The sequence below is a fragment of the Onychomys torridus genome, chromosome 7 (genome assembly GCF_903995425.1).
Source record: "Onychomys torridus chromosome 7, mOncTor1.1, whole genome shotgun sequence".
Taxonomy (NCBI): Eukaryota; Metazoa; Chordata; class Mammalia; order Rodentia; family Cricetidae; genus Onychomys; species Onychomys torridus.
The window spans coordinates 89100204-89169184 of record NC_050449.1 but is presented as its reverse complement, the minus strand read 5'-3'; the positions used below and the strand labels follow the sequence as shown (position 1 = coordinate 89169184).

Sequence of the window (68981 nt, the reverse complement as noted above, 5' to 3'; positions counted from 1 at the left end):
GTCTCACTGGGGGAGGGAATTCCTGGAAGCCCAGGTTCTTCTGACTTTGGAGGTGTCGACACCGGGAAACAAGGCTGAAGCTGCATCCATGTGGCGAGGAGCCATCCAAGAGAAGAAATTAAAGTTCCCCAAATATTATTGTTGAGCGTACTCAGGACAGCTCTAGTGTGGTGCCTTTTACACAAATATTGTGAATCACAGTAAGCATGTTTATCTTCTTTTACCTTCTGCAAATAAGGAAACATCTGTGGGGCTGCTGCTATTTATTTATTTTTGAAGGAGCTTCGTAATGGTGGAAATATTTCGTGCAAGATTATAGAACCCTGGGGCCAAAGCCCTGCCCCTGACGAGGAGTGAAGCGTGAACTGGTAAATAATGTAGACATTCCCATCTAATTAAGACCTCAATGCATAAATCCTTCATTTTTAAGTGTCGAGACTCCAGCCATCTTGTGTCAATAAAATGCAAGGTCAGCTAATGGGAAAGGAAGCTGGTCTGTTGAGGGTGTTTGGCCCAACAGCCTCAAATAGCAGTGCCTTTTCTGTCCCTCACTTTCTCTGTTCTATCTCTGCTACAAGGAGGAGCTGAGAGAAGCCTCACACAGGTGGCTGTGGACTCAGACTTCCAGTCTTTTTTTCCAGCAGCCTTTCAGGGCGGGTTCTTAACTGCTGTGCCGAACACAGCTGCCAGAAGCTTCTCACCTAAAAATTTTATTGGCCTCCATGATACAACTTAATGCAAGTGAGAAGGGCTCCTTGGGCTGTGAAGACATCACAGAAAGTGGAACCGTTCAGGGGAGAGCATAGTGAGGCCTGCGGAAATGGTTCAGTGTTTGCCCAGCATGTGCAAAGTCCTGGGTTCAAATCCCCATCTCTGAAGAAAAAGAAGGGCAAGAGCATAATCAGCGAGAAGTTGACCCCAAAGTAGGTAGTCTCCCCACCTACATTCTTGATTTTCTTTGATTTGTTTGGAGACAGGGTCTCTTTCTCTATGTGGTGGTACCAGCTGGCCTAGAACTCATGATCCTCTGAGCACTAGGATTCCAGGCTTGCACCACCTCCCAGTCTTCTGGATTCTTCCTGGAGAGAGGGGCTAGAAATGAGGGCTTTTAGAAGGATAGGTGTCTTCAATTTGGACTGGGAGAAACAAGAGCGTGCCTGCACACAGACACTTGAAAGCTAAAGTTCAGACAGTGTTATTGCCAACAGCCGGAATGTGGACGGGGACAGTTTGCCGCCCAGCCGCCCCAGAATGCTCTGACCTTCTGGGGGTCCCAGCTGCCTCGCTTCACTGTCTCAGGTGTTCCAGTATTGCCTCCTTCACTGCTCCAGATGTGGCAGCCAAGCCTGCATCCAGAGCACAGGCGCAGTGCCTCCTTTATCATGCTCCACCCCCAGGGGGCTCCAACAGCACCCCATAAAGGCACCGACCTCAAATTTCTGTTTTCACCCAAACACCAGTCATTTCTACATTCTGACTGTATTCCCTTAAAAAAATATTTGTTTATTACGTCCTGGGGATTGAATCCAGGGCTTTGTGGATGCGAGGCAAGTGCTAGACCACTGAGCTAATATCCCCACCTATACATTCTTTTTAAAATGAAAAGTTGGCCAGGCGATGGTGGCACAAACCCTCAGGCCCTTAATCCCAGCATTCAGGAGGCAGAGCAGGTGGATCTCAGTGAGTTTGAGGCCAGCCTGATCTACAGAGAAAGTTCCAGGACAGCCAGAGCTGTACAGTGAAACCCTGTGGGGTGGGGGTGAAGAAGAAAGATTTGAATGATAATAAAAGGCTTTGGTGTTACTCTTGGGGAGGGGTGAAATAGCCTAAATCTAGTACTGGGGTACTACTCAGAAACAGGAAAGAACGGGCGGGGGTCTGGGCAACAGCATAGGCGCCCCCCCAAAAAACCCTGTACTGTGCAAGTACTGGACAGAACAGAGTCCTGGTGAGTGGTTTCTGCTGTGTATGCTAAAGTGCCTGGGGTGGGGGGGGTGCAGGAGGGGGGAGCTAGCAGTGGCCGGGGCAGGGGGGAGCCTGGACAGAGGGCTTTTTAAAGTAGCACAAGAAACTTCAGAGGTAGTGGACACACTCCTAGGCTTATTGTAACTGTTTGGATAGGGTTCCAGACATGCTACTCCCAAATATAGCATGTGGCAGATGAAGTACTTCAGGTGGAAGGGAGTTGAGTAAATGGCAGACACAGGAAGGTCGTCCTCACAGACTGCCTTCTCCCTTGAAGCAGGCAATGAGTCCCTCAAGTGGGAGTCCTGTCCCTAGACCTCAGGACAGGAGGTCACAGAGGAGGATCTGAGGGCTGGAGACATGGCTCCACGGTTAATGTTTGCTTCACTGGCCGGGTGGTGGTCATGCAAGCCTTTAATCCCAGCACTCAGAAGGCAGATCTCAGTGAGTTCGAGGCCAGCCTGGGCTACAGAGCGAGTTCCAGGACAGCCAGAAGAACCTTGTCTCAAAACAAAACAAAACAAAAAGAAAGAAAAGAAAAAAAAAAAGAAACAAAACAAAGCAAAAAGCAAACAACAAATACAAGCATCCTCTGCCAGAGGCCAAGTTCAGTACCAAACACCCATGTGGTACACTTACAGCCACCTGTAACCTCTGCTCAGTGACCTCCTCTGGCCTTTGTGGGCACACACACACACACACACACGCACGCACGCACGCACGCACGCACGCACGCACATGCACATTTTTTTTTTTAATGAAAAGAAACAGACCAGGCTGTGTGTGCCGCTGATTATCAGTGGGTCAGACCTTTGTACATCAGTCAGCCAGTGTGCACTCTTCAAGGGTGCACATATGTATAACTCATTCTTTGGGTTGTCTTTGCCTTACAGAATCTCTCATACTGTTTTCACAGTTTGTATTAAGTACATGTGTGATTTGTCCTGTTAACCTTTTGTTTCAGGGGTCTTGGCCTGTAAAATCCAGGACAGATGAAAATATTTTTCTTTTTTTTTTTTCTATTCTTTTTGGGATCTTTTTTGTTGTTGTTTTGAGACAAGGTTTTGCTGTGTAACTCAGATTAGCCTCAAACTCATTGTATAGTCCCAGGCTGGCCTCAAACTCACAGCAATCCTGCCTCAGCTTTTCCAGGGCTAGGATTACAAATGTTCACTGTTGTGGAACAATCCTTTCCTACACAGTGAATATGTATTACTGTCATTGGTTAATAAAAAGCTGACAGGCCAGTAGCTGGGCAGGAAGTTAGGCAGAAAAACCAAACTGAGAATGATGGGAAGGAAGAGGGCAGAGTCGGGAGTCACCAGCCAGACACAGAGGAAGCAAGATTGAGAATGTCGTACTGAGAAAAGATACCAAGCCATGTGACTAAACATAGATAAGAATTATGGGTTGATTTAAGTGTAAGAGCTAGTTAGTAATAATCCTGAGCTACTGGCAGATCATTTCTACTTAATATAGCTCTCTGGGTGGTTATTCAGGAGCTGGTGAGTGGGAGAGACCCATCCATCCACTTCCAGTTCACCACTATCCCCAAGAAGAAAGATCTTTTTCCTCTCTTTTGATTTAACTAATGGTTCAAATGTCAATATTGGTTAGATTATACACTTAAATTTGCTTAATTTACCATATGTCAGTAGCACACATGTAGGGTGTTTGTGTGTATGTGTGTGTGCATTTTTGAAAAGATCTGCATCTTTGAAAGAATGGTCACATTTCTGCTAGTGTCCCTTTTCTTCCTAGCTGATTTGGAATGAACCTTGGACCCATATAAAAGTTTGTGATGTACTATTATGGGACAGGGAAAGGGAGGGAGAGAAAGGAGAGGAGGGAGGGATGGAGGGAAGGAATGAGTGTGTGTGTTCTGGGTGAAGTATGCACCTGTCTTTGAGGCTGAGGGGTGTAGAATGAAGGCCTCCTCTCCATGGTGTCAGTATTATTGAGTAATTAACAACCTTAACAGGTTTGCCAGGCTGAGCATTTTACAACTGGTGTCTTATTTAACTCCTACATGGCTTCTGAGCAGGATTATTGGGCCCATTTTACGGAGGATAAAATAGTGTCAAGAAGAGAGTGTGGCAGGTAACCAGAATTTATAACAGAACGATAGAACTGTCCTCTAAGATATCAAACTGGGACCACTTCTAGGTAGTGGATTTACAAGTAAATTCTGGTTATGCTTATTTAGTTCTAGAATCGTCTATAATGGCTGCTGCTGTGGAATAATCCTTTTGTACACTGTGAAGATGTGTTGCTGTGATAAAGAAGCTGACTGGCCAATAGCTGAACAGGATAAAGCTAGGTGGGAGAGCCAAACTGAGAATGATAAAAATGGCAGAGTCAGAGGAGTCTCCAGCCAGACACAGAGGGAGCAGGAGATCAACATGCCATGCTAATAAAGGCACCACCACATGGCAGAGCATAAAAAGGAATATGGGTTAATTTAAAATGTAAGAGTTAGATAGTAACAAGCCTGAGCTATCAGCTGAACATTTATAAGTAATCTTAAGACTCCATGTTGGTTATTTGGGAGCAGGTGGTCAGGACAGGAAAATTCCACCTACAGTCTGCACCTCTATGACTAATCAGAAATATCCTTTTCTTTAAAATGATTATAACTGCTATTCGATAATACTTCAAAAACACCCTTCAGCTCTCACATTGGCCCACAAGGTGGAAGTGAGACCTGGCAGGACTCAAAGATGGCAAGGGGCTAAGAGAGGCAGAGTGGAGTTCTCTGGCTCTCACAAGGAATCACTTCAGATCCACAGGCAGCCAAAGGCCTCCCAACCCCGTGATTTCTGAGGATGTCTTCCCTTCTCAGTGATGCAGCTCACGGCTAGACTGAGCTCTTATTTATTTTTTCCTCCTAAACTATTTGAAGAATATTTTCCACAACCCCACTTCAAGATTTTCCACATCCAGATAGTTCTTTAAAGGCCCACGTGATGTACAGCTGACATTTTTGTAGTACTTTGCTCTCTTCTCTTACATTTGTTGAGTGAGCTTTTTATAGAAAACAATACAATCTGTCAAGGAGCCAAAAAACCACCAGTGAGCTGAAACTCCTTCCCAAAAAAGTAGCAGAGAACACAAGTTGGAGAGACGAGGCCTAGATAATTTTCACTCCAAAAAGCGTGACGAGGTCAGGGGAGGGGTGGGGGTGGGGAGTGGACTAAGGTGAAATTAACTCCCTCATCCTTGGAAGGAAGGGAAGGGCAGAGCACCATCGACACAGGAGCTCTCCCATTGAAAACCACGGGTGCTCGTGCCGTGTGTCCAAATTTATTTCTGCTTTTTCATCTGCTATGAAGCAAATGTTGTCCTCTAACCTCTTCCTCGGGTTTGTTGCCTGACCACTAGGGATTTTCGGCCATCTGTGTGCTAGTGAGGACCGAGGCTGATTCAGTTTTCCATGACAGGGTTAGCCAACTACAGTGCAAGGGCCAAACACCTTCTTGTGTGCTCAATACTCTGGTGGGATTTTAGTTTTTCAATTTTATTTATTTTTCTTTTGTGTGCATGGGTGTTTAGCCTGCGTGTTTGTATGTATGTATGTATGCAATATCTGTGGAGGCCAGAAGAGGGCGCCAGAACTCCTGGGATAGATGGTTGTGAGCCCACACGTGGTCCCGATTTTATAGTTGTCGTGGTAAAATACACAGAACACAACACTTGTCACTTTGGCCACTTTTTATGTACCAGTCAGTAGTGTTAAGTGCCCACTACTGTTTACATAGTCTAACAACTGTTTTTGGAATGTTCTCAGCTTGCAAAACTGAAACTCAGTCTGCTGAGAAGGTTCAGGGGTAAATCTGCCGCACAAGCCTGGTGACCTGAGCCTGACTCCCAGACCCCACGAGGAATGTGGAAGAAAACCAACTCCACAACAGTGTCCTTTGGCCTCCACCCAGAAGCCTTATGTGGTGTTTGGATGAGGATGGCCCCACAGGCTCATCTATTTGAATGCTTGGTCCCTAGTTGGTGGAACTGTTTGGGATAAAAAGATGTGGCCTTCTTGAAGGAGGTGTGTCTCAAGGGGTGGGCTTTGAGGTTTCCAAAGCCAACACTAGGTGTAGTTGGAGACCTTCTCTCCAGCCCCCACCAAGCCCCCCCAAGTCCAACAACGCACTTATACAATAATCACTCAGATGTTTATATTACATACAAACTGTATGGCCGTGGCAGGCTTCTTGCTATCTAGTTCTTATATCTTAAATTAACCCATTTCTATACATCTATACCTTGCCACATGGCTCATGGCTTGCCAGTATCTTACATCTCACTTGTAATGGCAGGTCTCTCCACCCCACCCCAGCCTTCACTTACCAGAATTCTCCTCCTCCTTGTCCCACCTACCCTATCCTTCCTGCCTGGCTACTGGCCAATCAGTACTTTATTTATTTTAACCAATCAGAGCAACACATTTGACATACAGAACATCCCACAGCACTTCCCCTTTTCTTTTTTTTTCAAAAAGCAAGGTTTTAACTTTTATATAGTAAAATTACAGACAACAAAACAATTATCAAGAATTACAGTTACAATATTAAAGAAGATATCCTATCTATCTTATATTTGTGAGTCTAAGGTTTTATATCTAACTTTTCTTTTATCATAACTGAGGAAATTATAACTATCTAGTCTTCAACCAAATCAAAGACCTCAGAAGAATATAATATTACCTAAGAAATGGGAAAAGGATGCAAGCAACTTTCGGGAGTCTTGCAGGGTAGACAGAGACAGCTGGCAGCCTGGACAGTCACCTAATGTTCCTTTGTAAAGTTGGGGCATTTGTCTTCAGCCCACAGGGCTAGTCTCTTGGTCACTTTTCTCAGTGTCCTGTAGAATGTCTGGCAGTTTCCTCTGCAAAGCAGGAACCTGAAGGATCATTTTGTCAAGCAAAGTTCAGTGGTCACCTTTCTATGGGTCCTGCATGTCCAGTTGATCAAGCAGTCCAAGCAAGAACAGTTTCTTGCTCAAATGGCTATTTTTGCCAAGGTGAAGATAAACTCCATATGAAGTGTCTTCAATGCCCATCCTCCTCTCTGAAGTAAATCAGTGCTGCCAGGAGCAGACGTGTCTCACTGTCCAGAAAGTCTAAATTTTTAAAATATTTTAAATGCCATATTCTGTAGGTCTTTGTTTAAAGATTACCTATCTATCTGAAACTTACCTATATATACCTAGAAGACTTAACTAACATGGCTACGAGTATGATTATCATAGATGACTAATTATTAATCTATTTTTAATTATCATTACAATTTTAAATGAGCTATACAAACATAATACCTTAAACAAGAGTAGAAATATACACACAGTATAACAAAATTAACTTTAAGTTTGTATCAACAGACTAAAATCTATACCAGTGTAAAACATTTTAAACAAGTTGTTGCTCTTTAAAAGTAAGGTCATTAATCTACCCTTTCATCCTATTATATCTATATCAACTAGGCCCAGTCTTCCCACCCCCACTCCTTCTCTCTCTTGTCTCCAGCCTTGCAGATAAGATATATATATATATAAAAGCTCTCAGCTGCTGCTCCAGCACCGTGCCTGCCTGCCTGCCAACATGATCCCCACCTTGATGGTCATATACTCACCTTCTGAAACTGTAAGCAAGCCCCCAATTAAATGCTTTCTTTTACAGCTTTCCTTGGTCATGATGTCTCTTCACTGCAATAGAAAAGTCATTAAGACCCTGTGCTACACTTATAGTGGCACACAGGCCATGGTATGCACGCAAGAGTATGCCCCCTTCTCTCTGTCTCTTCTCTCTCTCTCTCTCTCTCTCTCTCTCTCTCTCTCTCTCTCTCTCTCTCACACACACACACACACACACACACACACCTGCACCCGCACATGCACATGCACATGCACCTAATACATTTTAAAACAACCACACTGAAACTCTAATCCTATTAAACAGTCCCTATTCTCTCCTTCCAGCCCTGGTAGCCACCAATCTACCTTTTATCTATATGGATTTGACTACTCTATATAAATTATGTTAGTGGAATCAAATAGTCATTTGCTGAATCACTTTCTACACTTAGTACAATAAACTTACTATTATTTTACTTATTTTTGTGTGTGTAAATATGTGTGGTATATGAGCTTAAGTGAGCATATATATGGTGGTGTATGTGCAGCCGTGTATGGCCCTAAGCAAGTGTGGAGGTCAGAGGAGGGTGTCAGGTGTCCTGCCCTATCATCTCTGCCATATTCCTTTCTGACCAGATCTCTCAGTGAACCTGGACAAGTCTGATGATACTTTTGTTGCCCTCCTCCTACAGCACTGGGCTGTAGTCATGCTGGGCTTTTTACATGGGTGTTAGGGATTTGAACTTGGGTCCTCAGGTTGAGCCACTTCCTCAGTAAAACCAAATCTTATTATAAGCAACAGTCATCCTAGGGTTCCCCATGCCATATATTTAGCCTTATGGTTCCGGGGGTTGCGGTCTGATTGTTCTTTGCTTTATATCTAGAATCCCCTTATGAGTGAGTACATACCATGTTTGTCCTTCTGGGTTGGGTTACCTCACTCAGGATGATTTTTTTCTAGTTCCATCTATTTGCCTGCAAATTTCATGCTTTCATTATTTTTCTCTGCTGAGTAGTACTTCATTGTGTATATGTACCACATTTTCTTAATCCATTCTTCAGTTGACGGGCATCTAGGTTGTTTCCAGGTTCTGTCTATTATGAACATAGTTGAGCATGTACCTTTGTGGTATGTTTGAGCATTCCTTGGGTATATGCCCAAGAGTGGTATGGCTGGGTCTTGAGGTAGATCGATTCCCAGTTTTCTGAGAAACTGCCATACTGACTTCCACAGTGGTTGTACAAATTTGCACTCCCACCAGCAGTGGAGGAGTGTTCCCTTTGCTCTGCATCCTCTCCAACATTGACTGTCATTAGTGTTTTTGATCATAGCCATTTTGACAGGTGTAAGGTGATATCTTAGAGTCATTTTGATTTGCATTTCTCTGATGATTAAGGATGTTGAGTATTTCTTTAAATGTCTTTCAGCCATTTGTGATTCTTGTTTTGTGAATTCTGTTTATCTCTTTAGCCCATTTTGTAATTGGATTGTTCGGTATTTTGATGTCTAATTTCTTGAGTTCTTTATATACTGTGGAGATCAATCTTCTGTCAGATGGAGCCACCTCCTCAGACCCTGCAACTAGTTTTTTGTAAAATGGGGTACTTGATTCTTTGTGAATGGCTTGTTTCACTTAGCACTGTTCTTCCAGGTCATCCATGTTGTGTGTGCACCAGAATCCCCTTCTATTTAGAGCTGTATGATATTTCATTGCATGTCTGTCCAGTGACTCATCTGTCATTGACATCTAGGTTGTTTATACTTTTTTTTTTTTTTTGGCTATATAAATATCACCAGAAACATGGGTGGACAAATGTCTCTTTGAGATCCTGTTTTCATTTCTTGCAGCTGTATGCCCAGAAATGGAATTACTAGCCCGTATGGTAATTCTATTTTTTATTATTTTAGGAACTGTCACACTGTTTTCTGTAGTGGTTTATACTCCTGATAACAAATGCTTCTCCAAGTCCTTGCCACCAATATTTTGTGCTCTCTCTCTCTCTCTCTCTGTCTGGTAGTGCCATCCTATACTTAAACAAATTCTCTTCATTACAGTTATTTATGTATAAGAGTAGAGAGTTGTGAGCATGGGACAGGTGTGGAGGTCAGACAACCTACAAAAGTCAGGTTTTTCCTTTCTGCATGTGAGTCCCAGGGACTGAACTCAACACCTTTCCAAGCCATCTTGCCAACCCAGCCTTCTTCTCCTTCTTCTTGTTCTTGTTCTTATTCTTGTCTTGTTGTTGTTGTTGTTCTCCTTCTTCTTCTTCTTCTTCTTCTTCTTCTTCTTCTTCTTCTTCTTCTTCTTCTTCTTCTTCTTCTCCTCCTCCTCCTCCTCCTCCTCCTCCTCCTCCTTCTTCTTCTTCTTCTTCTCCCCCTCCTCCTCCTCCTCCTCCCCCTCCTCCTCCTCCTCCTCCTCCTCCTCCTCCTCCTCCTCCTCCTCCTTTTTCTCCTCCTCCTCCTTCCTTCTCCTTTTTCTTCTTCTCAGGTTTTCACTATGTCACCTCGATTGACCTGGAACTCTACACAGACCAGGCTGGCTTCAAAATCACAACAATCCACCTGCTTTTGCCTCAGAGTAGTGGGATTAAAGACCTGTATTTTGGGGGTTTGATTTTGTTTTGTTTCGTTTTGGTTGGTGTGTGTGTGTGTGTGTGTGTGTGTGTGTGTGTGTGTTTTGTTTTGTTGTTTTTGGGGGATTTTGTTTTTGTTTTTGTTTTGTTTTGTTTTTTACAAAAGGTAGGATTTTTTTTTTTTTTTTTTGAGACAGGATCTTGCTATGTAGGCCAGGCTGGCCTCAAACTTGAGATCCTCCTGCCTCAGCATCCTGAGCTACAGATGTGTACCATTATGCCTACTGATTATTTTTTTTCTTTTTGTGACAACTTTTTGCTATGTAGCCTTGATTGGCCTAGAACTCACCATGCAGACAAGACTGGCTTCAAACTTGCAGCAATTCTCCTGCTTCTGCCTCCCAAGTGCCAAGGTCACAGGAGTGAGCCACTGTGCTCTGAAACTGCCTCTGTGTTTCAATTGTTGAAAATTAAAAGGAAAATAACATTTCTTGGCATTTTTAATTCTTGCTGGGTGGGGCACACAATTTTAATCCCAGCACTCAGGAGGCAGACACAGGTGGCTGGATCTCTGTGAGTTCAAGGCTAGCCTAGTCTACAGAGTGAGTTCCAGGATAGCCAAGGCACTCACCCAGAGAAACCCAGTCTCAAAAAACAAAAACAAAAACAAAAAAGAAAGAGAGAGAGGAAGAGAAGGAGGGAGGGAAGGAGGGAGGGAGGGAGGGAGGGAGGGAGGGAGGGAGGGAGGGAGGGAGGGAGGGAGAGAAGGAAGGAAGGGAGGGAGGGAGAGAAGGAAGGAAGGAAGGAAGGAAAGGAAATTCTGTATTCCTGAATATCATCTCTGGGGACATACTGGTGTTCATTCATTCATTCATTCATATATATTCCACACCTCCTGCTTTCTTACTAAATGCCAGACTGTGGTGGTTTCAACAGCTATCATAAGGTATTTACTACCTGACCATTTATAGAAAATAAATCGCCAATGCTAATGTAAGGCTTTGGGAAAATAAGAGTTCAATTTTGAGAGCTGTCTAATTTAAGGTTCTTTATATATCCAATCACATTACAGTTACAAAAAGCAGTAATTTTTCTTCTCCCACCAAACCTTAGCCACCCTTGTTAACAAACAGAAAGACCAACTGGGAATCAAGCATTACCTTGTCTCATTCTGTGAAACAGATCAGAGGAGAGGGTGGGGCAGACTTTTCTAGAAGTTAGGTGACCTGAGAAATGTAACCAAGCACGGTTTGCAACCTTCATGACTGTCAGTCAAATACGATAGGACAACGACATCAAGATGGACGGCTTAAGACAACGACCTGAAGGGAAAAAAATCCTAAACTTCAAAACCATCATCTATTACTGCTATTACTGCTGAAAAGTCACTGCACTGTCATCAGACTCTCCCAGATCTGGATACTGGAGATACTGTCTGGATGTCACTATGACACTGGATCCGGGAAAGCCGGTACAACCCAGGGAGGATGTGCAAGCTTTCAGCTGTTTTACCTATCAGCAGGGGTCCAGCAAAGGATCCCAGAATAGTCTACTGGTCTCTCAAAAGTGACCGCCGAGGGCTAGGGTGTGGCTGAGAGATAGAGCATGTGTTTAGCACATGCAAAGCCCTGGGTTCCATCTTCAGCAAAGGTGAGGGCCCAAGAGGAATCTCTCCATTAATCCCAGTTCTTAGAGAGGAGCGTGCCATGGTGCTTTGGGTGTTTTCTAAAGTTTGGGGGGGAGGGGGTTCTGTGTTGCTCAGTTCTGTTGTTAGTGGTTTGGTTAAGCCCTAGGAAGGTTAGCCAGTGAGAATGTGGGACTGGAGTTGGGCACACCTGGTAGGAAGCCAATCTGCTCATTTTAATGTCAGGGAGCCCCTCCTTCAAATAAAAGTACCGTCATTTCTGACCTTCATAGTTTCCATTTTATATGTATGAATAACACTCTCGTAAACATTTTCAAATGAAAACTATGGCTCCCTGGGGCAGGCACTGCTGGCTGTTTACTCCAGGTCCTTCCCCTCCCCCATTCTTCAATCCCCCAGTGGTATTCAGGAAGCCATACACCCTCTGAGCCTTGGTGCCTACTCCACTATGGCAGTCACATCCCTTGGGAAAGGCGCCTCTACTTTAGACATGAGACAAGTAGTCGGGTGTTGATAAGTTTGGGGGTAACATTTCTTGCAGAAGGCCATTGTCGTGAAACCAAGAGCCCCTGACTTACAGCAGCTGATAGTGTGCCACTGCAAGCAAAGGAGTGTCTCCAGCCATCGTCTGGTCCATCGGCCTTCCAAAAAGGGAATGGGAGGAGTGAAGAATGTTCAAACAGGAAGTGCTCTATTACTAACTTGGAACTAAATGACTGGGGATTAATTAACTTTAAACAGACGGCCATGTGGGATTTGACAATTTAAATACATCACATTCAGACTCTTGGTAGCAGTGCCATGCTAGCTAGCCAAGAGCCACTCCTGCTCTGAGAAGTGTCACAGCTCTGGGGAGCTCCCTGAGGGCCTCGGGAGTGTCAGTTAAGAGAGATCCCCAGCAGAGAAGTCTGCAAGTAGCAGGTCACCAGCAGGATCAACAGGGTGGCAGGTCTTCTGTCTCTGGCAGGTCTCGAAGGCTAGAAGCAGATGCAGTAACGAAATCCTGTCTGCGGCTGCAACGTGCTGGAGGCTGAGGCAGGAATGAGTCCCTCTGCTTCAGCCTTTGGTTGAAGCTTAGGTGCTGGCTCCAGTGAGCTCCCTGCCCAGGGCAGAAGCCTCAGATACAAGGGGATTCTGGGGAGTCTGTGTCCCAGTCTTCTGTCTCTTTCTCCTCCATCAAGTTCTCATCCTCCATTCCTGCAGCCCCAGAACTATGGAGTGTCAGCAGGACACTGAGTGGATAGATGTGGATATGCAAATAAGGTTAGAAATGGAACCAATCAGGGAAGAGCTGTCAAAAGTGACTTCTGGTTGCTCTGTGATCTCTGTGGCTCCTTTTCCAGCGTTGTGGCTGTGCTCCAGATTCCAACTGTCAAGAAACAGGGCTGGAGAGCTGGATCAACAGTTAAAGGTGCTTTTGCAGAGGACATGAGTTCAGTTCCCAGCAGCCACATTAGCCAGCTCACAACAACCTATAACTCCAGATCCAGGGGGTTCTGATGTCTCCAGTCCCTGTGGATTTCTGCACTCAAATGCAAATACCAACCAACAGATACACACATATACACATAATTGAAAATAAAATAAAACCTAAAGGAGTGGGGGTTGCAGCTAGTGTTTTTGTTACCCTTGCAGCTTCCTTGGCCTTGGGGCTTGAATTTCCTTTCCGTTAGAGAGCCCTGCATTGGAGGCCCCCCAGCCACAATCCAAGGGGGACGATGCTACCCTGCATCCATTGTAATATAGAGACACCAAACCAATATCAGCACTTCTCACTACCACATGTCTAGGCCATACATGTCTGATTGCTGTTGTCACATCAGCTGAGGTTTCTGTGTCCAGTAGCTGCAAGCCAGCTAGCTCTCACGCTCTCTGTTACTTCCTGGGGTAGGAGCCAAGGTGTGGGAGGTTGCCATGTAACGCTATTCTTGGGGAGACGTGAACAAATATTTACTCAGCCCAGATAGGGAACCAACAACAGACCAAAGTAACACACCAAAGCCCGCTTTGGTGAACCAATGCGTTTACCAGGGTTACTTACAGGAATGTGAGTGAGCAGTTACTTACAGAAGCATGGACCAAAGGCAGCTGTTTCACTGAAGGCCACCGCAGCTTGAGGTGCAAACATCAGGGCCTAAGTTCAGACACCCAGCTCTCCTATAAAACAGCCCAGTGCCAAACTGTGGGTCTGTAACCCAGTGCTGGGGAAGGGGACACAGGAGGGTCCCTGGGGCTTGCTGCTCTGGCCAAATTGGTGAGCTTTAGGTTGAGTGAAAGACCTTGTCCCGAATAAATAAACAAGATAGAAGATGGCTGGAGAAGACCCCCGAAGTGGATCTCTGGTCTCCACGTGCACCTGTACAGGAGTATGTGGGCACACATGAGAAGTGAGGAAGGGGAGGGGGAGGGAAGAAGGGAGGGAGGGATGGAGAAGAAGAAATGATTTTTATGTGACAGTTACGGAGGCAAGAAGTTCCACTGGGTCTCACTGAACTAAATATTAATCGGGTTCAATGGGACTGTGCTCCTCTACCAACAGACTGTGCTCCTTTACAGAGTTCTGAGGAGAATCCATTTCCACTCCTCAGCATCTGCGAGGCACTCACCTTTCCTGGCTCAAGTGCCCCGTGTCCTCCACCTTCAAAGCCAACAGCTGCACAGAGATGGCGGGCAGCTCTCTGACTTCCTTTTGGGTCTCATCTCCGTCCCTGACCATGGACTGGGAGTTTCTCAAGCCTGCCAGAGTAGGGGAGGATATTGGCCCCTCAAGGTTTGGACCCCCAATCATCCTCTAGTTGTCTTTGCCCAGTGGGCTGCCCCACGCCTCGGGGTGGGACCGTCTACCCCTGGAATACCTCCTACAGCCTGGAAGTTCTTAACTCCAAAGCCACGCCTTACAGCTGTTTTTGCCTTTGGAGTTCCCCGTCTCTATGGTGACAGAGGACGCAGGAAGCAGGGCTGCAACCTGCACCAGTGAGGATTTCAAAGGTCCCCATGGGGACACCGCCCTCCCCACTCCACCCCCCACAGGACCTGCTCTGTGCTTCCTCGCCTCCAGGGTAACTGGGATTTTTCCATGCGTGCGTCCTCGCCTCTGATTCCCAGGGCCTCAGCCTGTGTGCTGTTTCTAGAGTGAGATGCGTGGAGCGCTGCTCAGGTGAGGTGATAAAGCCTGGCTGCACAGGTAAGACGCACACCTGAGACCAAGATCGTGACGGGGCGTCTACAGAGACAACTGTAGACAAGCTTGTGGGAAACTCATGAATTTTAGACTTCTGCATGGGACGAACTAGGCCCTCTGCATTCTGGAGACAGTTGTGTAGCTTGGTTTGTTTGAGGGGTCCCTGGCAGTGGGATCAGGATCTACCCCTGGTGCATAAGCAGGCTTTTTGGAGCCTGTTAACTATGGAGGGGTGCTTTGCTCAACCTTGATGCAGGGGGGAGGGGCTTTTTCCTGTCTCAACTGAAGGTACCAGGCTTTGCAGACACCCCATGGGAGGAGGGGATGGGGGACGGGGAGGTTGGAGGGGAGCTGAAGGAGGGATGAGAAGGGGACCTGTGGTTGGTATGTAAAATGAATTTTTAAAAAATTCTTAAGTAATAAAAAAAGAAAAAAAGAGTTCACCCATGGTTTATTGTGATCGGCTTTGGAGCATCCAGGCCCCAACTGCATGCAGAAAGGCCCTCAAAAACTATTATCTTGGACCAGCGAGATGGTTCAGCACCATTTGACATGACAGCTTAACAACCCACCTGAGCTGGATCTCCTGAACCCACCAGAACGAATCGTGGACACAGAGAATGGATTCCATAGACACAGGCACAGAGTCTCTCCGCCTTGCCCATTCTCTCTCGTCTTTCTCTCTCTCTCTGTCTCTCTGTCTCTCTCCTCCCTCCCTCCCTCCCTTTCTCCTTTCCCCTCTCATTCAATAATGTTAACTATTTTTGTTAATTCTTTGAGAATTTCATGTAATGCATTTATCATACTCACCCCTCCTGACTTCTCTCCACCCTCACCTCCCTACCACCTTCCATCTGTTTCCCAGTTGAGTCCAGTGTGTGGTGCCCAACTCCTCTAAGGATTGGGAGTCGCCTTGGAGTATGGTAGAGCGAAGGCTGACGCTCCGTCTCCCAGCAGCAGTGAAATGCCAGTAGCTCCTCAGCTCGTGCTGGAATTTCAAGTACATTCCCCTCCCTTCCTATGCTGTGGTTCTGGCTGGCTTGGGTTTGCAAGAATCCAACTTGTCACAGCTGCTGCGAATTCATACGTGGGTCTGCTCAGCTGTGTCTAGAAAGCAAGGTGTCACAGAAGGCATCCAGCCCCTTCTTGACAGACATTCCCTGAACCTCGGGAGGAAGGGTGGGACATGTATAACCAACCAACCCATTTAGAGGAGAGCATTCCACAGTCTCTTATTCTCCACACTTTGAGCAGAGAAGGGGTTCTGTGTCCATTGTCTTCTACTTTGAGAAGCTCCCTCAAGGCTTGAACACGGCGATGGTGCCACAAATGTTATGGGAGTTACCGACTCCTTTCTGATTGGATCGACTGGCCTGTCTGTGAGGTGGAACCTGACACTGTTCAGGAGGCTGAGAACAGACGCTAGGTAGGTTATAGGTCCTGGGAGAACCCAATACTGTTGTTCTCGCTCCAGTGAGTCTCACTCTGGAAATGGGACTGAGGACATAGGCTGAGGTGTGGGAGTCAGGGCAGCTCCGCCCAAGGGAGCACAGGAGAATCCCAGCTACCCTGGAGGAGGGAAGCACAGAGCAGGTCCTGTGCGGTGTGGAGTGAGGAGGGCAGTGTCCTGTGATGTCCTTGCTGGGACCTTTGAATACACAAATCTATGGGTATAGTAGTAAGTCATTAAGAGTCATTTTAAGGCTGTGTCAATTGAGCAGAATAATAGCATTAGGTATTCTCCCCTAGGACCAATAACCTCTCTAGCCATATATCCTTGGCTCCGTAAACAAAGTCGGGCATAAGGTCCACCTCATGGATTGGACATTAGATCCAATTAAAAAAAAATAGTTGGTAACTCTCACAACATTTGTTCCACTATTACACCAGTCGGCAGTATCTTGTTAAGTCAGTCATTTAAAAAAAAATTAAAAATTAAGAAAAAAAATCCTACTTGTTGGGCTCAGTAGAAGCCACTTGCCACCAAGCTTGGAGACTTGTTTTTAATCCTGGAACCCACCTGGCCAGAACACAGAATTGACTTCTGTAAACTGCCCTCTGACCTCCACAGCCCTGGCTGTGGCACACTGGAACTCACACTTACGGCCCACATAGCCATGGGCCACCCAGGGGCCTGGAAAGGAGGGTAATGCTAGGCAGAGACACATGGCTCTGGGTTTGCTTCAGGAATGAACAGTTCTTTTCTTTTTCATTCCCCATTGCTGTTTATATAGCATTTAGCTAGCAAAGCTTAAGCAAAAGTCTCTATGACCCCCTATCGGCGTTCCTTTCTCTGCACTTTGCTGTTCTTGTGGTCCGTTTGCATCAGAGGACATCTCTCCTTAGATGTTACGCTTTCCTCAGTCAGGCAGCTGCACCTTGTGCCTGAGAAAGGAAGTGCAGACCTGGATGGGCAGACACAATACATGATTTTTAAAAACACTAACTTTCTTAATGGAGAACATTTGCTGCCCATGCATGTATGTGGAGTTTGTCCATCCGTAAATGCTTAGCAGCAGCTGGTTAAAAAAAAAAAAAAAATTACTCCCTAGCGTGAACAATGCTGCAGACTTTCTCCTGGACGTTAGTTGGGGCTACTGTAACAAAATGCCTAGTGTAGGCTGGCTGCTTTAAAGACAAAAATGGGAGCTGAGGCAGAGGCAGGCAGAGCTCTGTGAGTTCGAGCCCAACCTGGTCTACAGAGTGAATTCCAGGACAGCCAGGAGTATACTGAGAAACCTTGTTTCAAAAAAACAAATAGGGCTGGAGAGATGGCTCAGTGGTTAAGAGCACTGACTGTTCTTCCAGAGGTCCTGAGTTCGATTCCCAGCAACCACATGGTAGCTCACAACCACCTGTAATGAGATCCGGTGCTCTCTTCTGTATACATAATAATAATAAATAAATAAAATCTTTTTTTAAAAAAAATAACCAAATAACAAAAAAAAAAAAAAAGAAGAAGGAAAAGGAAGGAAGGAAGGAAGGAAGGAAGGGAGGGAGGAAGAAGGAAAGGAACCCCACTGGGGAGGTTGAGGCAGGCAGCTGGAGTTCTTGATTGAGCTTTCTCTCCACAGAGAGGCTTCCCATGGCCGAACTTTGCTTCCCTTTCCCATGGCAGGAATTCTTGTATTATGAGAATACAATAGTAATGGCTGTTGGAGATGGTGTATTTCTAACTGTCCTCGGTGGCGCGTGTTTTAAGTCTTGGGCTGTTTCACTGTCGAGTTAGGGGTCCTGCCCATCTCCAGACAGGGTCTTGGAGGCCACCTGACATACACCTGCTTAGACCTGAAAGGAGGGGACTTGGAGAACCAGCTTCGCAGTGAACCTAAATGGCATATGACAATTTACCAATATAATGTGTGTTTTAAATGCCTGCTTCTTTTTCAGTGTTGAACCCAGGGCCTCATGCATGCTAGGAAAACACTTTACAACTAAACTGTATTCCCAGCTCAAGGTCCACATTCTTAACCCCATCAGTATGTCCAGTCTGGCAAGAACTGAATCAGTAAAGAGAACTCTGCCACTTTAAAACCAGTGCCCACTAACAGGTACTGAATAGAGCCTTGAATTAATATGATTGTACCTCCTCATAACTGGGTCCAATATAAGGAAACAAAAACATGGACCTATGACTATAGAAATTGGAAACTGAGTCTCCCTGTAGTGGCTCTAAACTCAACTCACTAGGGACACTTAGGATAAAAAAAACCTTTAAGATTCTTGGAGAAGCCAGATGGTGGTGGTGCAAGCCTTTAATCCCAGCACTTGGGAGGCAGAACCAGGTGGATCTCTGTGAGTTCGAGGCCAGCCTGGTCTACAGCATGAGATCCAGAACAGGCACCAAAACTACACAGAGAACCCCTGTCTTGAAATACCAAACCAACCAAACAAACAAAAACAAAAACAAGAAGATTCTTGGAGAAGAGCACACAACAGTGTTTTCTGGATTTTAAGGGCAAGGCACGTTTTGTGCTGGATTTCAGCTTAAGTTACTGTTTTCAGAAGCCGAGTGGAACCGAACACTGTAAAACAATGCCAAGAGCAAAGGAAAGAAAACAAAAACCCAAAGGGGCTCCCCCATCGGTGGTTCCTGTTCTTCAGAAGTTCCTGAAGACCTATCAGAAGTACTGTGTACAGTCTCGGACGTCCCCGTGTCCCACCATCCAAAGGGACCTTAGGAGCAGCATTGACAGAGAGCAGATCCTCAGGAAGGTAAGTGGGGGGACTCTGTCCTCTGAAATAGACTCCCTGGGCTTGGTCCAAAACTGACTCTCCCCCAGCTCTGCATTGCCTGACATTCACAGCTCTGCTCACCAGGCACCATGTGCCCGCTCCACTCTTCCGCCCCGCCCCGCCCTGGCCATGCACCTGCCCCCTGACTGCCAGCTTGTGTCTGCCTGTCGGGAACGAGTCCCCCGAACCTCACATAACATCACCTTCTCAAGCTCCTCTTTAAGCTGCCTTCTTCCCTCTGATTCTGGCCTCCCTGAGTCGCACCCTCCTTCTCTCTAGCTCTCTTCCCAGCTGCTGTTCCTCTCTGCCCACCCCATCTGCCCTGCGGGTTTCTCCACTCCCTTCTTTTTTCAGTTTCTACCAAATGTTCCCACACACATCTCCCTGTTCCAGTGAGAGGCTTCCCACAACTATTCTTTTAAAAACTCAGGTGTATGTGTGTGCGCCTGGTTGTCTGTATGGCACCGCACCTGTGCAGGTGCTGGCAGAGGACATCAGATGCCCTGGCAGTGGTGATGCCCAGTGTGGTCCTCTGCAAGACCAGCAAGTGTTCCTAACTGTCAAGCCAGCTCTCCAGCCCCACATCGTCCTTTGGGGAGGGTGGGGGTAAATAATATTGATTAACTTCTTTTTTGTTTGTTTTTGTTTTGTTTTTTTGTTTGTTTGTTTTTTGTTTTTGATTAACTTCTTAAAGACTATTTTTTTTTAGTTATATGTATGGAGAGAGGTGTGCACTTGAGTGCAGGTACCTAAGGAAGCCAGAAGGTATTGGATCCCCTGGAGCTGGAGTTACAGGACATTGTTAGCTGCCCAACATACTCTCAACCACTAAGTCATCTCTCAAGCCCATTAATTAACTTTTGTTTTTACTATAGTTCTTTTAACTAGCCTCCACCAAACTTTTTATTACAACCATCATCAGAAATACAATTAACGTCCCCATCCAGTATGAATCTCTGGGTAGATGCAACTAACTACGAAAGTTGGAAGCATGCTCAGGTGAGGGGGTCTCCATTTTGATTATGGATATCATTTAGAGCCTTATGAGGGGCAGGATAAATAGGTCAGTGGTTAAATACTTGCTGCTAGGCGGGCAGTGGTAGCACACACCTCTAATCCCAGCACTCTGGAGGAAGAGGCAGGCGGATCTCTGAGTTCAAGGTCAGCCTGGTTTACAGAGTGAGTTCCAGGACGGCCAGGGCTACACAGAGAAACCCTGTCTCAAAAAAAAAGAAAAGAAAAAAGAAGAAAAGGAAAGAAAAGAAAAGAAGGAAAGAAACTTGCAGCAGGGCAGCACACCTTCAATCCCAGCACTCGGGAGGCAGAGCCAGGCGGATCTCTGTGAGTTCAAGGCCAGCCTGGACTACAGAGTGAGCTCTAGGACAGGCACCAAAGCTACACAGAGAAACCCTGTCTCCAAAACCAAAACCAAAACAGAAAGAAACCTGCTGCTTGAACATCGTGCCAAGACTGGTTCCCAGCACCCACAAGGCTCCTCTAACCCCAGCTCCAGGAGATCTGATGCTCTCTTCCAGCCTCCAAGGGCACTGCACACATACACATAGACATACACACAGGCAGAACCCTCAATAGGCATAAAATTAAAATAGATAACCTTTAAAAAAACAAGACCTTAGGGCTGGAGAGATGGCTCAGAGGTTAAGAGCACCGACTGCTCTTCCAGAGGTCCTGAGTTCAATTCCCAGCACCCACATGGTGGCTCACAGCCATCTGTAATGAGATCTGGTGCCCTCTTCTGTGTACATAATAAAAAAAAAATTATGAATCAATCATTATTATCCTTGCTTTGTAAGATGCAACTCAATGGTTTTTCTTGCCTTTCTATTTCCTAAAAGAAAAAGAAAAAGCTGGTTGTACAAAACTAAATTGATTTTTGTGACCTAATAGTGGCAGTAACCTGTAGTGACTCTGCCCTACTGTCATGAGCTTGTCCATGGCAGGAATGTTATCCTTCGGCTCCCCACCACCCGGTACACAGGCAGTAACTACCTCAGACATTCATCCCGCCATCTGGTGGCAGGATTCCTTTCCCTCACATTCGGATGCATGGGTGTCTCTTATGATGGCCACCTATCATTTTCTCATGCTCCAGTTTATGCTTGTAAGAGCTGGTGACGCCACCGCAAGCCGCCCGCCTATTTCCTTGGAGCCTTTGCTCAGGGCCATTCGAGATGAGAGCTACATGATGGGGAAAGAGATCTGCGTCTGGGGCCTCCAGCTGACCAACCCCGAGATCGCCAGGCTCGTGAGTGTGGTTTCAGTTTCTCCACACCCTAAAATTAAAAACAAGCACACCACACCCTGCATTCCAGATGTAGTCTATTTTATTTCTGACTTATTGATAAGCTGCAAGATTTTCTTTCTTAAAAACAACATTATTTTAATGAGATTCTTCAAACTTATTTTAAGTAAGTTTTCAGTAAATTTTAAATAAGTCCCATCTTTTTTGTCTGGTTGGTTGTTTTTGGTTTTTGTGGGTTTTGTTTTTGTTGGTTTGTTTTGAGACAGGGTCTATCAGTGTAGCCTTGGCTGTCCTGGAACTCTGTAGACCAGGCTGACTTTGAACTCAGAGATCCTCTTGCCTCTGCCTCCTGAATGCTGGGATTAAAGGCGTGTACTACCACCACCCAGCAAGTCCCACATTTTTAAGAAAATGTGGAAAATGACAGAACTAATATCCATAAACCCACCTCCCAGTTGTAATATTCCCCTTTTGGATTAATTTTTTAAAAGATTTACTTATTTAACTTTATGTGTATCAATGTTTCACCCACAGGCATGTATGTACTCCACATGCATCCCTGTCAGATCCCCTGGAATGGGGGTTACAGGAGGTTGTGAGCTGCTGTGTGGGTGCTGGGAACTGAGCCCGTGTCCTCTGCAAGAGCAACAAGTGCTTTTAACCCCTCTACCATCTCTCCACCCCATAATATACTCTTTTAAATGAGTAACACAGACAAATACTGACCAATGTAATACAAAGCTTCAGTTCCTCTCTGCCCCGCCTATTTCCTAACGGTGGTATCTGCCTAAGGGAGATGTGTCTCCACCAGGCACACACTAACACTTTTAGCAATATGCATGCATGTTGTCTACATAAGTATGATTTTGTAAATCAGACTTTCACTCACATTTTTTGTCAAGAATCACCTATGTTCAATAACTTTAACCGTTATTCTATTACATATACAGTGATAGATTAATCTCCTTTAGAAATTGAGCTTCCCTTATTGCAAGTAAGAAGAACTTCACTTCTGGAAAAGTCAAATCAGATAATCAAGACCAGCCCTTTGGCTGAGAACCAGATAAGCTAAACACACAGGTGCATATGCATGCATGCACACTTATACATGATTCAAAGGAGGGTAGAGGTGTGTGTGTGTGGGGGGGTGCCCCTGGAATATTTAATTTAAAAGACGGTAGCTGAGAAACTTAGAAACATCATCAAGAAACTAAGCTGGCTGTGGTGGCGCACACCTTTAATTCCAGCGCTTGGGAGGCAGAGGCAGGAGGATCTCTGCGGGTTCCAGGCCAGCCTGTTTACATACCAAGTTCTAGGCTACCCAGGGCTACGTAGTGAGACCCTGTCTCAACAAAGCAAAACAAAACACACAGAGAGAGAAGTTGAAAAGCTTGCTGTCGGGCCTTCTCTTTTAGACTTCCCTTCCCCTTTAGCAGCAATGCCCCCTGAAACCTGGAGACAACGTGGGCAGTGAGATCGGAGGGGCTGAGGCCGTGGAGGACCAAACTGACCAGGAAGCAGTGCTGGGTGGAGGAACAAGACTCAGAACTCAAATAAAAGAGATCGTCCGCAGGAGGAAGGATGTTGTTTGCTTTTCACCTTGTTTCAGTCCACCAATAGTAACGCTGACTAGGACACAGGGCTGGAAGCCCTGGGTTTTTATTGACCCTTTGTGCAACCAGCTCAGCCCACACTAGCTAGTGGGGGCAGTGGGGAGAGATCTCACATCATGCAGAGCAGCACCCGCCCTGTGGCTACGGCTCAACTTTTCAACCTCAGCCAAGGGATCATTTGAAATCCTAGATCTGACCAATATGTCATTACCTCAAAAGGCCCTTAGCCTTCCAAATCCACCCAAGCCCTCCAAGGCTTCTTCTGTTCTGTGCCGGTTGGAATTGCTGAAAGGCAGCCTGGTGCCAGACCCACAATTTGAGGTTTTAAATGCTCTTTCCTTTCAGGCAGGGATTTAACCATCACTGGTATCCTTGGTTACCACAAAAATGACCTGTCTGTGGACCTCTCCACTATGGAGCAGATGCGGCCCACTCCAGCAGCAGCTTCCTCATTAAGAAATCAACATCTCCTGGCCAGTGAGACAGCTCAGCAGGGAAGGTGCTTGCTGCTTAAGCTCAATGACCCCAGCTCACACCCTAGAATCTACCTAAAGAAGGGAGGAGAGAACTAACTCCAACGCACACAGTAATAAATTAAAAAACAAAAAACTTCTTTTGACAAATCCAGGCCTGGCAGGATGGCTCAGTGAGATAAAGGCATACGCTGGGCAAGCAGCAGTTCCAGCCCCAGAACCTAGGCAAAAATGAAAAGAGAGAATCAACTCCACAACGGTATTTTCTAACCTCCACATCCATGCCACCGCAGACATGCATCCATCCCCCACAGAATAGTAATAAACGTTTAAAAATCGACATCTGCCATAGAGTGCAGAAGCTGTCAGCATCCTAGGCTGTGTGCAGGCTAAGGCAACAGCTGCTTCTGGAGGCTGAGGCCTAAAACTGAGGTGTCAGAAAGGTTTTCTTCCTGTGTCTTCACAGGGTCCCTGTCTTGTGAGGACACTAGTTGAATCAAGTTAGGGTTCATCCCAAGATCTCATCAGAACACAGGCACCTGGCGCCATGATACAGCCTTCTGAGATCCTGGGTTAGTACTTCAGTATGTGAGTACGGGAGAACTCACAAGTATTATTTAGCCCATAACACATGCAGTATATCATTTCATCACAGGGCTGCATGTTTCTCATATGATTCTGCAATGAATCCTTGTTTTAAAAAGGAAAACTCCTCTATTTTCATGCTACATTTTATGCTACAAGATGTAAAAAAACGCCGGGCGGTGGTGGCACACGCCTGTAATCCCAGCTCTCTGGAGGCAGAGCCAGGCGGATCTCTGTGAGGTCAAGGCCAGCCTGGTCTACAGAGCTAGTCTAGGATAGGCTCCAAAGCTACAGAGAAACCCTGTCTCAAAAAACAACAACAACAAAAACAAAAAAAAACAAAGATGTAGAAAAACATCTCGGAGGCAAATATGTTGAGGTCGTTCGTAGCCTTGACTTGGGAACCTGTGAAAACTCAAGAGCACATTCCTTGTCCTGACGGGAGTATTTTTTCATCTTCTAGGCCTTGTTTCTGGAGTCGAAGGGACACACCACTTGCCCGGTTACCACCCTGGAGATCATTAATTGCAAGATGGACCTGTGGTCTCTGGGACGACTTGGGAAAGCTTTACAGTTCAGCAGTTTGCATTTGCTGGTCCTTGATTACTGCAAGTAAGGCTGAATTGGGGGCTCTGGCAGGCTGGGCCTAAAATGGTGACTGCTGGAGAAAGTAGAGGGACCCACATCCAAGTTCCTGCACCTCCTCAAGACAAGAGAACCTTCTAGCTGTCCCCTGTGCCCAAGTAAACGCTAGTGTCCCATTTGTACCTTCAACAAATGTTTGTTGAAGGTGAGCTAGTGCTAGGTACTAAGGGAGATGTAAATAAAGGAATGTGCTTGTGAGTCACTTTGCAAGCTAAATATTGTGAATGAAGGAGGCCAGTTATAACAGGAAGGATGAGAGGCTGGACTTCCTTACAGAATCCTGCTGCTGCTGGGGCTTCCTAGACTCTGCCCACCACTGCCAGCTCAATCATCATGCCCGAATCATCATGCCCATCTCTGTTCTACCTCAGCATTTGGAGCCTCTTCTCCACGTGCTCCCTTGAAAGGATGCTTCAAATCAATCATTCTTTGCTCTCTTTGCTCTGAAATCTGACTTCAGATCCCCTTCCCCCCTTACAAGACCCCCTTTGTTTCAGGGTCAATCCTGCACCATCTCTCAGCCAGCCATGGCCTGAGAAACTAAGATCAGTAGACACACTTCTAGCTGGCCCGGGGAAGACTCTGAGGTTAGCCTTGTGGCCTGTTGGTGGGAACACAGCACAAAGGTCCTTGAGCCCACAGATCTGCAGAGAGACCAGGAATGTTAAGCACTCAGGATTGTCTTTCCAATGGGAAAGATGGAAAACCTGTTCTTCCATCCTGAAAGCTGGGATTTGGAAATGATTAATACCCTGGTGATGTGCGTTATCTGTTGGGCAGACCACATCAGGTTCCTCCAACCAGGGTTGGAGGTGGCTAGTAATCTAAATGACCCTTACAGTCAGGGCTCCCCAAGCTCTCACAATCAGGACTGGAGATACTTAATAGTCTAAGTGGCCCTTACATTATCTGTATAGCCAGAGACACCCCTAAGCTCCCATGACTAGGACCAGAGGTGGCTAATAGCCCAAATGACCTCTACACTATGTATGATTGACACTGGGCCAGACCCTTCTCTGGGTCCTTAAACTAGTACAGGTAGCCTATCTCTAGAAACCACCTTCTTGGAAAAAATGACCTGTACCCTGAGCTGAGTGTCAATGTAATTATGCTTCCTTGTGCACCAGGGATTGTGTTACACCAGGAAACTTTTTTCCAAATTATACTGTGTTTAAATCTACTGGGAATAAACTGCCTGGCATCAGGCTCCACAGAATCTTGATCTAAACTGAGTTTTCTTTTCTTTCTTTCTTTCTTTTTCTTTTTTCTTTTTTTTTTTCTTTTTTTTTTTTTTTTTTTTTGGTTTCTCAAGACAGAGTCTCTCTGTGTAGCCCTACCTGTCCTGAAACTCACTCTGTAGACCAGGCTGGTCTTGAACCAGAGAGATCTGCCTGCCTCTGCCTTCCAAGTGCTGGGATTAAAGGCAGGCACCCACCACTGCCAGGCTCTAAACCAATTTTCATTCACACCTCTTCATGGTTTATTTCCCTGCCGTGGCCAGCTGCAGCCTTCCCCTTGGCCTGTGATACGGTTTAAAAGCCATGGGGTTTGTTCTGTCATTTCAGGTTTGGAAATGAAGAACTTGAGAGTATCTTCTCGGGCCTGGAGACCAACCAAAGGCTCCAAGGCCTCAGTCTGCGCTACTGTGGCCTGGGGCCTCAGAGTGGCCCGAGGCTGGGCTCTGTCATCAGCCAGAGTGCCATCTGGTGAGCTGCCCCAACACACACACACACACTCACACACACACACACACACACACACACACACACACACACGCACACACGCACACGCACACGCACACACACACACAATGCCCCCCAAGCCTTGCTCGCCTTGTCTCTATTTTGACTCATTGCACAATGCATCCTGGTGGCTAGTTTTGCCTTTTCACTCCTTCCTTCCCTTCTCCCCTTCCTCCTTCTTTCCTTCCTCCCTCCCTCCCTTCCTTCCCTCCTTCCTCCCTTCCTTCCTCTTTTCCTTCCTTCCTTCCTCCTTTCCTTCCTCCCTCCTTTCCTTCCTCCCTCCTTTCCTTCCTTCCTTCCCTCCTTCCTTCCTTCCTCTTTTCCTTCCTTCCGTCCTTCCTTCCTCTTTTCCTTCCTTCCTCCTTTCCTTCCTCCCTTCCTTCCTTCCTCCCTTCCTTCCTCTTTTCCTTCCTTCCTTCCTTCCTCCTTTCCTTCCTTCCTCCCTTCCTTCCTCTTTTCCTTCCTTCCTCCTTCCCTTCCTTCCTTCCTCCCTTCCTTCCTCTTTTCCTTCCTTCCTCCTTTCCTTCCTTCCTCCTTTCCTTCCTTCCTTCCTCCCTTCCTTCCTCTTTTCCTTCCTTCCTTCCTTCCTTCCTCCTTTCCTTCCTTCCTTCCTTCCTTCCTTCCTCCTTTCCTTCCTTCCTTCCTTCCTTCCTTCCTTCCTTCCTTCCTCTTTTCCTTCCTTCCTTCCTTCCTTCCTCTTTTCCTTCCTTCCTCCCTCCCTTCCTTCCTTCCTCCCTCCCTTCCTTCCTCCCTCCCTTCCTTCCTTCCTCTCTTCTCCCTCCTTTTTTTTTGTATGTATATTTCTGTAGGGTGCACACATGCACATGGAGGTCATAGGTCAGCTTCATCACATGTCCTTCCTCAGTGCTCTCACCTTGTTTTTGAATCGGGGTCTCTCACTGGCTTGAAGCTCACCAAACAGGCTGAATGCCAGAGAGCTCCAGGGATGCACCTATCTCCCCGCTTCCGACTCTGGGACCACAAGCATGTCTCCATGCCCTGTGCTGTTGTTTTCTAGACTTCATTTGAAATTTATCTCTTTTTTTATTTTGTTTGTATGGTGTATGTGTATACACATGTACATTTGGAGGTCGGAGGAGTACATCAAATGTATTCCTCTGTTGCTCTCTATTTCTTGAGACAAGGTCTCTCACTGAACAGCAAGTTTGCCATTTCAGCTAGACTGGCCAGTCAAGTTCCAGAGACCCAACTGTCTCTACCCCGCAATGCTGGACTCACAAGGATCTGTGGGTATGCCTAGCTTTTACAGGAGTGCTGGAAATTTGAACTCAGGTCCTCTTGGTTTCATAAGTGCTTTACCCACCAGCCATCTCCACGGCCCAGTGCCCAGTGTTTCTCTATGGGTTCTAGAGACTGAATGGGCTTGGCAAGCACTTTACTTAATAAGCTACTTCTCCAGCACCCCCCTCCCCTTTTTTCTTACCCTTAGGAGAAAAGGCCTTTAGTGAACTTTGAGAACCAAGGGCATCTGCTGAGGGCATGGTCTGTGATGTTGGCATAGCCAGTGTTTTATGACATGATGGAGCTCATGTTTACTCTATCCATTGACCATGTTATGTTAGTTAGTTATGAGCAGTTATGCTCTGTCAGACAAAGATCTTAAATTCAAAGTTGCAGTGGGTCTGACAGCCGATGGACAATGTTTTCCACCCTCTTCTCCAGTGAGCTGTACCTGGATGGAAATTATTTGCAGTGTTCTGGGACTCTGGCCCTCCTCAGACCCATAGCAGAATATGCAGAGATGCAGGGGAAGGACCGGCCCACCTCAGCATCACCACACGCTGGAAATCCCCCTCTGCTTCCCCAAGGTGAGCACTGGGCACCACTTCTAGGCTGCCCCTGTTGGTTCCTGAAAGAGGACTCTGCTTTATAGGCAGGTGGCCTCCTGAGTGCTCCCTGGAGAGCTTCTGAAGTGTGTAGGAGGCAGAATAATCCTCCCCGCCACCGCTGCCGCATGCATGAACCCCAACAAGGTGTCTCTGTCCTGACCTTCAGCACCTGTGAATATGACAGATGTCAGGTCAGGAGACCGAGGTGGACCTATTCTCCTAGACTAGCCTGGAGGTCAAGTCTAATCACAATGACCTTCATAAGAGGCAGGCAGGAGGGAGATGTGACAGTGAGTGGAAACTGAGGCACAAGTGTTCTGGGCTGGAATGTGGGTGATCTCTGATCTCTGGAAAAACCAAAGAAACATTTCCCCAGAACCTTCAAAGGCCCTAGCCTGAAGATGTCCTGACAGGCATTTGTAGGCTCCATTTCAGACTTCCAACTTCCAGAACAGTAAAGTAAAAAGCTTATATCTCCTCAAGTCACACCCACCCCTCTCCCTCAACCACCCACCCTCAGTTCCCATCCCCATCCCCCCTCCCTCACCCCACACCCTCATCCCCGCCACCACATCTGTTTCCTTCAGTTTTGTGAGACAGAGTCTTGCTATATGGTCCCAGGCTATAACTCACCATGTAGCTCAGGCTGGCCTCAAATGTGTGCTCACCTTCCTGACTCTACCTTGTGAGTGCTGAGATTACAGGCATGAGCCTCCACTTCCAGACTTTAAGCTTGTGTTCTGTTAACCCACTCAATTGGCAGTCATCAGAGCAGTGACTGGAAACTAATATGCCACATTAATCAGACTTACCAGGTTAGTAAAAGCAGTTCAAACAGGATTAAAGAATATCTATGTGTGGCCGGGCGGTGGTGGCACACGCCTTGAATCCCAGCACTCAGGAGGCAGAGGCAGGCGGATCTCTGTGAGTTTGAGGCCAGCCTGGGCTACCAAGTGAGTTCCAGGAAAGGCGCAAAGCTACACAGAGAAACCCTGTCTCGAAAAACCCAAAAAAAAAAAGAAAAAAAAAAAAGAATATCTATGTGTGATACACATACCAGAGCCCCCTGGGTACAGCTATCTACAGAGATGACAAATTCAGGAACTAAACCATGGCAGCAGGAGCCCTTGAGTTTGCAACCAGGGCCTCTTGGGTCCCTATACCTACATCGTAGTCCAGGCTCTATGGCCCAGGTCATGATGACCTATAATTGACAGGACTCATCACACACTGCTTGTGGGGAGACAGAGTACTATGCCAAGATGATGTGATTCATAGAGAGACCATGTCCTCACCCAGACAGACAGATGCAGGGCAGATAAACCACCTTTTCATTTAAGTGAATCCTAAGGATGCATATTTATGGTACATTTTAAAGCTGACTGCTTTTAATAATGGATTATCTGTATCGAATGGCTAATAACACAGACAGGGGTAGGCCTGTGTGTGACTCTGAGCATAATTTTCAGGTTCTTCAGCGGCAAGATGAACATTACGATAATGACCTCTCATGTTTGGGAAGGGCTGAGTGGCATGTCCTTGAGGGATATCGATCGCCCTCACCGGTACAGCAGGTTGGCGGTTCCCTAGAAGCACATCTTCTGTCGCAGTGGAAAACTCAGTGGCTCTCTTTTCTGGGGACGGAAGTGGAGATGAGGAGCTGAGAAAAGGTGGCTTTGGGGGAGAGGAAGGGATGCTAAGAACCTGGAACAGACAGTGGCTGTCCCCTGCTTAGGGACTTTCATGGCATCAGAATCACCCAGGTCACTTGTTGGGCTGGGTGATCCAGCCAAGCCTTTCCGTGCACCGAAGAAACCAGGAAACACTGCTCACCATCCCTGCACTGCTTTTACGTTCTTGCAAAGAGCCCAGCCTGCTGATGAATCCTGTACTGTAGCCGTGGGCTCACAGCTAAGTGACCCTGTGCGGGGTGTGTGTGTGTGTTTGTGTGTGTGTGTGTGTGTGTGTGTGTGTACAGGGGGTGTACACGGGGGACAGGGGACAGACTTGTTTTTTGCAATTTTTTATTTTTATTATTTCAGGCCAGAAGAGGGCACCAGATCTCATTACAGATGGTTGTGAGCCACCATGTAGTTGCTGGGAATTGAACTTAGGACTTCTAGAAGAGCAGTCAGTGCTCTTAACCTCTGAGCCATCTCTCCAGCCCCGGGGGCTTGTTTGTTAAGGACTATAAATGTAAAAGCCATGTCTTGAGGGTTTGGCATATGGCAGGGGTGAGAGGTGGAGAGGGGAAAGAATGCCCCATATGAGGTAGAGATGTGGGGGTCCCAACTCCAGTTGTCTCAAGTGGTTTCTCTTAGGGGGAAATTGCAATTCAATATTAAAAGTTTTAGGGGCCAGCGAGGTGGCTCAGCAGTAACAGCACCTGCTGCAGAGCCTGGAACATGGTGGCAAGAGGCTGACAAGTTGTCCTCTGACCCATACAGCACATGCATACACACGTGCACACATACATACATACACAGACACACACACACACACACACACACAGACATGGACACTAAATAAATAAATAAAATGTGATTTTAAAAAGAAAAGCTAGGGTTGGGGATTTAACTCAGTGGTAGAGGCGCTTGCCTAGCAAGCACAAAGCCCTGGGTTTGATCCTCAGCTCCAAAAACAAACAAACAAACAAAAAAAACACACAGAAAAAAAAAAAAAGAAAGAAAAGAAAAGCTATTCATGGTGGCATATGCCTTTAATCCTAGTACCTAGTTTATATAATGAGTTCCAGGCCAGCCAGGGCTACATCTTTAAATAAATAAATATCCACATACACCCACAACAACAACAAAACGTAATTTTAAAAAATTCTGGAATTGTTTTGCCAGAAAGGCAAAAAAAAAAAAAAAAAAAAAGAGCTGGCGGCAGAGAGTGCCTGCCACCGAGGTTCCCTGGGCAGCTCAGGATGGCCTGGAAGTGCAGCACACACCGTGTTCAGGATCTCAGAACATCGGCCACAAAACCCACAGGCTCCAGAGCTTCTCTAGGCTGCCCTCTTCCCACAAGCTAACACTCTCCTTCTCTTGAACCTTACCTTTTATCCAGTTCCACTCTCCATGGTTTCTCAGGTGGCCATAACCAGATCCCATAGGCTTGCTGGCTAAACAAGAGAAACTAAATTTCTCACAGTTCTGGATGGGAAAATCCAAGATCAAAGCGCCAGCCATGGGCCAGATAGAGAGGCTTCTCAGCTCATAGCATGCTTACCAAGTACACACAAAGTCTTGGTTTCACCCAAAACTTCGTAAGAGTTTGAGTCTAGCCTGAGCTATGTGAAACCGTGTGTGTGTGTGTGTGTGTGTGTGTGTGTGTGTGTGTGTGTGTGTGTCTGTGTGTCTGTGTGTCTGTGTGTGTCTGTGTGTGTGTCTGTGTCTGTGTGTGAAGGGGGGTAGAGTTTGCCTGGCATGTGTGAGGTTCTAACCCCAGGACTGGGATGAGAGAGGAGGAGGAGCTGGGTGCCAGCTAGTGTTTGCAGTGGGTTTCATGAGGGATCCTGGGCAGCAGACTGCTTGGAGTTTGGATTTGATCCACTGAAGGGAGTGACCTAACAGACTTCATTTTTTTTTTTTCTGGCATATTTGCCGTATGCTGGGGATCTCTACCTTTGAAAAATCCCCCCCACCCCCGGACAGGGTTTCTCTGTAGTTTTGGTGTCTGTCCTGGATCTCACTCTGTTGGCCAGGCTGGCCTTGAACTCACAGAGATCCACCTGGCTCCGCCTCCTGAGTGCTGGGACTAAAGGCGTGTGTCACCACCACCCAGGCCTTTGAAAAAAATCTTAAAGTTCTAATGAAACTTTTAAATATTAACTTTAAAGTGTACCTGACATCAGCCAGTGGTGGCACATACCTTTAATCCCAGCACTGGGGAGGCAGAGGCAGAGGCAGGAGAGTCTCTGCATTTGAGGCCAGCCTGGTCTACAGAGTGAGTTCCAGGACAGCCAGGACTGCACAGAAAAGCTGTCTCTGAAAAAGAAATAAAATGTACCTTCCAGTGTAATAAGCTTTCAGTATTTCTATGGGCAGTCATGTGTGTGTGTGTGTGTGTGTGTGTGAGAGAGAGAGAGAGAGAGAGAGAGAGAGAGAGAGGGAGAGAGAGAGAGAGAGAGAAGCACATGCATGCCGAGGCTAGAACCCAGTCTGGGTACATGCTAATCAAATGCTCCCCAGCCCAACAAAATGTTCAGAGACTACTCTGTCAGGCTCAGGCACAGGAGCATTCTGCTGCCCAGAGCACCAACAAGTTTATTCTCTTAGTTGTTACAAAATGGAAACATAATCTTATTCTTGGGATGTGGAGGGTTCCAGACATGTTTTCTCTGTGTAGCCCTGGCTGTCCTGGAACTCACTTTGTAGCCCAGGCTGGCCTCGAACTCTCAGAGATCTGCATGTCTCTGCCTCCCGAGTGCTAGAACTATAATACAACTCTTTTTTTTTTTTTAACTTTATGTGCATTGGGGTTTTGCCTGCATGTGTGTCTGTCTGAGGATGTCAGATCCCCTGAATCTGGAATTACAGATAGGGTGAGCTGCCATGTGGGTGTTGGGAATTAGACTAGGGTCCTCTGGAAGATCAGCCAGTACTCTTAACCTCTGAGCCATCTCTTCAGCTCCCCCACCCCATAACCTTAATAACCTTTCTTCATTGTGTTCATGTATGTGCATGTGCAAGCCCCAATATGTCCCCGGTACGCCTAGATGTTTGGGATACACTAGTACATGAAACAGAGCTGGGAGAACACTTGTTCTCATGCCTGGTGACCCCAGTTTCATCCCCAGGACCCACCTGGCAGAAGGAGAGAACCAACTCTCAACCATGTATATCTACACATACATACACACACTACCTACCTACCTACATAAAGAAAGAAAGAAAGAAAACAAAGCACTCTGCCCTTGAGGGGGAGTCTGGGAACACTGTGTTTGTGCACAGGTATGCATGTATATAGATGGTGTCAAGTTTTAAAAGATGAAATAAATACATGGATTCTACATTTTGATAGAAAGAGATAATTGGGGCTGGGGAGATAGATGGCTCAGTGAGCATCTCGCTGTGCAAGCAAGTATAAGGACCTGAGCTGGGCCAGGCAGTGGTGGTGCACACCTTTAATTCCAGCACTCGGGAGGCAGAGCCAGGTGGATCTCTGTGAGTTCAAGGCCAGCCTGGTCTATAGAGTGAGATCCAGGAGAAACCCTGTCTTTAAAAAAAAAAAAAAGACTTGAGTTGAATCCTTAACACTCAGGTAGAAGCCAGGCATGATAGTATACACTATAAGCCATGATTGTGGAAGTGGAGGCAATTTGGATCCGGGGAGCTTTTTGGTCAGCCAGTCTAGCTGGACTGTAAGACACATGTTCAATGAGAACCCCTATCTCAAAAAACAGAGACTAGTGATAGAGAAAGATAGCTAATGCCAACTTCTGCCTCCATACATGCACACATAAATGAGCATATCTGCACACCATTCCTACACACACGCACACATACACAGAGAGACAGTGACACAGAGAGAGACAGACAGACAGACAGAATTTTTAGGTAATAATTGATGTGGAAACAAGAAAAGGAGTGTGGCTTAGGAGTGTAGAGTCTGAGAGGAAGAAGGATAGAACAGGCTATAAATAGAGAACCAGGTCCTTGCTGGCCTTCTTTGAGTGGAAGGGCGGGTACTTGGTGTGTGTCTGTGGGAGTGCCTGTTTATATATGCTTGGGTCTGATCATGCACTTGCTAGAGTAGGCCATCTCTTCCTCCACTCTTCTCTGCTTTACTCCTGGAAGAAAGGATCTCAATGAAGGAGGCTGAGGGAGCACCCAAGGCTGAGGGTCTTTGTGCCAGGATCATCAGGCCCTGTATACACCACAGGGGCAGAAGGCGAAGGAACACGGAGCTCAGACAAACAGATGAGTGTGACAGAGCCTCCATCTGTGTGGCACACAGACTCAGGGAGGAGGAGACACGCTGGGGACCTGCTGTCCTAAGCAAGAGCCATCTTCCCAAGGGAGGCTTGGATTAGAGTAGGAAGTAGAGTATGGTAGCAGGAGGGTCAGATTCTGCAGATTCCAATCGCATGGGGCGGAGGGGGGGGCATTGCGGAGGCTAGGGAAGAAGGACCTGGCATGGCTCTGGAGTGGTACACTACGTGTGTGTGTGTGTGTGTGTGTGTGTGTGTGTGTGTGTGTGTGATGCTGGGGGTCGAACCTGGGCCTCAAACATGCTAGGCAAGCACTCTACAGACTGAGCTACATCCCTAGCCTCAACATTGATACCATACCTACACAGGGGTTTTTTTGGCTGTTGTTTTCTAGGGTGGAGGGGTGTTCAAGACAGGGTTTCTCTGTTTATCCCTGGAACTTGCTCTGTAGACCAGGCTGGCCTGGAACTCAGCGATTCACCTGCCTCTGCCTTCCTCGCCTGTGGGGTTTAAGGCACCTGCCACCGAGGCCCAGCTCCTATACAGTTTTTTGTTTTGTTTTTGTTTTTTTGGGGTTTTTTTTGTTTTTTGTTTTTTTGTTTTTGTTTTTGTTTTTGTTTTTGTTTTTGTTTTTTTTTTTTTGCACCTTTCCTGGAACTCCCTCTGTAGACCAGGCTGGCCTCGAACTCACAGAGATCCACCTGCCTCTGCCTCTGAGTGCTGGGATTAAAGGCATGTGCCACCACCGTCCGACCCTATTATACAGTTCTTAATGCATGCCAACAAAGTGTGTTCCTCCCTAACGTCTGAGTAACCCCAGGAACGTGGAGCCGCGGTTAGAGAAAGCTGCGGCACATAAGGGGGGGGGGGGGCGACAGCAGCTGCAGGATGACCTGGGAGCCCTGCTTGGCTCTGCCGAGCTGCATGTTAACCCCTAGCCTTGCAGCAGGGAAATACAAAGGGCAGACTGGGTGATTCTGACGGTGTTCCGCTAATTCTCTCCAAGAGAAACACACTTGCACAAAGCATCTATTAAATGAAGGCAACCAGTCACCAATACCGAAGTGTGCCCAAAACCATCTCCTTGACTCTGACCCTGCACCTTTTTTTGTTTTTAAACCAGTGTGCCGGGGAGGAAGCTCAACTCTGAGCCAGATTACGAAATCTTCTGAAGCTGTAACAGAGAAAAGGACCTCACAGAGGAAAAGGGGGAAGAGAGGTATTTTGGTTGTCCTTTCAATTATTCCTTCCACGCCCTTCACCTTCTAACTCACTCCCTATGTGTCCCTGGTGCATAATTATCCCCAACAAATCTTCAAATCAAATGTGGAAAAAGAAGATCCAATGTCTTGTGACCTCAGACAAGCCACCCATGAATAGTTTCACCATGTCTGCCAGGGAAATTCATCATGGGCATTGTCAACATTCCAGAAAAGCATGGTTTGGAACAGTTCTTCCAGGAGCTGCCAGCAAGGCCTCAGAATTCGGGTTACTCAGAGTTAGAACCAGGGTGACCATGAAGGGGCCTTGAGAGAGATGGAGAGGGGCAGAAACAGAGAGAGAAGGAGGGGGGAAAGGAGGAAGGGAGGAGGGGGAGGGAGCCAGGGGTGGGGGGACAGAACTCTGAGTAGGATTTACTGCCCTCGGAGCCTCCCAAACACTAAGTTCACAGTCTTTGCAGCCCCAGCCCCGGCTCCTGGCACTCCTACCCTGCCTGGTTCTCAGCATCCCACATGCAGGCCTGGCACCAGAGGCTCCCCTCCAAGCGTTAACACACTCGAGTTCTAAGGACGCAGTGCAGAAGTGAGGCTGGGTGTGTCATGAAACAGCCTCTGGGAAGCTCCTCCTGGTGCAGCCTGAGTCTGTGTTCTGGGCATTCAGTGGTTTATACGTTGCCTTTGTGGGAAAGACAACCAGCTGCGTGAGTGGAACCTAATCCCCGTGGGTTCTTTCTTCTTCAGTCGGAATCTGTTCTTGTGTGGTCTTTTTTCTGCCCTTGAATTATCTTTGAATCTTCTCTGTGAATACTGCTACATTAGAAAACTACAGACTCTTGTGATTCAAAAGCCACATGAAAATGTAAAGCAGGGTGCAAGCCCCTCATCTCATTGACTGGGGGACAGAAGGAGGATGAAAAGGAGTTCAAGGTTATCCTCAGCTACAAAGCTAAGTTTGAGGCAAACCTGGGCTATATGAGGCCGCAGGGGAAGAAGAATGGCGGGGATATAAAGCAAGAAAGCATGCCAGGTCCTGTTGTGCTGTCTGCCATGGATGTAGCTTTCCCATTGGGTAGTTGTAATAGAGAAGGCAGTCAACGTTTCCAAGTCTAAAGAAGTGGCCTTTGGTGTGTTCTCTGGACCAGCAGAAGGGCATTCTTCTCCAGAGCTGGCTTAGAGACAAAGTTTTAAGGACAAGCTGACCCAGGGTGGGATAAGAGAAAACTTGGACAAGGAAGTACATAAGTAGAAAAGACCTTCCTGATACCATCCGGGAACCCAAAAGTTTGGCCAAGACAAGAGAATGCAGGAGGCTGGCCCTCCTGAGGGAATGGATCACATTAAGAGACTTACAAGCCGAAACAAAGGCTTGGATTTGACCCAGGAGACAACTGAAGCCATTAGTCTCCTCAGCCTGAACTCAGTGGAACAATTTCATCTGTTATATATATGCTTGTATTTTCAGTGATAACAAAACTTTAAAATACCTTCCCAAAGGCAGGGCATGATGGCACACACCTCATGAGGCAGAGGGGGTTGGAGCTATAAGAGTTCAAGGTCAGCCTAGTCTGTATAGAGAGTCGTAGGCTAGCCAGGGCTACATCTAAAAAGGAGACCTTCCCTTCCCACATTGGACAACTGCTTAACAGTCATAGGGAGTTAGGGGAGAGAGTCCAGTCTTTGGTAGGGGCTAAGATGAGCTGATTTGTGCCATGCCCTTGGGTGAGGAGGCCAGATGGTGTCTATTTGGTCCTAATTGGAAACAGCCAAAATATTTTCATGCATACCCCTTGGTGGACAGGAGGGTTTTGGGCCTAATGCTTGGAAAGGCATCTCCATAGTACCTTCTGAGGCCAAACTCTACTCAGAAGCCTAACCTCTCCCCCTCACTCTCCCCTCATTTGGAGTCAGTCCTAAGAATATATACAGAGATAAAGGTATCAAAATGAGACAAACTGACACAAGGTGGCCATCTATAGTTTGATGGTGGAGCATAGTACTCTGTGTGGCTGCCTGCCTTTGTACACATGCGTGGCCTGGCCATTCTGCATTGGTGCACCACTGAACACACAGCATCATTAAACCAGTGCTGTTTGACACCCCAGTCATCAGAGGCCCCCTGAGAGCTTGGGCACTACCCTGAAGGGCTCTGAGGAAAGGCTGAGGTCCCCAGTGGGGCTGAGGCTGCTAGTTCAGAGAAGTCACAGAGAACCATGTCTGCAGACTTGAAAACACTGACTGCTGGGCTGCTCAGGCTCATCCAGCCTCAGTGGATCCAGCTCTGAGACCCAGGCTCTCAGAGCCTTCCACAAGGGTACAAGAGTTTAGAGGTTGGTCAGCCTTCAAGCAGATGGCTTTTCCACAGCTAGTCACAAACTGGTAAAGGCTAGGAGTCACCAGATGGTCACTAGGAGTAGCCACCTGAGGATAACATGGTTCTCCTGGGCCATTCTGCTGGTCCTGCCATGTCACCTCAAGGCCCCCCAAATTCCCAGAAGACACAGTGGGGAGCAAGGAGTGCCTGGTCTGGGCTATTCTTTTCCTAGCTGGAGCTACACTGTGTAGCAGTCCCCAGGGCTGTTTTTGTTCTGGAGGATTTAGGAGGAGAAAGGTCAATGTGTTACTTAGATATATGAACAGGGTCAATATCCGATCCTAAAATGGTCCTTCCAGGATCTGAGTGAGATCCGAACTTGACTACAGTAGCAAGCTGTCATGTTCAGTTCTCCGAATAAGGCACCATTGTTCATACCACAGCCACAGCCCACAGAAATACCAGTGGCAGTAAGGAATGCAAGAGCCCAGTCCAAGAGTCAAGATGCAATCTTCAAAAGCTGTATTAATTCAAAAACAGGAAATTACCACTTATAACCCTGAAGTCCCTGCACTTATGATTTCATCCTGGGGTGAGAGCTGAACACAGAATGGACACCTCTACAGAAAGGTGCCAGGATGCCTGGTGTGAATCAGCCAACACTCGCCACATTTTGCTTTCTAGAGTCCCACCATCAAACAGATGAAGTTTTTGTTCACTTTCATAAAACTGGGTGGTACATGGGAAATCGCACGTCTGTTGTCAATGGGAGGATGTTATATTTAAACAGCTTTAAAAGAATTCTAAGACAAGGAAGAGCTCTCAGCAGGCCTGGTGTCTACAGATAAGCCCGGCAGGCCCTGGTGCCTACAGAGTGTGTGGTGCCGCTACTGGGCCTGAAGGAGATCAGGTGAGAGAGAGGATGAAGCTGTCTGGGAGGATGCTGGTTCCATGAATATTTACACTTGACCTTTGGGATCTGGCCCACAGAGAGCGCTCAGGGGAAGGAGTGCCAAGTGTTAGGGCTGGAAAGAGGCCATTCTAAGCAGAGTGGCCCTTGTCCCCTCCCCACCACCACACCCCTATGAGAAATAGCTCATAGGATGAGGAGGCTATTGTGGTCAACCCTGGGGAGTGTGGCATGGGGGAAGCCAGTGGCCCCTAACCAAAAGTGATGCCCATCAAGCTGCAGCAGTCTCATGGCTTTGACAAAATACCTGGCCGGAAGCAATTAACGGAGGAAGGGTGGATTCTGACTCACAGTTTTGGAGAGCTCTTAGCCCATCGTGGTGGGAAGCACACAGCTTTGGGAGTGTGTGGCAGAGCTTTACACACAGCAGCCAGATGGGGAGCAGAGGCCACCGGCTGGAACCAGAAGTGGGAATAGCACTCAAGGCCAGCTTCTGGTGACATATGATTGCCAACTTGCCAAAACAGCACCTCCAGCCGGAAGTCACACGTTTAAACACATGAGCCTATGAGCATTTCGCATTCAGACAACGACATGGAGCCTTGATGGTTTTCAGTATTGTTTGCTTGTTTGGAGTTTTAGGGATTTTTGTTTTGTTTAGGTTTTTGTTGTTTATTTGCTTCCTTTGTTGTTTGGTTGATTGGTGTTTGGCTTTTGAGACGATGTCTTTAGTATCCCAGGAGAGCCTTGAACTCACTAGTAACTGAGATGGCCTTGAACTCCTGGTCCTCCTGCCTCCATTTCCTGAATGCTGACATTATGGTTTCAAAGTGGGACAGTGACATAGTGGAAATGAGTTGTTGATCTTGGGCAACTCTCCAAAACACAGAGAATGGGCCATGTGGAAGATGGAAACTCATTCAGCTGAGTGGACCTGGGCCCGTCTGCAAAGTGGGTTCCAGGCTAGGTGTGCCAGTGTCAGAAGTATACATCTGACCCTTTGGTAGGTGGACACCTTGTTAGTAAGTTACCAGGTTACTTGCATGCAGTGTTCGGGGAACTCAGGGAACCCAGAAATGACACTGGGAGGCAAGGCACCACTATTTGCTATGCTCTTATGGTCCTTGACACTGGCCGTTGAAATTGCTTCCCAGCCACCCCTCACAATGATACTGGTAGATGGGATCATGGCCTCTTGTACAGTGAGGTTCAGAGATGTTAAGGAACTTTGTAGGAGCCACAGGACATCTCAAGAGAGGTTTGAAACCAGGTGTTCTGTGCATTTCTTGTACCACCCCGCCTCTGAAGCACCACAGGGCATGGCTACTCCAAAGTCGGTTCTCGGTGACAGAGATGTGCATGCAGACAGCTATTGTTAGTGAATCTGTTTATTTCTTTTATTCTTTGTGTGCATTTTGTCTGTGATCCATGTGCATGCCTGGTGCCTGCAGAGGCTAGAAAAAGAGTATTGGATCCCCTGGAACTGGAATTGTAGACATTTGTGCTGAAAATGGAACCCAGGTCCTCTGGAAGAACAGCTAGTGCTCTTAACTGCTGAGCTATCTCTCACCCCACACCTTGCTTAGTTTTAAAGTAATAAAAATAAGATTAAGTAAAAATAGAGTGAATCCAGCTGGGGCAGATAAAGTATGACCAGGGCTGAGTGTGTCCTCATCTGAATTCCAAGGAGTTTGTTCTCCACACAGAGAGAGGAGCTTGGTGTTGCTTTGGCTAAAGCCCCAGAGCAGGACCGCTGCCCTGAGTGGCGGCTGTCTTCCTGACTTCTCTGAGAGTTCCTGAAACTCATGAGAGGTCCACAATTCAATCTGGTCCATTTGTTGTGGGCAAAGATGGTGCTTTCATTACTCCTTGATGCCAGATTTGGAGCAGCTGAGATAGTTTTTCCATGGGGATGCAAGCTATGCCCAGTTAATCACAGGCTGAGCAGGCTCCCTCTCCACAGGCACACATTTTACACCAAGCTGATAGATACATCAGGGTTCTGAGCGCCTGGCAGTGGCTCTCCTTACGAAGCTGTACATCTGTATAGGAATTTGGCCTTCAGCCCTCATCCCTGGCATGTTGGTTCAGGTTTTACCCATTGCTTCTTTCTGGTGTGTGGAATTTGGGAGAAAGAAATGAGAGCCAGTGTGATCAGTATCTGTATCGTCAGGACAGAGACTCAACTTTCAAAGGCATTTATTTACATTTGTGAAAATTTTTTATAAATGAAAAATCATATCCCATTCATGTTCATGAGTGGGATCAAGGCATTATACTCAAAAACAACAATGGATGGTAATTGTAAATCAATGACTTGATTGTACTTGACAGTCTGGTAGGCATTCATTTATTCACTCATTCATTCATGAACATGTAGATGGAGTTTTGGTCAGGACCACTGGCTCCAAAATAAATGTACAAAGACTTATTATTAATTATAAATGCTCGACCAATAGTTTAGGCTTGTTACTAGCTAACTCTTACATTTTCAATTAACTCACTTATTTTTTCTTTTGGAGCTGAGGATCGAACCCAGGGCCTTATGCTTGCTAGGCAAGCGCTCTACCACTGAGCTAAATCCCTAACCCCTAACTCACATTTTTATCTATGCTTTGCCATGTACATAGCTTGGTACCTTTTCTCAGTATAGCACATTCGTCTTGCTTCTCTCTGTGTCTGCTCACTATTCCTCTGACTCTGCCCTTCCTCTGCCCAGCATGAACATTCACGATTCTGCCATGTGCCACATACACATTACATGTGTTCTAGTATATTGGTGCCATTCTGTTATTCTTGACAACTGTCACCTGCTATCAAGGCTATGCTCTGGGTGCAAAGACAAAATTTAGATAAGTTATTTATTCCAAATAAAAATAAAGGGCTGGAGAGACAGCTCAGTGGCTAAGAGCATTAGCTGCTCTTCCAGAGGTCCTGAGTTCAATCCCCAGCAACCACATGGTGGCTCACAACCATCTGTAATGAAATCTGGATACCTGCAGACAGAATACTGTATACATACTAAATAAATAAGTATTTTAAAAAAGGTGGGCCAGTTTTCATCTTTAAGCTCAAGTAAAATCTATTTCATCTAACTATCCAGTAGATTAGAGTCATAGATAAAGAAACTGATTAAACTTTATGTATGTGCACATGTGCTCATGGTATATTTAGATCCTATAGATCCCCAGCACACACACCAGTGCTTGGTGCACAGAAGCAGCTCAGAGATACCTGCTGAATGAGTTTGAGTATAAGGGAACGTTGTCTAACCCTGAGGTTAAGCTCTCAAGCTAGCATGGGGAGCAGATTAGTTAAAGCGCCCTTTAAAATCCCTTAAATTGCCTTCATGACACAATGTAGAGACATGTTCTCTCAAGTTCCACATTGTCTTACCTGGCTTTGTGTAGTGGGGAGAAGGAAGAAGAGAGAGAACAATCTAGGGTCTCTGTTGTAAAAAATGAAGCAGAACCCAATGTAAAACCAGGACTTCCGAAATCACATAAATATATTCGCTGATATATGTTGCAAAATAAATTTTCTGCAAATCCAGTATGTGCAAACTCTATTAAAAAAAAATCTGTTTAGCTGGTAATAAATAGGGGCTCTATCATCTAAAAGTAATGCCAACACTCTTTTTTTCTTGCAGGAACCAGGAAAAAGGCTAACCAATTGATGGAAGCCGGCCCTTGGGTAGTGACGCTGCATTTGGCCGATAACAGCATTGATGGGACAGGAAAAGAGGGGGAGCAATTGCTGGAACTCACTCGAACCCTAACCTGGTGGGGAACAGTAAGAGCTTTGGACTCACTCCCTCTCTAAAACTAAAGTGCCGAAGTTAAACCACATGCCTTTTACAACCTCTTAGCAATTCTTGTTTGGCTTCCTAGCTCAGAGAGGGACACTTGCCAGTCCTAGCCTCGGCACTTGGGCCCCTCAGAAACCTCACAAGGAGCCTCATATTAAAAGGGTGGCAGCTGAAGCAGTAGAGGAGGCAAGAGTTAGACCATCCTTGCAATTAAGGTCAGGAGATAACTCAAAACCTGATCGATGTCACCTGAGGAGGAAGGGCAGCCTGCTTGGAGCGCACATTCTTGTGCTCGGTTAGAAAGCTCTCCACCCTGGACCCCTAAAAAAGAAATATGGAACTATAATTCTCAGAAGCTTCTAGAAAACAGTGTTTCCTTGTCATGCTTGTTTTGACAACCTGAGGCATCCCCCATCCATCTCTGTTGAACCTGCACCTTAAGCTGACCAAGCCGTTGGCAGGTTTTACAACCACTCAGGAACTAACCCCAAGATCAAAAAGGGCTCTGCACAGCACTGTCTCATGGCCAAGGCCACAGCACCACCAGCGGCCAAGAGCACTGGGCACAGCTGAGGTCTGAGGTCTGAGGCCTGAAGGCATGTTGGGTAGCAATTTATTATCTGGGCAGAGAAAACTCCTTCCTTATTGTTCTTCCTTATTCAAGAGAGATGGGAAGGCTTCCCAGCTGGCAATCGATGCTGCCCTTCCCCGGATAATTACATCAATAACTTCTTTTCAGCATCTTGTTGAACTTAATATATTGCTGGTGTAACTGCTAAAAGCATGTTTAGGACTTTTGTGTTTACATCCACGAGCTACACGGATCCGTACTTTCTTTCTTTGTAACATCTTTGCCTGCTTGGGATCAGAGCCTGTCTGGCCTTACAGAACTACTTAGGAAATGTCCCCTCCCATCCTGATTGATGACACAACTTCCGTGGCATTATGATGACAGTGTCCTTTAATTTGCTAGATTCATCGGTGAAGCCCTTGATACCTGGAGCTTTCCTAACAAGGGTTTCTGTGTTTTTATACAAGTCTCACTGTGCCGCTCCTGCTGGTCTCAGACTCATGACCTTCCTCCCTCAGCCTCCTGAACACAGTGGTTGTAGGTAAGTGCCATCACACTTAGCAAGGAAAGATTTTAATCAAAACTCATCTTTCAAAGCAGTACATATGGGTTGGGGATTTAGCTCAGGGGTAGAGCGCTTGCCTAGCAAGCACAAGGCCCTGGGTTCGATCCTCAGCTGAAAAAAAAAAAGCAGTACATATTAGGTTGGTCTACAGTTTACCTGGAACACAGGCCCTGGGTTCAACCCCCTACACAGAAACAAACGTGTCGAATAAGAATAAGGCTCTATCTAGCCAGGTGGTGGTACATGCCTTTAATCCCAGCACTCAAGAGGTAGAGGCAGGTGGATCTCTGAGTTCAACCAGCCTGGTCTACAGAGTGAGTTCTAGGACAGGCTTCAAAGCTATACAAAGAAACCCTGTTTTGAAAACAAAACAAAACAAAAACAAAAAGAATAAGGCTTTTCTGGCTTCGAGGGGGTTTGCCTGACATATTCTAGTTTTCTTCTTTCAAAGAATGTGTTTGTATACATTTTCAAATTTATTAGAATAAAGTTATTCATATTTCTTTATTGTCCTTTTAGAAACTGTAGAAGCTGTAGAGACCTCATCTCTTCCATTGACCTTGAACATTCCATTTTCTTTCTCCTAAGATTTGGTTAGAAACTTGTCAATGTTACTGATCTCAAAGAATTGGCTCTTGCTTTTCCTTACTTTTTGTTTGTTTGTTTTGTTTTGTTTTTCCAGACTGGGTTTCTCTGTGTAGCTCTGGCTGTCCTGGGGCTTAGTTTGTCCTGGAACTCACAGAGATCCGCCTGCTTCTGCCTCCTGAGTACTGGGATTAACAGTGTGTGCCACCACTGCCCAGCCTAAATTTTCGTTAATCTTACTTCTCATGGGTTCCAACGACCATGGTAATAGTGTCTAACACAGGAGATAGTGACAGGTTAAATAAACCATTTATGCAAAGAGCTAAGCAGTGTTCAGAGAGCTATCTCATCCTTTGTCCAAATTAGGACAGATGAGTGAAGGAAGCACCACCTCTGGCCAGGAGCAAATGAAGTTCCCTCTATGTCCAGGCATCTGGGTTCAGCACTGCGCAGGACACTGAACTGGACCTCAGCCCCACAAAGCCCCTGGGAGGCACTTTTGTAGGACACCCCTTTAGGCCTGGAGGTGGCCCCAGTGGCAGCCAAGGCACAACAAACACACCAGTGAGACTCAGCTCCATGGAAGCCTCCTAGAGCTGACCTGGCTACAGACCGGAGTTACCAAGTCAGTCTCCAGCATGCCTGCCCCAAGCATCCATTTCCTTTATCTTTTGATTCTTTTCAGATTATTTTTAGTTTCTGTGTACAAATGTTTTACCTGCATGTATATCTGTGCACCACATATGTCCTGGTATCCTTGGAGATCAGAGAAAGGGTTAGGTTCTCTGGAACTGGAGTTACAGGCACTTGTGAGCCACCATGTGGGTGCTGGGAACTGAACCTGGGTCCTCTTCAAGAACAGCAGGTCCTCTAACCACTGAGCCATCTCTCCAGCCCCTAGTACCCCCGTTCTTACCCATCTTGTCTGAAGAACATAGACAGATCTGGAAGCTGAAACTGCTCAAGCCCTCCGCAGATGACTTCCTTGACAGCAAGATCTTTGATAAGAGTCTGGCAGGGCTGCATAGGCCTGGCTTCAGATCTGGCTGCTGAATCAGTGGAAAGTGTGTACAGCTGAGCAGCAGAGTCAACATAACCATAAAGGCCGCGAGCACTGACCCTGAGTGAAAGTCCAAGCCTTCTTATGTGATAATGACTCAGCACTGATCTCTTGATAAGCACATCATAATTTACTCCAGAGCGGAGACCATGAATTAACTTTCCTTTAGTTCCTCCTGTACTGAGTGCTAACGTGCACTCGGGAAATAATAGTTCTGTCTTCACCGAAACCTCATAAAACAGGCCACAAAGCTTCTGTCAGGCTAGTTTGCAGATATGGGAAGTTAGACGGGGCAAAGGGGATGATGGCTCAGTGGTTAAGAGCACTGGCTGCTCTTCCAGAGGACCCAGGTTCAATTCCCAGCTCCACATGGCAGCTCACAACTGTCTGTAACTCCAGTTCCAGGGGCTCAACACCCTCGCACAGGCATACGTGCAGATGAAATCACTAGTGTACACAAAATAAAAATAAATAGTTGTTTTTAAAAAAAAAAAAGAAAGAAAGAAAGTTAGACCCATGAGGGCACAGGCTTGCCCATGATCACATGGTCAACGAAAGGGCAGAGCTGACAAGAAACCCAGGTCTTTGCCTCAATGCCACCTCCACACAAGACGCCAGAGACTTCTAAAAACCAGCCAGCAGAACTCTGCCAGGCCAAGGATTCTCAATAACCCACCAAGAAATGAGGAAAATGCAATGGCCACACCACCCTGAACATACCCCGTCTCTGCTGATCTTACTGACTAAGCAGGGTTGGGCCTAGAGTACTGAAGCAGGAGAAGAGTCTAGTGGATTTTGTCCTCATAAAGCTAAATTCATCTGATTTAAAATTTTTAGTCTAAGGCTTGCCTTTTTAAAAAAAAATAATTTATTTTTATTTTTACCTGCATTGGTATTTTGCCTGCATGTATGTCTGTGTGAGGGTGTCAGAAGCCCTGGAACTGGAGTTACAGCAGGTGTGAGCTGCCAGGTGGGTGCTGGGAATTGAACCCAGGTCCTCTAGAAGAGTAGACAGTGCTCTTACCTGCTGAGCCATCTCTCCAGCCCTAAAGCTTTGTGCAGTAGGATTTTCCTTTGGGCTGCAAACTCACAAATAATGACACAGGAGGCTTATTAGTTATGGAAGTTCGGCCTATACCTTAGGCTTGTTCCTAACTGGTTCTTATGACTTAAATTGACCCATTTATATTAATCTACGTTCTATCATGTGGTGTTACCTCTCTTCCGTCTTGCACCTCCTGTTTCCTCTCTGTGTCTCCTGGTGTCTTCTGCACACCTAGATTCCTCTTCCTCTTCCCTTCTCTCCCCCAAATTCCCACCTATACCTCCTGCCTAGCTTTCAGCTTTTTATCACACCAGTCACGGCATATGTCTTCATACAGTGTACAAATATCCCACAACAGCTTGCCTTTCTTAATTTTATGTGAAATTAATCTCAGTACTTGGGAGGCAGAGGCAGGTGGATTTCTTTGAGTTTGAGGCCAGCCTGATCTACATAGCTAGTTCTAGGCCAGCCAGGGCTACATAGAGAGACCCTATCCAAAATAAATAAATAAAATAAAACAAAACAAAATCACCAGGTAAGAGTTACTATTTATTTGACATACTGAAAGTTATCAAGCCCTTGTCAATCTCTCCAAATGTTTTGACATTTTACTGGTATATAAAATATAAAGGACTAAGAAGTCTTACATGTAAAGTTTTTAAAGTAAATGAATGAATGAAAGATTTTTGGCAGTCAGAGCTTGAATCAGCTTTCCTAAGAGAAGCAGAATATTTCAAAGTAGAGGGACATCCAGGTTCAACGAGCCAGGCTCAACACCTTTCCAGTCTCAAGTCAGGTCATTGCAGCCACTTGGGAAGGGCAGGGAGGCTGGAGAGGCCTGAAAAGCAAGGCCATTCCCTGAAACTCTAGGTTGACTTTTGTCGAGGGACCATGAGCTCTGCAAGGCACAAAGCCATTTTGTTTTGTTGTCTCTCTGCAGCCTGATCAAATATTCTGCTCACTTGAGGGAAATTGACCTTGGAAACAACGTCCTGGGAGAAACGGCTGCAGTTGCCATCCTAGATGCGCTGAGAGCCAGGAAGGCAGGTAAAGTTCTGTCCTCTTCTCCCAGGCCCTGGACTAGCCACAGCTGTTTTGTTGTTTTTGTTGGTGGTGTTAAATGACAAATCTGAACTGTGCAAGGAGCAGGGGCATTGTCAAAGGCTAGCCCCCATTGTGTCACCATGCCAAGAGGCTTGGGCAGAGCCCAAGAACTTTCATAATGTCGTGTGTACCCTCTGGTCCTTTAATGACTGATTTCCCCCATATGTCTAGGCTAGTGTCTAGGTAGTTTCTTACCTTCAGCCTCTGAAGTAGCTGGGCTTACAGCCACAGCCTGGCTGGTTTTTGTTTTTGTTTTTTTAATGAATTTTTCTCTATTGCTTTTGCTTTTTCTGTCTTCTCTTTCCTTCCTCCCCCCTTTATTTATTTATTTATTTATTATGTATACAGTGTTCTGCCTGCATGCCAGAAGATCTCATTATAGATGCTTATGAGCCACCGTATGGTTGCTGGGACCAGAACTCAGGACTCTGGAAGAGCAGCCAATGTTCTTAACCTCTGGGCCATCTCTCCAGCCCTTCTCTTTCCTTTTTTATTCTCCAAGAAAGTTTTCTCCTCTTCTCTAGTCTCCACTTAGCCCAACCTAAAGTGATTTGTACAGAAATGGATTATAAAACTGAAGTAATGACTCTTCTAAGACCCAGTTGAGCCAGCCAGGCACTGGAGCCTTTCAAGTCTGAGGATACCCTGGAGACAGAGAGAGAAGAGGGAAAGTGTACTGCTTAATCATTCAAGAGGGGGTTGGCTCCAACTGACAGGCAGCACTGTGTGACTTGTAACCCTTTGAAAATGAGAGAAGCGAGGTCAGTTAGTGGGGACCACCCCTGGCCTCTCCTTTAGTATACTCTTACTGCCTTTACAGGGAGAGCAAACAATGTCATTTTAAATATGGCTCCATGTCAAACAGATATGAAAATGAAACTCTGGTGAGGAGAGTGAGGGCTGTGTTCTGGGGCAGGTTGAGGGGGGAATTCACTGGCGGCAGCACCCTGCTCTCCTCATTTCTTCAGGTTGCATTTTCCCTTTGCTGGCAGTGTTTTAAAGAGAAGTACCGGGCTGTTGTGGTCTGCTGCATTGTTCCATTCCAAACTAAAGTCATGCATGTTTAATGACCAATTAAACGACTCTAAGAGTTTATTCAATTATCCTTTTCTTTGAGAGAAAGAAAACAGAACACCCACTTCTTGTTCCGTTAGAGTTGAGATGAAGTTCAGCCGGATTATTCTGTTAACACTAACTCTAAGTGCCGTAAGCAGAAGGCAGGTCATGACTGTCCTTTGGTTTTCCTGGGGCCGTAAGCCGCTTCTCACTCTACCTGACAGACACCATGACTGAGCTGCAGGCAATCTCCTCTCCCCCCCATTACTGCAGGGAAGTAATGAGAGCCAGCCTCTAGTGACTTGATGGGAAATAATTTCCACCCAGTACCTATCTGGAATGGAAAATGTCTTGCCTGCTTAGTAAATGGCTCAATTTACATAAATGAGAAGCTAATTATGGAGTGCCCACCTGAAAATGCAAGTAACTCATTTCAACAGCATTAAAAGGCAATCTAAGGCTCAAGCCATCAGCGATTTTGAAATTGAGTCTAAGTGTGCATTCATGAATAGTCTTAATGCATTTATTTCATGAGCTGGGATCATTATGGGCTGGTTCTGACAGAGCACTTTAATTAGGCTCGTAGTTTGAATACCAGTGAAGAGTCCTCAGAAAAGGGTGAGCTGCTTGGATTTCACAGGATGAATCACTTAGCCCTAAAGGCGTCGTTTTAAACCTTAAAACCATTAGAAACATCACTGATGATAAAACTAATGTTCTTTTAGTGTTTGTATCATTTGCCAGCCAACAAGAGAATTTCTAATTCTCCCTTCATGAAATCACACTAACGTTCTTGTCTGCTAAAGAGGGAGTTTGGTTCGCCTTGTCTCTCTCCCCATTTTCTTCTCCTCTTCCTTTTTTGTTTTGTTGTTTGTTTTTGAGACAGGGTCTCTATAGCCCAGGGTGACCTTGGCTGGTGATGTAACCAAGGCTAGTCCTGCGGCCTCCAGAGTCCTAGGATTGCAGAGTATCAGGGAGTTCATGAGCTAACTGCAGTCATTCCTACCAGGCTCTTAGGCCTGAGAGCGCCCCTCTCCACAGTCTGAGCCATTCTGCTAATTTATGCTCTTTGCTCAGGTAAACTACCACCCTTAAAAGTCACGGTCACTCCCCGGATCTCTTCGGACACCTTCACATCTATTTGGAAACATAGCAAGAAATCTAATAAAACCAGTAAAAAGAAGAAAAAGGTAAATTCTTTACCGTCTGTACGGCTGAGTAGCAGCCGCCAGGGGGCGCTGTATGGATGAGGCGTGCACCTCAGTGGAGATAGATGGAGCCTTCGGCGCCAGAGTTTAGGGTCTTCTAGCTCACCCCCCCTCCTCAACTGTCGTCAGAGGGACGGTGGTTATACCAAGAGGCGAGCAGTAAGACCACAACATCATCTCTCAGAGATTAGTGGACACTGCCTCCGCCTTCAACCCCTCTTCCCTGCCACATGCGTGTTCCTGTGGGCCCGCTGTGCATCTGCCAAGATCTTTGTCTCCACTCCTAGGCGCCTGTGCTGTCTTTTGGGGGGTAATGATTTACATGCTCTCATCCTCCACTACGTAAAGTCGATTTAAAAAAAAAAAAATGGGGCAAATATTTAATGGCACAGGCGGGGGGGGGGGGGGGGGCGAGGCGGGGGGGGGGCGGGAGGAGAACATGTTAGGAAACAAAGTGATTTTAAGTAATAGGTAGTAGACGAGTTTTGAAACAAAAATTAAGAACTATACACACGCATTTAAAAACCTAGGCTGCTGTATACCAAATTATCAGCAACATTAGTACCATCCAGTGAGGGAATAGTCTGCCCTGTGTGCTTGTGTGTGTGTTATAATTTTTTATTTGTTTGTATATTTATTGAGACTGGGTCTTACCCTGTACATCAGACTGGCCTTGAACTTGTGGCATTCCTTCTGTCTCCTCCCAACTGCTGAGAATATAGGCATCACTACTGTGTCTGTTGCTTGTTTTGTTGTCCTCTTTCTGTATTTTTAAAACACAAATATTTCTGACTCAAACAGGTTGGACATGGTTGCTCATAATTGTAGCTGAAAGTTTTCCCGTGTCCTGCCCGGTCCACAGCCACTCAGATCCAAGTAAACACACAGAGGCTTATATTAATTAAAACTGCTCGGCCACTGGCTCAGGTCTACGACTGACTAGCTCTTACACTTAAACTCAGCCCATTTCTGTTAATCTATATGTCACCACGTGTTCTGTGGCTTTACTTGTGTGCCACTACATGCTGCTCCCTGGACAGCAGGCTGGCATCTCCTCATTCAGCCTTCCTCTTCCCAGAATTCTCCTCTCTGCTTATCCCGCCTATACTTCCTGCCTGGCTAACTGACCAATCAGCATTTTATTAAACCAGTGTACAAAAGCATTACCCCACATCACATAACATCATCCTAATAACAACACTCGAGAGGCTGAGGCAAGAGAATCACCACAGGTTCAAGGCCAGTCCAGGCTACCTATCAGGTTCCAGATCAATTCAGTATACAGTGTGAGTGTGCCTCAGAAAGAAAAACAAAAATATTCAGTCATAAAGAGAAAGGGAGGGAGAAGGAGACTTGGAGAGATGCTAGATGCCCAGAGTGGAAATCCAATAAGCCAAACCACAGACCAGCAGTCAGGTCAGAAAGCCAAAAGCAGTGTGGGCAGGCGTGGTGGTCAAGCATGGGGTGGAATGCCACAGACGCAGCTGCTTTCTGTGCTTTTGATGTCCTCTAAGCAATCACCTTTATTGGGCCTGAACAAAGAGCTGGCACAGTAGTAAAATGTTGAATTGCTGCAGAGTGTAACTGTTTGCAGCTGTGTCCCATGTTCCCCCCCATCCCCCCCCCCCCCCCCCTCCCCAAAGCTGCAGGAAACTGCAATCTTACAACCTATGGCTGTGTTTTCTGACCTCTGGTCATTTTCGAGACTCACTGCGTGTGTGTGTTTTGGTATTTTGTCTCATGGGTCTGGATCCAGGAATGGTCATTATTCTTCATAAAGAAACTTTATGTCTAATGTATGTTGTATAATGTCAGGTTTTCAGGTCTCTGATGATATGCTTCTAAGTGCTCTGCAGTAACAAAAGGACCCCCCCAATCAAAAACACCCTGTAATCAATTAAAACGAATATCACCCCCTTCTCTCTCTTCTTTCTTTCTTTCCTTCCTTCCTTCTCTCTTTCCTTTTTTGTTTTTCCCCAGCTCACAGAAATCCACCAGCCCTTGCTTCCCTTGTCCTGGGATTAAAGGTGTAAATTTCACTCTGACCTGTCTCTTTCTTAGTTGGTTTTTGCTGAGTTTCTAGAGAACACAACATTCCCCAGGAGACTTACATACAGTCTCAGTTCTGTTCTTCCACAGGATTAAGATTGCCAGCACTTTATTCAAGTAATAAAGGCATTCAACTTTATCCCTGGGTGAAGCCTGGATTCATCCTCAAAGAACCAAAGAACCAAAAAGGATCATTGGTTTTATTGTTTTGTTTTGTTTTTGTCTTTTGGGGTTATTGTTTTGGGGTTTTTTGTTTGTTTGTTTGTTTGGTTGGTTGGTTGGTTGATTTTTCCTAGACAGAGTCCTGGCTTTGTAGACCATGCTGGCCTTGAATTCACAGAGTTCTGCCTGCCTCTGCCTGTGCTGGGATTAAAGGTGTGTGCCACTACACCTGGCTGTCTCATTGTTTTAAAACCAGACAGAGAGACAACTCCATTGGTAAATAGTTGTACAAGTGTCAAAACCTGAGTTTGGCCTCCAATGTCCATGTAGAAAGCTGGACTTGGTGTCACTTATAATCCCAGAGCTAGGGAGATGGAGACAGCAGATCCCTGGGGCTCCCTGGCCAGGCAGCCTAGCCTAATTAGCAAGCAAGCCAACAAACAAACAAGTTAATAACTGAATGAATGAATGAATGAATGAATGAATGAATGGGGTTGGGGATGTGAGGACAAAGGGTAGGAGAAAATATGGGGAGAAATACCTAACAGTAAAGTAAAGCCTTTTTGGAAAAGTCATATAAAAACCTGCTAGAAGTTTCCTAAAATATACATGCACATACACAGAGTTCAAGTGGAAGTATCCTATAGTGGGCCAACAATGCCCCTACTGGACAACACAAGCCAATAAACAAAAAGCCTGGTGCCAGACGTGGGTTACTTCTTTTGGAGTTGTTAGCCAGTGAAGTCCCACAGACCCTCAGAATTACAGACTATTGACAATGTTCTTGGTTGCCCCCCAGAACTTGATCGTAAGCCCCTGTTGCTGAAGGCACCACATGTGTGAGTCCTTAGAGCATGGAGAAATCAAGCTGGTACTGACCTGGAGGCTTCGTCCCTACTGGCTAGTTCTTAAAATGCTAGATGGTGCTATGCAGACTATTGGGAGACAAAGTTGTTATACCCAGATTGAGGGGACCCCCAAAAGACCACCACGGAGACCAAAAACTCTGTAAAAGAAAAGAGCCTTTATTCACGCTCAGGCTTGGTCTCTCTGTCCGTCTGACACAGCAGTGAGAGCAGAAGCCCCGAGCCCAGGCGGAGTGGAGTTTTTAATCATATCAGAAGTTGGGCTGAAGGGATTTCCAGGGTTCAGGACCCTGACTGGCTGACGTTTGTCTGGGAGTATCAGCAAAAAGGAGAAATGGGTGTGTGCTAGGCTTAAGGACATCCGGCCATCTTACTTATCTAACCTTATCTAACAGCTGGAGTGATTGGGATGTCGGGTACTTCCCCATCCCTGACCCATTCCTGGGTTGCGTCAGCTTATGGCTTTTCCTAGATCTGGGTATTGCCTACTGGTAAGCCTGTCATGGCAGCTGTGGGTCAAGCTGTTTTGCCCCTCCTCCAACAAAAGTAACCATCACTCTCGCTCAGCTATGAACCCTCCCAGGTACAACAATGGCAAGACACCCTCACTGGTGCAGCTGTGACACAGTGTCATGGTGGTGACTAACCACTTTCCGACTGGGTTTAAGGCCCATTCCACAAGATGAAACCCAGGCCTGGCACCATCACTGGGGCCATGAACCAGTGAATAGGGGGGTCATAGGCCCTTGGGTGGAGCCTACTACTATTATTATGCTAAATGGATGTAGTCTGAAGTTAACTCCCAATAACTTGTTATACTTACAGATTAGTGCATCTCTCAACCCTCATCAGAAAGGCTTCGTAATGCAGAAGAGGGTGATTAACTCAGAGACAACACACCTGGCCAAGGGGCAGAGCATGAGAGACTGTGGGATGCTCAGGCCTAAAGGCGACATCCATATTGTACCATCTCCTCCCCAGGCTCAGTGATCACTGTGGAAGAGAGGTGGAAAGATTGGAAGAGCCAGAGGCAGTGGACCATAAGGAAACTATCTTCCAGGCACAACAGGGAAGCTGCACATATTAACTCCTAACAATGTGACAGCATGCTCAGCACTGTGCAAGCTCAAGCCACACAAAATCCCAGCATGGAGAGAGGAGGTGGGCAGAAAATTCTAGCTGAAGAGCCATTGGCAATCGATGGCTGCTAGGAGAGGGAAAGCCAGTCTTATTTACGAGGGTGGCCCCTGGTAAATGGACCATGCTCCAGTGGATGGTCCCATACTCAATAGTATTTGGACAGCAGAAATTGGATTTGGTAAGTAGGCAGGAAGAATGGACCTGAAAGAAGTTAGGGGAAAGGAATGAACATGACCAAAATGTATTGTATGAAATTCCCCAAACTCTTAAAAAACAAGAACAAAAACAAGAAAACACCAAGGTAGATGGCTCCTGAGGAATTACTGTTGGAATTCCTGGCCACTCCCCCAGATACACTGACAGATTTTCGTATGTTGAATCATCCTTGCATCCCTTGGATGAAACCTACTTGGTCATGATGGAGATAGATATATATATATATATATATATATATATATATATATATATATATATATATATATTATGTATTCTTGGATTTGGTTTGCCAATATTTTGTTGAGTATTTTTGCATCCATGTTCATGAGGGAGATTGGTCTGTAATTCTCTTTCTTTGTTGCATCTTTGTTTGGTTTGGGAATCAGGGTAATTGTAGCTTCATAGAAAGAGTTTGGTAGTGTTCCTTCTGTTTCTATTGTGTGGAATAATTTGAAGAGTATTGGTATTAGTTCTTCTTTGAAAGTCTGGTAGAATTCTGCACTGAAACCATCTGGTCCTGGGCTTTGTTTTTTGGTTGGGAGATACATGACCTTACATTCACTGTCCAGTAGCCAAGCATGGAGGCATAATCATCCTGGTGCTTTATGTCCTACTCAATTCGTGCGCTGTGTGGTCATGTAGTTTGTGCACATACATGGCATTACTACATAAGCCCATATGCGCACGTGCAGGGGAACCCATAAAAAGGGGGTCACAAACTCCTCCTCCTCCTCCTTCTCCTCCTTCCTCTTTTTCTCCTCCTTCCTCTTCTTCTCCTCCTCCTCCTTCTTCTTATCCTCCTCCTCCTTCTTCTTCTCCTCTCTGCACAACCATTTCCATAGACCTAAGCACTACCCTCTGTTCTTCTTCCCCTAATAAACTCTTACAGAGGGTTTTGTCATACCTTGTGGCTTTTCTCGCACTGTAAACAGTGCCTCTTAATAAGTAACACAGCGCCACATAATAGTTAACAATTACAACATAGGTTGGCTTCTGACCTTCACACATGTGCACACATGTTTACCTGGACATACTTCAATATGTATGCACAGAGATAAATAAATGAATAAAGCCAGATGCATATAAAAGTGCTACCTTGATCATTTCTCAAAGATCTTTGCCCTTCTATGATACAGTGTTTTCAGTGGGGTAAGGGGTGCTGTTGGCTACTATTAAAGTCTAAGACACAGTAAACCAGGCAATTTTCTATATTACTGCCATCTGTCCAATGTACTGTCGCTTTTAATAGCAAATTAGCACAGCAATCTATACTGTAAATGTAAAAGTCTCCACATACCAGAAAGGAAAGATACAGTAAGAGTTATATTATCTGGGTGAGTTGATGCACACCTGTAATTAAAGCCTTTGAGAGATGGGGGCAAAAGAATCAGGAACTCAAAGCTAGTCTCAGCTAACATAGCAAGTTTATAGCTAGCATGGCTACATGAGACCCTGCCAAGGTAGAAGAAAGCATGTTTTCAATAAGAAAACTATCTGTTGTCTCTTTGTTTGTTTGCTTGTTTGTGGTTTTTAAGACAGGGTCTCACTGTATATCCCTATCTGGCCTGGAACTCACTAAGTAAAGGAGACTGACCTCAAGCTCACAGAGATCGCCTGCCTCTGCCGCCCAAACTCTAGAATTAAAGGTGGGCTCCACCATGCCCAGCCCTTATTACTTTCTTTTTTTGTTTGTTTGTTTGTGTTTTGTTTTGTTTTGTTTTGTTTTGTTTTGTTTTTTGAGACAGGGTTTCTCTGTAGCTTTGGAGCCTGTCTTGGACTAGCTCTGTAGACCAGGCTGGCCTCGAACTCACAGAGATCCACCTGCCTCTGCCTCCCGAGGGCTGGGATTACAGGCGTGCGCCACCACCACCCGGCCTTATTACTTTCTTAACTCATGATTTCCTGTTCATTATTCCACAGGCAAAAAACTGAATACAGATGCTGTATTTGCAAATGGATGTCACCTATCTCCATGGCCAGACAGACCCATCCAGGAAGACACTGCTCATCATGCACAAATATTTTTCATTGCCATCAATCCCCTTTCAGGTTCTAAAATTGATTAAGACCACTTAGCAGGGCCTATCCTGTCCCACAAATCAGTTTCTTTTTTTCTTTTCTTTTGTTTAAATTTTTTAGAGACAAACAGTTCAGCTCTGGCTATGCTGGAACTAGCTCTGTAGCCCAGGCTGGCCTTGAAATCACAAGGATCCACCTGCCTCTGCCTCCTGAGTGCTGAGACTAAAGGTGTGCACCACCACCGCCCGGCACAAATCAGTTTCTAAACTATGAGTTTCATTCTGTCCCTGCTGCCACTAACTCACCAGGAGGAGGCCAAGGCTTCACTGGTAACATCATGACTAAGGAAGCCATTGCCGCTAGAGACCCTCTTATCCGAAATGGCCTCGAATGGGGAAAGAGCTACCATGCCCATCTTTCTCAGTAATATCCAACTGCGATGAGCCTATGCATGTCAAGGTGGTGGAGGCCCCTTATGCTGGGCACCAACTTAATTGAAGGTTGATAACTTGGGGGTGGGAGGCAAAATAGCTTGACCACACAACTGCCATGATAGGCTCAGAGGCCCAGACACAGCTTCTGTGACAGGCTTACTGGCAGGCAACACCCAGATCCAGGAAAAGCCATAAGCTGACCCCATCCAAGGATCCATGCAGGGATGGGCCAGCATCTAAGGGGAAGTCCAGACATCCCAAAACATTCCAACACTTAGATAAGATTAGATAAGATCAACAGATGTCCCTGAGTCTAGCACACACCTATTTCCCTTTTACAGATACCCCTAGACAAATGTCAGCCAATCAGGGTCCTGAACCCTGGAAATCCCCTCACCCCAACCTCTGCTATGATGAAGACCCCACCCTGCCTGGGCACTGGGCTCTCTGCCCTCATTGCTGCATCTTTGTCCGGACAGAGAGTCCTAGCTCTGAGCTTGAAATAAGGGCTCTTTGCTTTTACATACAAGATTTGGTCTCCATGTGGTCTTTTGGGGGTCCCCACAATCTGGGCAAAACAATAACACCAAGAAGGAGAGAAGGAATAGGCATCTACAAAGCTGATGAATGGGAAAATGCAAAAAGCAGTTGGTTACAATATCGTAATTGGCTAAAGACTGTTGAAACAGGGCCTAACATCACAGACCCTAAAGCATTTCGAACACAGTGTGGTGGTACAGGCCTGTAATCCCAGCAACTGGGAAATGGAGTAAGTTTAAGCCAACCCCAGCTATGTAGAGAGTTCAAGACCGTCCTGGGCTGTAGGAGCTGGTCTCAACAACAACAAAAAAGAAAGGAAGGAGGAAAGGAGGGAGGGAGAGAGGGAGGGAAGAAGGAGAAAGAAACAAAGAGAAAAAAGGAAAAAAAAAATCAAGCTGAGCCTTTTTGGTCTTAGCAGCAAAAGCAAGATAATAGGGGAATGTTCTTGTTTAAAAAACCGAAAGACAAGATAGACATGCTAGCTCATTCCTGTAATCCCAACTCTGGAGAGGCAGAAGCAGGAGGATTGCTGCAAGCCCAAAGCCAGCCTTCTCTACAGTGAGTCCAGGCCAGGCAGGGCTACACACCAAGACCCTATCTCAACTGCAAGCCCCCACAGGAAGAAACACAGAATCAAAACTGGCCCAGGAAGCCCATGCTGGGGAAAGTGATGGGATCACCCGATGCCAGTGGAGGACATGAACATGACAGTAAATATGGCCAGTAGGAATGTCTAGAAACTGTGCCCACGGCTGCCACGGCTGTGCTTAAAATCCTGTCTAATTTTGGCTTTCCAACAACTTGCTTTGTAGACCAGGATGGCCTAGAACTTAGAGACCTGCCTGCCTCTGAATGCTCGGATTAAAGGCATATGCCACCACGGCCAGCTAAGACTGTTAGTCTTAATTGTCAATTTGCTGGGATTTGGAACCATGTGGGAGACAGACCTCTGGACTCATCTATGTGGATGTTGTTAGGATTCTGCCACTCCGCCAGCTGTATGACCGCACATGCGCACTTAAGTAGCTAAGCAAGGGGTCTTACATCTTACAACATCCATGTGTTGCGTGATCACTTAATGCATGCAGCGTGGTAACGAAATCTGCACACGTGTAGCGTAGCTCCCTAAGCCCACATGTGCATGTGCAGGAGAATCCTTAAAAAGCCGGTCACACATTCCTCTCCTCTCTTGTGCTCTCTCCTCCTCCCCCTTCTCCCTGAACGTGTCTTCCACAGGCCTGGTCACTCTCTTCTGTCCCCCCTCCTCCTAATAAAGCTCTGATACTGGGTTTTGTCATGCCTTGTGACCTTTTCTCACAGAATATAAGTGGTGCATTTAAAAACCAACATTTTTGCTTATTATAAAAAAGGCAGGTGAACAGGAACAGGGACATCGTTTCTCCTGAAAACTGCTTCCAGCTGACTTGGTGGGCGTCGGTTGACTCTTGGAGGTAGGGAAGGGGGTTTCTGAGATAGACAGGTGTCCTGGGATTGTCTGCTGCTTTGGGAATTGTCTGAAAAGGTGCTCTCTAGATGGATTCAAGCTAGTTCTGGAACCCACTGACCTGTCCAGGTGGATTCTCTGGAGCTCAGAAAAATTTTTAAACATATTAAGAAGCAGCCATGGGAAAATTAAAATCTTGAGCTGGTGACCATAACATTGTAGTGTTTAGTACTCTGCTTATATTGGTTAGTGTTAGAGAGAGAGATTTGGAACATGCTTTTAATTTTTGCCTAAAATAAGCCTTATCAGAGACAGATTTTTTTTTTTTTCAAGACAGGGTTTCTCTGTGTAGCTTTGTGCCTTTCCTGGATCTCACTCTGTAGACTAGGCTGGCCTCAAACTCACAAAGATCCACCTGGCTCTGCCTCCCGGGTGTGCACCACCACCACCCGGCCGAGACAGATTATTTTAAGGTACCTGTTTCCTTTATTAGTTTAGCATCCAGAAGACACGGGTGATCAATTGCTGAGAGCATTTAACAGTAATAGATTGTTATATTAAAGTCTGTTTTTTTGAAGAGCCCATACACTTTTGGGTCTGGGGGTGTAAATACCTCTGGACTGTTACTATTCCTTACCACCTGGGTATATACTTGATGGTCCTTGGACTCCAGCTCCATGGTGATCCTGTAACAATTAGCTGAGCAGTTAATTAGAAGAGGGAACCAGGAAGAGAAAAGCTTGTGGGTGAGACCTCATTCTTCTGGAATTGGTCACAAGGCAGTGGATCCTGGTGTCCTCTGGAACTTGAGAGAGAGCAGGGCCCTGTCCGTGTCCCTGTGCATGAGGAGGAGAAGCACTGCTGACCAGTCTGGAGTGAGGCACATGGAGGGAGCAATGAAACGAAAGCTCCTACCTTAGCTGGAAATCTTTTCCCACTAGGTACCCCCAAAAGTGCAATTAAGTGGTGGGGTCTGGTGAGGTGGGTAAGGCTGTTCCCCTACCTGGACAATAGAGAAACAAGGAGAGGTGGGACCCCAAAACTCCCTCAGGACTGAGTAAGAGGCTCAGTGTCCAACAAAAAAATGGATCATCCCATGCTGCATCCTGGGTTCCCTGTGAACCCATGGCCAAGCCTAGGAGGTCTCCAAGAAGTCTTCTATGCCACGAGGTACATGAGGGCAGTCAGCTGACCAGTATCCCTCTAGGTGGCACTTTGAACAAGGCTCAAATGTTGGCCTTGAGTGGAGCAGGGCACGCACTAGCCCGTCTGGTCTCTTCTAGCACACATTTAAAACAGGGACCTGGATGCTTATGCAGCCGCTCAGATAGCGTGTACCAGCATTTGGCAATTCTGTTCATGGGCTTTCTCATCTCTCCCATGGTACCTTAAATGCCACAGCTGAACCTTCTGCCTGTGGGGCGAGGAGGCCTTTTCTCCAGATGCTTAAGTTAGCCCTGATGTCAGGATGCTCTGGGAGGCATGAGATGGATTTTATTCCATGTTTTGAATTTTTTTTTTTTTTTGTTAGTTTGTTGGTTTGAGGACAGCTTTAGGAAGACCCGCCAGGAGGCAGGCTGTAAACTGATCTCTTGCTAGAGAACCTTCCAGATTATTATGATCCCAGTGTGAGTCCTGATCCTCAACTCATTTGCATGTGTCCTAGCCTGCTTCCAGACCTGTCTGTGCCTCTCAGGCAGCTTGAGACTGAGGGGAGCCAGAGTGGGCAGGAGCAGCCTGCCCAATACGGAGAGCAGAGCAGAGAGAAGAAAGATAGGCGGAGATTCTTTGGAGTCAGAGATTCCTCAGGTTCAGTTTGCACCTGGGTAGGAGAGAAAGACTCAGAAAGGGAGGGTTCAGAGCTTAGGTAAAAGTGTGGGGGTAAGGTAACTCTTCATTTGCCCATTCGCTGGCAGAAGTTAGATAATTCCCGTGAAATATTGGGGTTCAAGCATCCGTTACTCGGCCATATTTATGTCAAATAGAGATATTTAAGGCATTTCTCAGAGGAGGAGTGGGACCAAGAGGAGGAAGCCGTTATGTCCCGTGACTACAGCTGAGAGAAAAAAAAATAAAAAATTCAAATAACAAACAAGATCCAAGACTCCCATCTTGGGCGTCCACAAGAGTAGGTAATCTGTAGACCAGCATAAATTAGCAGCACAAGTTACCCCAACATTCGTCAAGGGAGGGGCAAGGGCTGGAGGCATATGCAGCGTGAGACACACACACACACACACACACACACACACACACACACACACACACACACACACGGAGTCCAGACAGCATTCAATGCTTCGTCAAGAGAGAATGTGTTGTAAATTCAAGAAACCTCAGTACAGGGTGCCGGACACAGAACGCAGGAGAACCTGCTTCGCCACGGCACCAATGTTGGTTTTAAATAATAAGCGGTGCTATTACGGTTCGAGAAAGGTCACAGGCATGCCAAAACCCAGTATCAGAGCTTTATTAGGAGGAGGGCGGGGACCGAAGAGAGCGTGGCCAGGCCTGTGGAAGAGACACTTGAGGAGAAGGGAGAGATGGGGAGGAGAGAGAAGAGAAAGGAGGAGTCTGTGTCCGGCTTTTTAAGGATTCTCCTGCACATGTGCATGTGGGCTTACAGAGCTATGCCACGCATGTGCAGACTGTGTGACCACACTGCGCACATTACATAATCACACAGTGCACAGATGACGTAAGACGTAAGACCCCTTGCTTAGCAACTGAACTGCACATGTGTGGTCATATAGCTGGAGGAGCGGCAGAATCCTAACAGGTGTTTCTAGAGAGGCTTTTAACTGAGGCATACCCCCTAATAGTGCCGCTCCACATGAGCTAATGGGGGGGTGACAATTATACTCAAACTATCACATTCCACTCCCTGGCCCCCATAAGCTTATAACAATATCATAATGTAAAACCCACTTAGTCCAATTTCAAAAGTCCCAATAGTCTATCACAGTCTAAACAATATTTCAAAGTTCAAAGTCTTCTGAGATTCATACAATCTCTTAACTGTAACCCCCTATAAAATAAATATTAGGGCTGTGGATTTAGCTCAGTGGTAGAGCGCTTGCCTAGCAAGTGCAAGGCCCTAGGTTCGATCCTCAGTTTTAAAAAAATAAAAATAAAAATAAAAAATAATTACATACTTCCAGTAATGGCACAGGATATACATTACCATTCAAATGTTATGCCGAAATCTCAGGGACCCCCAAAAGACCACCATAAGGACATCTTTCCTGTATGTAAAAGCAAAGAGCCTTATTTCAAGCTCGGAGCTTGGACTCTGTCCAGACGAAGATGCAGCAGTGAGGGCAGAGAGCCCAGTGCCCATGCAGGGTGGGGTCTTCATCATAGCAGAGGTTGGGGTGAGAGGATTTCCAGGGTTCAGGATCCTGATTGGCTGACATTTGTCTAGAAGTATCCATAAAAGGGAAATAGGTGAGTGCTAGACTCAGTGACATCTGTTGATCTTATCTAATCTTATCTAAGTGTTGGAATGTTTTGGGATGTCTGGACTTCCCCTTAGATGCTGGCCCATCCCTGCATGGATCCTTGGATGGGGTCAGCTTATGGCTTTTCCTGGATCCAGGTGTTGCCTGTCCCTAGGCCTGTCAGCAAGCCTGTCACAGAAGCTGTGTCTAGGCCCCTAAGCCTGTCATGGCATCTGAGTGGTCAAGCTGTTTTGCACCACCACCCCCCAAAAAAATGTAAAGAAGGGAGTATAATGAGGAAATATTGGACCAAAGCAAGACTGAAAACCAGCTGGCAAACTCCAGACTCTGCATCTTCATGTCTGATGTCAAAACACTGTTGAGACCTCCAACTCCACTCAGCTTTGTTGATTATAACACATTTCTCTCTCTTGAGCTGTTTCCACTCCCTGTTAGCAGCTCTCCTCAGCAGGTATTGTTGTAAATTATTGTGCGTGGGTGGAGGGTGGGGGAGCAAGGGTATATGGAGCATGCAGGGAAACATGTTGGGCAGATGCAGAGGTGGGCTAGGCAGATACATGTCATGTGGGTATAGCAGCAGTGGCAGCCAGTAATTCACAATCCAGATGATGCATCCATGTGGAGAGTTATTATAACAGAGAGATGAAGAGAGAGAAAGATAGAAAAGACAGAGAAGAAGAAGAAGAGAGAGAGAGTTGTCAAAGGTGCTGCACCTCATGGAAGGAAAAGCGGAAGAGAGGGAGAGAGAGGAAAGGGAGGAATATTTCCTTAGAATGAGGCTTTTACATCAGGATGCAGGGCACTGCCAAGGGGATGGGATTTCAAGGGCTGGATCAGGATAGTAACAGGTATCTCATGGCTGGCTTTCTCATCTCCAATATCTTGGGGTCTCCAAGGAAACTACCAACCAAGAGAGGCAGCTGAGGCAAGAGACCCAGAGACTGGTATAGCAAAAATGGCTGAGTTCTATAGGGACCTGGGCTGGGAAGGGAAGGGAAGGGAAGGGAAGGGAAGGGAAGGGAAGGGAAGGGAAGGGGAGCCTAGCCCCTGGGAGGGGGGTGTTTAGGGTAGGGGCAGGGTGAGAAGTGCTGGGGTTCCTTGAGACCTAATAATGGGTGTCCATTCATCTTTCCTAAAAGAAATTCCCTATAGCACCCTGTGGTGGTTAGTTTTTTGTCAACTTGACACAAGGATCATCGTGGAGGAAGGAACATCAATTGAGAAAATGCCTCCATTGATCTGTAGCCAAGTCTGCAGGGCATTTTCTTCACTAACTATTGGTGTAGGAGAGCCCAGACCGCTGTGGCTGGTGCTGCCCCTGGGCAGGTGCTTGTAGCTGAAGCTATCCTGTTCCTGCCCAGCTCCCAAGGCCCTCAGACCCAAGCAAGTAAACACACAAAGACTTATATTACTTATAAACTGTAAGGCTGTGGCAGGCTTCTTGCTAACTGTTCTTATATCTTAAATCAACCCATTTCTATTAATCTATACCTTGCCACATGGCTCGTGGCTTACCAGTATCTTAACATCTTCTCACGGCGGCGGCTGGCAGCGTCTCTCTCCTCAGCCTTCCACTTCCCTGAATTCTCCTCTCTGCTTGTCCTGCCTATACTTCCTGCCTGGCTACTGGCCAATCCATGTTTTATTTATTAACCAATCAGAGCAACACATTTAACATACAGAACTTCCCACAGCACTTCCCCTTTTCTTTTTTTCAAAAGGAAGGTTTTAACTTTCACATAGTAAAATTATAGATAACAAAACAATTATCAAGCAAGAATTACAGTTACAATATTAAAGAAGATATCTTATCTATCTTATATTTGTGAGTCTAAGGTTTCATATCTAACTTATCGCTTATCATAACTGAGGAAATCCTATCTAGTATTCAACTACATCAAAGACCTCAGAAGGATATACTATTACCTGAGAAATGGAAAAAGGATGCAAGAAATTTGGGAGTCTTGCAAGAGTAGACAGAGACAGCTGGCAGCCTGAACAGTCATCCAAAGTTCTTTTGTAAAGTTGGGGCATTTGTCTTCAGCCCACAGGGCTAGAGTCTCTCGGTCACTTCTCTCTGTGTCCTGTAGAATGTCTGGCAGTTTCCTCTGTGAAGCAGGAACCTGAAGGACAATTTTGCCAAGCAAAGTTCAGTGGTCACCTTTCTATGGGTCCTGTATGTCCAGTAGATCAAGCAGTCCAGGCAAGAACAGTTTCTTGCCCAAATGGCTATTTTTGCCAAAGTGAGATAAACTCCATATGGAGTGTCTTTGATGCCCTTCCTCCTCTCTAAAGTAAATCAGTGCTGCCAGGAGCAGACATGTCTCACTGTCCAGAAAGTCTAAATTTTTTTTTTGAGCTGAGGATTGAACCTTGTGTTTGCTAGGCAAGTGCTCTACCACTGAGCTAAATCCTCAATCCCAGAAAGTCTAAATTTTTAAAACATTTTAAATGCCATAGTCTGTAGGTATTTGAAGTGTTTAAAGATTACCTATTTATCTGAAATATATCTATGTATACCTAGAAAACTTAACATGCTACAAGTTTGACTATCATAGACTAATTATTAATATGTATTTCTTTTTTATTTTTTTCTTTTCTCTTTTTTTCTTTTTTCTCTGTTCTTTTTCTTTCTTTTTTAATCTGTATTTCTTAATTATCCATTATGATCTAAATGAGTTACATAAATATAATACCTCAAATGAGAATATATATATATATATATGTATATATAGTATAATAAAATTAAGTTTAAACTGGTATCAATAAACTAAAATCTATACCATTGTAAAACATTTCAAACAAGTTGTTGCTCTTTAAAAGTAGGTTCATTAATCTACCCTTTCATCCTATCATATCTAAACTATCCCCTTTTCTTCTTTAGAAAGACATTGTATTTATAATCAACCTGTTTTAAATAAAAATATTGGTTTTTTTCCTGTCCCACACCAGAGGGCTCTTTTGATTTGGGAAACAAGAATCTCTTAACCTTTTTTTTTTTTAGCAATATACTTGGATTTAGAGAAGGAGTGAGCCAATTCCATCTCCAAAGCCAGCTTGGTATATTTGGGAATTTGGGCAGAGCTTCTCTTACTACTTGCTGCTGGAGGGGGGCACTGTATCTTATGGGGACACAAAGAAAATTTTAGGATTATGGAATAGTCTGTGAGGGTGTATCATCTGAGCCAGTTGCCTTGAAACTGTTCTAGAATTTGGATCATCTGTGCCATGGTGTCATTGGAGACCTTTCAGGGGGTCTTGGCTGGTCAAACCTGATGTATCTTAATCTGGAACAAATCCACAGCTTCTGACTTTCTGTGGAAACAAAAGCAGAGACTCCTTTCCAAAGCAACATATCCTTAGATCCAAATTTTGAAGTCAAGGTACCTTTAAAATATACATATTTGTTTAACTCAACAGCTTTTATGATCAAATGATTTTCATTAGTTAAAAATCCCAAAGACAACACAATCTAGATTCTCTGTGTGATATCCATCTTTACATGGCTTATTTTTTATATTAATTTTACTGTCTCTTTAAAGTCTTTGTTTTTTAAAACTATGTATTTCTGCCAGGCAGTGGTGGCACACGCCTGTAATCCCAGCACTCAGGAGGAAGAGGCAGGCGGATCTCTGTGAGTTTGAGGCCAGCCTGGGCTACCAAGTAAGTTCCGGGAAGGGCGCAAAGCTACACAGAGAAACCCTGTCTCGAAAAACAAAACAAACAAACAAAAAAAAAACCCTATGTATTTCTTTATATAACTATATATAACTATAACTATATATATTCCTTTTTCTCTCTCTTCCAAGCCTACGTACATTTTTACACACATTGTAAAGCATTTAAAGTCTTGTTCCATATGAATCTATCTTATCATGAATCTGTTGTTTTAAACTGCAGTATTCTAAGACTGAAACTGTGCTGTGGCTGCTGGCCCCATGCTGGTACAGTTTACCACCAGCTCTGAGAGCCATCAACTCTCAGAAACAGTGGGTCTATGCTTCTATCAAAGCAGTGTGTAGCCCAGAAACCTGTTTTTTTTTTTTTTAAACTAGCAAAAACTATATCCAACACAGCCAAGAACCCACCATAGAATAGCTTAAACCTGCAGACTGCCGCTAACTTGAGAGAGACAACTAGGAAGCTGTTTTTAGCTCCATTTTAGAATCCTTTTTCTCAGGTTTTAGGTGGAAACTCTTGCCAACCTGTTGGGCGCCATTTGTAGCTGAAGTTATCCTGTTCCTGCCCAGCTCCCAAGGCCCTCAGACCCAAGCAAGTAAACACACAAAGACTTATATTACTTATAAACTGTATGGCCATGGTAGGCTTCTTGCTAACTGTTCTTATATCTTAAATCAACCCATTTCTATTAATCTATACCTTGCCACATGGCTCATGGCTTACCAGTATCTTAACATCTTCTCATGGCGGCGGCTGGCAGCGTCTCTCTCCTCAGCCTTCCATTTCCCTGAATTCTCCTCTCTGCTTGTCCCGCCTATACTTCCTGCCTGGCTACTGGCCAATCCATGTTTTATTTATTAATCAATAAAAGCAACACAATTAATATACAGAACATCCCACAACAGGTGTTCCCAACTTGTATAACAAATCAGGCTAAATAAATCATGGCGCAAGCCAGTAAGCAGCATTCCTCCATGGTCTCTGCTTCAGTTCCTGTCTCCAGGTCCCTTCCCATACTGAGTTTTCCCTTGTGTTGGCTTCCTTCAGTGATGGACTGTGATCTAGATGTATAAGCCAAAAAAATTGTTTCTTCTATATCATGGACTTCATCGTAAAAAAAAGAAAGCAAACTAAGACCCACCCCCTTTTTTAACCTCCCTTCCCCTTATCCAGCCAATACACACACTCTAAACCCAGGCTGCCTTCTGTCTTCTGTGAATTTGACTTCTACAAACAAACCCTGCCCTTCTTCTTGCTAATATTGTCTGTGTAATCCATGAGCCACCAGGAACTAAATTTAAGAGGGGCTGGGGAGTTCTTCTGCTTAACCACAGAAAAGATTGTCTTCCTAAAAAGGATGAATGGTTGGGGCTGGAGAGATGGCTCAGAGGTTAAGAGCACCAGCTGCTCTTTCAGAGGTCCTGAGTTCAATTCCCACCACCCACATGGTGCCTCACAACCATCTGTAATGAGATCTGGCACCCTCTTCTGTATATTTAATAAATAAATAAATAAACAAATAAATAAATAAATAAAAAAGATGAATGGCATGAAGGAATGAGAAAACGAGGACCACAGAAACAAGGAAACATTCACTGTGATGGGATAGGCTTTTCCTGAAGGGCTTAAACATGCTTGCATCAAAGGAAAGTCTCTGAAACAAAACTGAGCAGCTCTTCAATGTTCTGAACAAAGGAACAGAGACTCTCCCACTGAGGAGATGTGACTGTAGCTGGAGTTTTCCTGTGTCCACCCAGCTCCCACAGCTGCTCACACCCAAGTAAACACACAGAGACATATTATTTATAAACTGTATGGCAGTGGCAGGCTTCTTGCTATCTAGTTCTTATATCTTAAGTTAACCCATTTCTATAAATCTATACCTTGCTACGTGGCTTGTGGTTTACTGGTATCTTTACATCTTACTTCTCATGGCATTGGTGGCTGGCAGCATCTCCTGACTCAGCCTTTCATTTCCCAGAATTCTCCTCTGCCTTGTCCCGCCTACACTATACTTCCTGCCTGGCTACTGGCCAATCAGCATTTTATTTATCAATCAATCAGAGCAACACATTCACAGCACACAGAAAGACATCCCCAGCTTGTGACCATGATAATGCCATCTTGTATTTGCTTAGACATTTCTCAGCCCCCTACCCAATGCCATTCCCACAATGGTTACATCTGCCCTGCATCTGAGATTTCCATGGCCTTGACCATGATCCAGATGTATTAACCAAAGTAATTGATATAAACTAAAATAACTGAAGAAGGTATAAGTCAAAAATAATTTTCATGTTATGTCTGAAATAATCATGACGTTCTGCCAGGAGTGAATATTTCAAGGTTACTTTGTTGTATGAGTCATGTTTGTGATTTTTGCACTTAAAAACACTGTATCCCTCCCTGGGCTTCGACACCAAGACACTAAGGCATGAGCCCAATTTTGGTTGTAATAGGGCCCTAGAACTTAGTAGGTCCCAAGACCTTAGCACAACTGACTCCGTGATTGAAGTATCATTCAGGCTGTAAAATTCAACATGTAGACAGCACCACCTGCCCAAACTAAAACAAACACCCAATCCATCAAAGCCCATAGTTTCAGGAAAGTCTCTAAATATACTTACCTTGCTTTTGGTTTCTACAGTTCCGCTTCTGGCTTGTATGAGACAGAGTTTCTCTGGGTAGCTCTGGCTGTCCTGGAACTTGCTCTGTAGACCAGGCTGGCCTCAAATTCACACAGATCCACCTGCCTCTGCCTCCCAAGTGCTGGGATTAAAAATGTGTGCCACCATTTTTAATAAAGACTTTCTATTGGCTTAAACCCGTGTCCTAGCAGTCTCTCTGGTGAACACCCCACATTGGTCATAGACCAAAACAAGATTCATGTGCTTTTTTTTTAAATGCACATTGGTGTTTTACCTGCATGTATGTCTGTGTGAGGGTATCAGATCTTGGAATTGCAGACAGTTGTGAGCTGCCATGTGGGTGCTGGGAACCGAACGGGTGTCCTCTAGAAGTGCTGTCAATGCTCTTAACCACTGAGGACTTACATACTTTTAATTGGCTAATCAAAGTGGTTGTCTGTACCTTTCTCCAGTGGGTTATTACAGCAGCAGGTGGGAGGTCCAGAGCTTGCATGGGGGTGTCCACAACACTCTCCAGTTGGTAAGAGTAACCTGAAGGATGGG

The 68981-nt window shown here is 45.8% G+C and overlaps 1 protein-coding gene across 2 annotated transcripts; it reads left to right on the top strand.

Moving 5' to 3' along the window:
* Positions 1-14904: 14904 nt before the first annotated feature.
* Positions 14905-56423, top strand: LOC118587493. 2 transcript variants are annotated; one of them, XM_036193505.1, is made up of 11 exons: positions 14905-14996; positions 18999-19208; positions 21343-21495; positions 24627-24775; positions 26374-26514; positions 28234-28379; positions 35459-35554; positions 42426-42558; positions 47351-47457; positions 49648-49760; positions 56132-56423. In XM_036193505.1, exons 2-11 carry the CDS (start codon positions 19029-19031, stop codon positions 56141-56143), a joined length of 1230 nt encoding a protein of 409 aa, XP_036049398.1. In that variant the 5' UTR covers positions 14905-14996; positions 18999-19028; the 3' UTR covers positions 56144-56423. The 2 variants fall into 2 exon arrangements, with proteins under 2 accessions (XP_036049398.1, XP_036049399.1); XM_036193506.1 differs by lacking the exon at positions 26374-26514.
* The last annotated feature ends 12558 nt before the right edge of the window (positions 56424-68981 follow it).

Coding starts and splice junctions, on each gene's coding strand:
- LOC118587493 (XM_036193505.1), top strand. CDS start 19,029: ATGCCAAGAGCAAAGGAAAGAAAACAAAAACCCAAAGGGGCTCCCCCA. Junction 42,559..47,350: donor CTCACTCGAACCCTAACCTG/GTGGGGAACAGT, acceptor GTCTCTCTGCAG/CCTGATCAAATATTCTGCTC. Junction 47,458..49,647: donor GCTGAGAGCCAGGAAGGCAG/GTAAAGTTCTGT, acceptor CTCTTTGCTCAG/GTAAACTACCACCCTTAAAA.